Below are 72089 nucleotides of genomic sequence, written 5' to 3'. Positions count from 1 at the left end.
GAATAAATATTTGTCCCTTTTACAGGTTAAAGAAAAAAAGACCTAAAAAGACACCCACCGGCTTATATGTTAGTCCTAGGAAGGTTACTGGTTGGTACAACTTTATGTTTTTCTTATCAATTGACTATGTCTCAGTGTTTTGCACTTTGAATCCATTATGGACATTGCACACTGATTCACCCTATGATATGCAAATTGATACATGTTTTAAAAATGGTCTAAAATTATGTAACCTGCTGGATTTTCACATTTATGTCCTCATTAAGGAGGTCTCCAACGTGAAGGAGTCCCATGACCTGCCTACTCTCAGATGTAATATTCTTCCCTTACAAAAAAAGGGTCTCTACACTGGAACTTGATTTCTAAAGACTTCGCCAGCTTCTTTTCAATAGCTGGTGCAGTAGCACCAGAAATCCTCATCAGAGAGGTGATTTTCTTTTCCACTCCCTCATTGAAGAAGTTGCTAATGAAAAGTTGCTAAGTTGCTAAGAAGTTGCAGCTGAAAGCTAAAATCAGCTTGCTTTGACTTTCGATGGGAAGATGCTGCGATAAAAATAAAGATTTATTAATTAGTATATCAGAAGTTTGATAATTAGAAGTTTGACAGCTAAGGCCAATAACATTTCAACACTAAAACTCCCAAATTCTACATTCTTAGGAGAAGACTGAGAAATGCCTTTTCCCAGATGAGGCTATTTAGAAAACCTAGGATAAATTTTCAGACTGCTTCAGGGAGACCAAGCTCATATTCTAAATAAAGAAGTTTTTAGCCACAGTGGCATGAGTTGACTCTGTTTACAGAACTGTGTTGGACTTGCAAGCAAAGCTCAGTTCAAGCGTCCAAGATGTGAAATTGCTAAGTTATTCCAATTTTCAGTTACTGGATTCCCCTAAGTCAGTGAGTTTGCAGGCCATGTAGAACTGTTCTCCATATGATCAAAGACAAATTACTGCTTTTTGGCTTACTCTCAATTCTTTATAAAACTTTTCTCTTTTAATTTATAAACCTCATAACACATCCTTAATTTGGCTGTGCTATAACATACAGGTTTTTCGTTTCAGCATTTGCTAACACAGTTGCTCAGTAGCATTTTTTTATGTTTTAGAAAAGGACAAGTTGAGCCAGATATGTAAAATGTAAAATGCAATCCTTACAAAAAGAAAAAGAGCAGTTTTTAACATTTTATAAAGCAAAATAATGGAAAAGGAAGATATTTACCACGTGGTCCTGTAATTCCAGGAATCTCCCTATTTTACTTATTCTGGCCTGAAGCGGGGCCTTGTTTTGGTGTAAAGTAGAGGAATAAGGGAGCTTGTTTAAGAAATTTTTCTCATCCTGACCAAGCCAAGGAAGAAAAATACCAGCAGCACATGACAAGAGGGAAGACTTATTAGCACCCATCCAGAGGGAAGGAAAATAGGACCAAAACCGGACTCCCAGTCATACCCACAGAAGGATATGAGCTGACACAGAAGCTCCTAAGTACTAGCACTTCACTTCCCCCAAACTCAACACTTTTTTGTAATCTTTGTGTCCCCTGGAGAAACGCTCCTAAAATGCAAGTGAAAGGGGAGCGCCAGGGGGCCGGGTATGACTGCATTAGGCATACAAGGTCATGCTTTGCATGCTTTGCCAAGAACAGAAAAAAACACATATTTTTACAATTAAAAGGTAAGTTCACGGTAAGAGGAGGAAGAAATACTGCTTTCTGCACTGCATTCACAAAGTAGCCCCTTACCAACTCAGCTTGTTGCACAGAAGTGCCTCACACAGTAAATACTCATTTGAAAATAGGACCAACACCATCCAGAGCTATGCTCTTGGTATGTATTTTGGCTTGCTTTAAAGTAAAATAAAATAACATATATATTTAGCTTTAAAATGGCACATATTTGGCACTGTTTTGATGAATAGGAGTTTACCATGTGGATATTACTTTCTACAGAAAATAGACTATTCAAAAGAAATAACAAGAGCAGGATGCTTTCTAATATGTTCCAAAAGGAGAGAAAACAAACACACACACATCGAGACAAACAAACAAACAAACACACAAAGGACTTCGTTCCGCAAATACTTGCACATGTGAGAAAACAGCACTTTGCTGCCTCCACGCCAGTTGTTATTTTTGCAGGGAGGAGGACCAATTCACTTCTGACAAGACCAGGATTAATGCCATCGAAGTAACAGGTAGTCAAATAACTCCCACAGATGTAAACCAACTTTTTTTTTTTTTTTTTTTCCTTTTGAAACTATCTTTCATATTAATACAATGGAGGATTCAAATGCTGCCCGCTGACACGTGCACGCAGACTCCCATCTCATGCATTTAACCAGTACCACACCATTGAAGAAGGTTGAGGTCAACAGGTCCCACAGATCCCATGATTGCTGATGGTGAACTTGCAGGGTGAGATTGGCAGGAGGCTTTGTGATGCAGACGGACTTTGTGGGGTAGGTTAGGGACTAGGCAGGAAATAAAGACCTATTTAAAGAGCTCTCCTTCCTGCATCACTCTGGTCAACGCAGCCAACACCACTTTGGCCACTGTGTTACTCCTGATGTGTCTTGATGTCAAACATGTTTCTTGTGAATCCTCTTAAAAGATTATTTGCACTTTTAACATTCTGAGCGAGCAATGCAGTCCTCAGTGTTGGTCTCCAACTGGAAAATGCAATTGGAATCGCTGGAGAATAATTATAAAGAATATAGAAAGAAACAATTGCCAAGAACATTTGTATTATGATTTCAAAGTCTAACCAAGCCTCTCTCCATCAGTAGTGAAAACAAGGAGACAGGAGGAGAATAACAACAGAAGGGATAAGAAAGAGAAGCAGCTGGAAGAAATAAGCAGGAAGCCCCAGAATGGAAACTCTCTTGGCAGGATCTGTGGAAAATAGACCCATATCCATAGAGCTCAACTGTATAAAATAATCCATTACCAAATAAAGATTTAAATAATGCATATATTTAAACTTTACTATCACCTATTCTGCTCAAGCAAAGAAAATAAATGGACCTTTGATAGTTTAGGGAACGGTCCAAATGAGGGTCAGGTGATATTGATTTCTTCCTCTGCATGGTGCACTTGGTCTCTTCAGGTTTTGCACATGGAGACTGTCTCACCAAAACACTCCTTGTTGGACAGAGTACTTGTGGCTTCTCAAAGCCTCATCAGCACTGAGATGTGCGAGAAGTAGGACCTGGTAGCGGGAAATACAGGAAACAACGCCAGAAGTATTTCATTTAAAAAAAAAAAAACAAAAAAAAAAAAACCACAAAAAAACCCCAAGAACAAGCATGTTGTTAAACCAACAAAAAACTGACCACACCAAGTGTCCTTCACAATTACTCAAGATACTTATAGAGCAGACAAACAGAAGACTGCCATAAGCTAGCTCTCTGAGATAAATCCATGCTACCTAAAAATTAACTTGTAGTGTTCACACATGAAGCTGTACGAGCACACTGCACAGCAGAGGCAGCCACTTTACAACTTCTTCATGGCATTGCCATGAGATGCTGATACTGAATAATTTTCCTGTGGGCAAAAAAAAATTAGGAAGGTCTAAAAGGTCATTTAAGTGATTTGGTTTTGACACGTCCACTTCTGGACCTGTTTGTTGCTTTTGATCAATGCCTCAAACACACTTTCTGACTGTGGAAGTGCACTGTAACAGATTTCCTCAGTTTCCCCATCTTGAGAGTTAGGATGATGCTGAATACTTTCGCAACCTCTATTTATCTACTATTTTTTAAAAAGCTATAGAAAAAATACGTATCACTTGGTGCTAAAAGTGCAGCAGCAAATACACGTTAGATTGATCAGTATCAGAGGTACAGCAGCCCAACTCACCCAGGACAAAGTTACCCCAAACTGAATAATGGCAGAATTGTATGACTTTGTCACACTGTCGGCTGAAAATCTAACTGCAAGTTTTAGTCACAGAGGAAAAACAAAGAACTACAAATGATTCTTAAGTGAAAGCACTTCTAGCTAGTATCACAAATACAGGTATTCAGATATTGCATAGCTGGCCACTGAAAACTGCCGAAATTGAAGATGAAATGAAGCACGACCTGGAACACTGGAAGGTAAAGCAAACAGGGCCAGTTTGGATCCTTCCATGAGAAGGAAGCTATAGGCTGAAGTCTTGAGTGATACCTCTCTTGAGCTTCATAGCTAATTCTTGTTAGCATGAGTGAATCATATTTAAATTGCCTTTCAATTTTAATATATTATGTGCATTAAAGAAACATAAGTCACCTTCCCTGTTTACTGCCATTAGACATTAAAAGTAAAATTATAGTCATTAGAATTACTATGAAGTCATGCTATTTCATTTTTGAGCCATTGATTTTCCTGTAACTACTTAGAATAAAACCTATTTATTTTTATTTAAGAAAAAGATAATTTGGGGCTTTTTTTTTTCCTTTTTTTCTTTTTTACTTCTTTCCTTTTTCACTTCAGCTCTCCACAGAAGCAATGGAGCTATAAAAACAGCCTCAGTCCTATGCTGGCTCAAGTTAGCAGCAATATTGTAACGTAAGTTTCTGTTGCAAAAAAAATTCATTAAAAGCAAAGATGACAGCTTGACTTTCAGATCACAGGCAGAGTTACGGGGCTGGCATGTAAAGAAAAAAAAAAAAGTCATACTCTTATCGGATATGGAATTCTCCGAGATAATAAATATGGAAACCTATAATGACATTTTCGGTCAGTCTCCTGACTATAACTAATAATCAGATAGTCTGCTGTTTCACAACCTTGGCTGCAATCTGCAGCTATACATCGGCAGAGTTCCCAACTCACCGCACCAGCAACACAAATAAAAAGTGAGATGTACAGAGGGATGTGAACAATCGGAAAAAGCAAAGAATTCTAGCAGAAATGCAGAGATGGGTGAGCATTAGAAAGCTTAGACCTTTTGTCTACTTTTGTTAGCTAAATTTGTGGTTGAGAAAAGAGGGCTAGCCCTCATCCATGAAGAATGGCATTGCCCCACAGAGGGTAAGGGGAAATGCTGTCAGCCCATGGAGACACAGCCTCACCTTGACTTCAGAGCAGCAGCAGCGACCAAAAGCTCAGGAGAGTTGCCTGTCTCCAATGAAAAAAGATTCCTCTACCTTAAGTGTGTCTTTTGAAGTTGGGAAATCCAATGCAACAGCAACTGGAGAAAGGCAACTGGAGTGACCCGAGTCTCTGAAAGCTTCTGAGAGACAAATATGGTAATTTTAGAGGAAGTCTATACTTAATCCTATAAACCAATTTCAAATTCACTAAGTTTGTACAGTGTTTTGTATGTGATGTAAAGTCATGGGTTCCTCTTAAAATATGATTTTATGATTCTATGATCCTCTTAAAATACATGCAGTTGAGTACCACCTCTCTCAAAGTCCAATTCCCCCAATGGGTCCAGCGATTACTATGTATATAAGATTGCATTTTGATCTAATAGCTTGGAAAATCATTCATTATTATTTTAAATCCAGAAGCACGAAAGGTGGAAGAATGTAATTTCAAAATGAGTAGAAGTGACAAAAAAGCAACAATAAAAGACAAACAATATTGAAATACTGGCTGTTACAAACCTGAAAATATTCTGTTCTATTTTCTTTACATATAAAACAAAGCTGCTTCATCATGTCTCCATTAGCACTTCCCATATCTCAGCTACAGTATACGTCTGCTGATATGGGATTGTGTTCTGTGCAGTATGGCTGGTTATATATTTCTCAAAAGTTAATCCACTTTGAAATTTATTAAGCAGTAAAACTAAAATTCTATTAACCTTAATGGGATTTACACAAGGGAATTCACACTTAATATGGATGCAACACTGATGCTTAAAACCGTTGCCAGGAGAAAAAAAGACAGACTTAGTGTAGTTAAAGCAAAGCCATCACATTTTCTATTTATGTAATCCTTCACAAGGGTAATCCTCTGTGTATTAAGGAGAAAAGAAAAAGCCACAGACTGGTTAGTATTCAAGCTTCTCAGACGCCAAGCGAGATAACTGTATTTGCCAATAAAGGGTGGTCTTATTGGTGTGGGACTAATAAACATTGGTAAAAGGATGGGAAGGCATTATCTTCGGTTTTCTTATGGGTCCTGAAAGTGCTATTGCTCACATTTCCTACTATATAATGCTGTACAATAACACTGCTGTTGGAATACATTCCCTGTAATATAATATACATGTAATATAATGAATACGAATTCACATTCTCCCTCTACTAGTCATTCCTCACAACCCAACTAAAGCAAAACTCCTCAGATTTTTCTTAAGAGAATATTCATCTCTATTGTTTTCACGGTAAAATTAATTGTGGACTAGCCTCTAAATCATGTAGTTAACAAGTGGGAGATGACTGACTTCATTTGGAAAGGCTGAGTAATCTCTGAATATGTGAACCTGAATTCAGTTTTCCAAGAAGAAATTTATTGGATGCAAAGTATGGAATCATAGAATCATAGAATGGTTAGAGTTGGAAGGGACCTTAAAGATCATCGAGTTCCAACCCCCCTGCCATGGGCAGGGACACCTCCACTAGAGCAGGTTGCTCAAAGCCCCATCCAGCCTGGCCTTGAACACCCCCAGGGATGGGGCAGCCACAACTTCTCTGTGAACTGTGACAAACAGTTAACTCTTCTGAGGATGGCCTCAGTTAAGAAGTTGCCTTTGAAGTGGTTTCATGTTTTTCAAAGTGGCATGTCAGACACATTTTGGGTACTCACGTGATAGAAAGGTTGAATTATTTGTCCTGGCACTTTGTCCATTTCACACAAAGTAAGCAATATTATCCAGGTGGCGTCTCGCCCTAGCAGCCTTACATACCAGTCCCAGTGAAAACATTTGTAATATTGAGGTCTAATCTTCTGCAGAATAAAATCAAATAAAAGCCCTTGGAACAATCGTGAAGGAATTAGAAAAATAAAATCTTGTGTAAATTACTAGAAACATCTCAGACTTCGCAAGGCTCCTAATTCGGATTCCCTGACATAAAAATAGCAGCCTGAAACTAAACTACGGAAATAATGCTGTAGTACAAATAAATTGGTACTTTCAGAATAAGCCACATTGTAAATGCACTTGGATATACTGACATTAACACGCAGCCTGAAATGATGAAAAAGAATCACTTCTTTTCTTATGTTACTTTTCTTTCATTAGGAATTAAATATTCACAAAATAAAGCCTTTCTCATGCTTTTAGTATCCTTGCCCTTCTTTGACAGGGCGACTCTGATACCCTAACACTAACATAAAGCTTTCTAATACAGCTTTGCAGCTAGGAGTCTGGTTCGTTATTCCATTCATGTCGTTCTACCCAGAAGTGTTTTGAAGACAGCCATATTAAAGCCACTGACGTGGAGTTCCTCTCTGTGCAACATGATCTGCTGTGTCAACATTCCTCGTTAGCTAAGATAAGCTATGCAAAAATCTGAAAATGAAATTAGACAATGCAGAGATGGATTTAATGGTAACTATCTTGTGAACGCAGAGATAATTTGATTTTGGTCTTATAGTAGGCTTTCTCATACATAGAATGAGAGCTAGGCTACATACTGTGAATCTAAGCCTGTATCTTTTCTCTCCAAGTGGTTAGAGGGTTCATTTGCAAAGGCATTTGCATTTGAGGGTTTGGGGTTTCTGTATTTTGGATTGTGTTCTCCTTTTCATCACATAATTGCAGTAATAGAAGGATGACAGAAAGTGGTTCATCTTTACATATGTGTGCCAGGAATCTTGAAATGGGGATTGATTTTGGTCATAGCAATTGGTCTTCCTAGAAAAAAGAACAGGAAGCACAGGAAGAAAGTCCTGAGCCAATCTTTAAATAAAATGTCTGAAACTGGACAGTCAGGTACCCAGATCTTTATTTGAAAAACCACTCGATACAGCATGGAATAGAAGAGATTTTTTTCACAAGCCCACCAAACTTAATGGAACCTTTCCCTGACATCCAAAACCGTAGGACCAAGGCTCATATCTCTAAGCAGCAGTGTGTAAGACCAGTGGGGGCTTGGAGCCTTTCAAGTATCACAGCACGGAATGTGCTAGCCATGGACTGCAGCAGCAGCAGGACTAGGCATGAACCCACTTGGGTTTCGGTACTGGCTGCCAGTGCAGACCATGTCAGCTTCTCACCAGAGCATCTATGCACTTGTTGGTGGCCTAGATTGCATGGGCAAGTGAAGTGCCTGTGTGGTGGGTGAGGTCTCCATTCACTTGCTGTTCTTGCAGACGAGCATTCAGGTTCCTACCAAACTCTTTAATACTAAGTTTAATATCTAGTCCCACATTGAATACGAGCAGCAAGCAGTCCCCCATAGTGTCTCCGCTCTCCAACCAGGGGTTAGAAATAGTGCTTACATACCTCTCTGGTTCAGAAAAGCAGATTAGCTGTCTTGAACCCTCTAACATGCAGAGTGAGAAAATTGAATACCTCTGAACATTTATGCCATAGTCCCATGCAGTGCACTGAACTTTACACTAAGATCGTTGAAACAAATACTGCATTGCTCATCTTGTATTTCCATATTTTGTAATGATATTGAGGGATATTTTTCATTCAAATGCTATCTGTCTTGAATTAATGAGGATAAAAAGCATGCAGTACATTGGTACTATTTCAGTAGCCCTTATGTTGTTTTCACCCTGTGAATCTACTTAAGGGGAAATACACCAGGTGAAAAGACATATATGAAAGGAAAAAGTAGTTATACTGAGTTTTCTCTCCCTTCCTACTCATATATCTGTCTTTATTCCTTCTACAAAATATCCACATGGCTGATGAGCCACATGAGAAAAGATAGAAAGAAATATCGAGCAAGAAAAAAAAAAAAACAAACTGAAAAGGTTTATTTTGCTTAAAAAACTGTGCAGCAAATGGAGAGCAGGCATCATAATTCTTTCCTAATATTCTAAATTCTTTACCATCTCCAATCATATTCAGTGAGGACACAGCCACTGCATCTGTACTTCCTTGCTAATTTATGATGCTACACCGTGCTCCAGTAACTAGTTTCCCCAAATGTCCAGATCAGGCATCAGTCTGGATCAACACATATCCAGTCATAGTATCCATAGGAACTATGGAACCCACATAGGAGGAAAAGGAGGTGCAAACAGATTTGTGCACACGGATGCAGGAATTCGGAAGACCAGTAATCTGGACAAGCATGAATAGGACATCTGTAGGCTGGCTATCCAAGACCAGTTTATTTTCTGCTTTTTTCCTGGTTCACCAGTCATGTTTATGTATATGTTTGTGTATATATGCATAAATGTAAGTATATATATACATATCATTTTTTCTTCTCAAGTTTGTACATATATTACCCTCAAATATACAATTACATTATTATAAGCCTCCCTTTGTTATTTAAAATATAACTTACAAGTTTCTACACATTTCATTGCATCCCTTTTAAAATAAATTCACAAAATTATTTTTACGCAGCATTGCAATTAATTTTAGTTGAATATTCAGCCTTAATGGAATTAATATTTAACAGATTTCTGCAATCTGTCCAAGACTGTTTGCTTAAGAACAGTATTATTTCTCCTGATGCATTTGAAGCAAGAATTCCTTGAACTCTCAGAAACTGAGAAAATTAGGATTTCACAACAGAGTACTAGATCATGTCCTCATACAATGTTCCTGAAACACGCAAACATACCCACACATCTGGGAAGCCGTTGCTATAAAATCTCTCTCATGCAAGTAATCCTTACTCAGCCTTTAGTTAAATTCCAACCATTCAACAAAGCTCATAATTTCCTGAAAAGTCAACATTTTCTTTCAGAGAAAGTGGTCGGGGAGTCATATGATGAAATAGAAATGCTGAAATAAAATTGCTAAATCGAGAGTTCGAGAGATAATGCGTATTACTCAAATCCCTTTGCATTTTTTTTCCATTTTGCCAAGACGTATTTTTCAATAATTTTTATATCTGGGAGCAAAAAACTCCTCATCACCTGAAAGCCAATACATAGTTAGCAACAAACACATCTTTTTTCCTATAAGGATTTACTATTTTATCAATGAGTGAATCTTGGGAAATAAGACTTAAGTCTTCTGTCAGAATTAACTGATCTATACGAATAGCTATAAATAAAAATACCTCTTGCTTTTGGGGCTTCTAAATTTAATTGTTCTATGTATTTTCAGCTCTCATAGAAACAAAACTTTATCTCAAATAATTCTGCTTTGAGAAGCTATGAAGATTAAACACTATGATCTGTACATTCATGACATCAGACATCCACTGTCAGAAAATGGGAAACTTCTGTGCAAACTGCAGAGACTTGTGGCAATTACTTCTATCTTTCCTGATCTTTCTAGAGCAAGCAAAGAAAGCGCAAAGAAAGCACAGTACAAAGCCTCCTTTCCTTAGGGCTGTTATTACTAGTTGGTGGAAAGTTGTCTTCAGAATTACTATTACGGATGCAATGCAAACAATTAAAAATATATTAGACTGGGTTTCCTTGTTCAATCACAGTAACTCTCTCCTCTTGATGCACTCTCTTTGCTTGAGCTCACCTAAAATACTGTTCCATTTATTGTCTGTATTTAGCCCTGTAAACAGGTTAGTTAAAATAATTTACAAAATCTGTGGGGAGAAATTTAGGATCCTTCCCTATTAACAGGAAAACAGAAGGCAATGTTATTTGAGGAAAGGGGACAGTCACTGGACATGCAAATTGGACAGTTACTCAGATGCCCACTTCACGAGCGAGTGTATTTTTTCCCTCTGTCATCCCCCAATATTTGCTGTATTCTGGGCATGTTCTTCTTGAACCCTCAAAAAGTAGCCTGAGAGTAGAAACTGAGTTTTTCCACTCGTCGCTATTGAGAAAGCCTCCTGAAACCTTTACTTCAGCCTTACCAAAGGTGCAGCAGGGAGCCCACTTTTTCAGCACCATCACAATATTTTGAAGCCTTTCTATTTTGATTTTCTTCGTCACCTCACAGAACACAGAATGGTTGAGGTTGGAAAGGACCCCTGCAGGTCATCTTGTCCAGCCCCCCTGCTCAAGCAGCACTATCTATAGCAGATTGCCCAGGACCACGTCCAGATGACTTCTGAATATCTCCAAGGATGAAGACTCCACAACCTATCGGGGAAGCCTGTGCCAGTGCTCAGTCACCCTCACAGTAAAGAAGTGTTTCTGGATCTTCAGATAGAACCTGTGTTTCAGTTTGTGCCCATTGCTTCTTATTCTCTTACCTTCCCAGGAATCAAGGTAAGCCTGGCCAGCCTGTAGTTCCCTGGGTTCCTTCTTGCCCTTTTTGAAAACAGGAGTGACATTTGCTTTCCTCCAGCTCTCAGGAATCTCTTCCAATTGCCATGATCATTTGAAGATAATTGAGAGTGGTCTTGCAATGGCATCAGATGCTCCCTCAGCACTTGTGGATGCCTCCCACTGGGGCCATGGACTGAGCTATGCCCAGTTTGCTTAAGTATTCCCACACCTGATTCTCTACTACCAAGGGTAGGTCTTCCTTGTTTCAGACTCTCCCCCTGATCACCAGGTACTTGCATGTCTGAAGGCTGCTTTTGCTAGTAAAGATTGAGGCAAAGAACCCATTCAGTACCTCAGCCTTTTCCATGTCCTGTGTCACCAGGTCTACCTCATTCAGCAGTGGGCCCATGTTTTCTCTTTTTCTACTTGGGTACTTGTAGAAGCCCTTCATGTTGCCTTGCCATGGCATTCCTCACCAGCTCCAGCTCCAGGTGGCCTTTGACCTTCCTCACTGTGTCCCTGCATAATCAGACAGTGTCTCTATATTTCTCCCTGGTTTCCTGTCCGGGCTTCCACGTTCTATATACTTCATTTATGTGTTTGAATTTGGCTAGGAGCTCCTTGCTCATCCATGCAGGCCTCCTGGCATTTTTCCTTGAATTATGCTCTTTGGGATGTACTGCTCTTGAGCTTGGAGGAGGTGATTCTTGAATATCAACCAGCATTCTTGGACTCCTCTCTCCTCTAGTGACCTGTCCCATAGGAATCTTTCAAGCAGTTCTCTGAAGGGGCTAAAATCTGCTCTTCTGAAGTCCAGAGTAGTGATCTTGGTTTTTTGCCTGGTCACTCTTCTCCTGTTCCTAAACTCCACCATTTCTTAGTCACTGCAGCTGAGGCTGCCTTTGACCTTGCATCCCCAGCAAGCCCTTCCTTGTTTGTAAGTATGAGGTCCAGCAGACCACCCTCCCTCATTGATTCCTCTGTCACTTCTGTAAAGAATTTTTCATCAATGGTGTCCTAGAGTCTCCTTTTGCCCTGCTGTGTTGTCCCTCCAGCAGATATTGTAGTCATTAAAATTGCCCATGAGGACCAGGGTCTGTGAACACAAGGCTACTTCTAGCTTTTGTATAAGGCCTCATCTCTTTGTTCTTCCTCATGAGGCAGCCTGTAGCACACACCCACTACAATGTCTCCCATCCCCCCATAAGCCCTCAATTGGCTCATCGCCCATCCCCAGGCAGAGCTTCAGGCACTCCAGCTACTTTCTCACATAAAGAGCAACTCCTCCCTCTCATTTTCCCAGCCTGTTCTTCCTAAAGAGCCTGTATCACTCCGTGGCAGCACTCCAGTCATGAGAGCCATCCCACCATGACTCCATCATCCCAACAAGATGACGGCCCTGCACCTGCATACCTATCTCCAATTCATCATGTTGATTCCCCATACTGCATGTGTTAGTGTACAGGCACTCCAGAGAGGCACCCCAGCATGCAGATTTCCCAGAAAGGGCCAGGGAGGGGGTTCCCCATAATGGTGCCTTGCAGGCACTTCCTTGCTTACATGCAAATGTTTGAGGTGACTCTGCTTAAGCCCCATTTTGTTGATTACAGAATCACGGAATTTTCAGAGTTGGAAGGGACCTCTAGAGATCATCTAGTCCAACTCCCCTGCTAAAGCAGGGCTGCCCAGAGCACATCACTCAGGACTGCATCCAGGCGGGGCTTGAAGATCTCCAGAGAAGGGGACTCCACACCCTCCCTGGGCAGCCTGTTCCAGGGCTCTGGCACCCTCACCAGAAAGGAAGTTTTTCCTCATATTTGAATGGAACTTCCCATGTTCCAGCTTGTGCCCGTTGCCCCTCGTCCTCTCACTGGGAACCACTGAAAAGAGTCCAGCTCCATCCTCCTTCAACCCACCCTTTAGGTACTTGTAAACATAGATAAGGTCTCCCCTCAGCCTTCTCTTCTCCAGGCTGAAGAGCCCCAGCTCTCTCAGCCTTTCCTCATCAGGGAGATGCTCCAATCCCTTAATCATCTTAGTTGCCCTACGCTGGACTCTCTCCAGTAGTTCCCTGTCTCTCTTGAACTGGGGAGCCCTGAACTGGACGCAGTATTCCAGTTGTGGCCTCACCAGTGCAGAGTAGAGGGGGAGAATGACCTCCCTCCACCTACTGGCCACACTCTTCCCTACGCAGCCCAGGATCCCATCGGCCCTCTTGGCAACAAGGGCACATTGCTGGCTCATGGAAAGTTTGCTATCCACCAGGGCTCCCAGATCCTTCTCCTCACTAGAGGAGAGATCCACCCCTAACCTATATTGGTGCCTGGGGTTCTTCCTCCCCGGGTGCAGGACCCTACACTTGCCCTTGTTGAACCTCATTAGGTTCTTCTCTGCCCAGCTCTCCAGCCTGTCCAGGTCACGCTGACCTGTGTTCCCTTCGTTCACATCTCCCCATGCCCTTGCAGAAGACCCAAGCAGCACAGTACAGCCTTGTCTTTTAGCTGCTGTAGTCCTTTTTTGACATAGGCCCTGAGTAAAAAGTACCAAAGCCATCGGTAAGGACACTGCCAAAATGCTTCCAAGCCTCACCCAAAAGATCTGCCTTGCTACCACATTTCAGAGCTCTACCCTGTTTGCAGTAGTCACTGAGTCTTTGCAATAAAAACTCCTAATGCCCATATGTGGCAAGCATTTGCTGTTTACATAGCCATTAGCCAATCTTTCCAGAAGATTTCTTCCTTGCATGCCATTTTCTTACTCGGGTTACAAGTGCAAAAAACAGAGGCCTGTAGTAATATGTTTTAACAGGCAAAAGCTCAAACATGAAGTCACAGCCACAATTTTTTTCAGATGTGCTTTTCAGCATAGTCTTAGGGGCAACAGAAAAAGCAATTATACTTTTTTTCTGCTTTCATGGTAAGATCTAGTTTAAAAGATCTTTTCTTCAGGCTGATATCTACATTGAAAGCAAGATTTAATCAAGAATTACATTGCTTAATACTGTTTTGCAGAGCTTTGATTGATTGATTCAGCCTTCCCTTAGTCATATGACAAATGAATGGAATAAAGGATGAATAGTCTCCCTATCTGGTCTCTCCATGCTCTGTGGTATTCCCGCCAGCCTTAGCAAAACTGCTTTTTAAGATCAGTCAGAAAAAAAAGGTCAGAGCCTATCACAAACTCCTGTTTCAAAGAAATATGCAAATCTTGCCTTGTTCCATATTCTCCTTAACCTCCCACTACAATTATTAAATTACAGGGTGTTAATAGAAACTAAATAAAGCATTCTGAAAAGACAAATTCCAAAGATCCAAAATTCAAATGCCAAACAGAGAGAGCATGCAATTAGGTTCTTAAATAATTCTTATCACATTTCATGCTAATATTAGCACTTTCAAAAAACAATAGAAAACTGCAATATTCCCAGAGATATGCCATTGAAACAGCATAGTGAAACGCAGCAAAAGAATCTTGGTGAATTCTTATATTTTGATGTTATTCACGAATAATATTTATCTCCAGTTGCAATCGTAAAAATCATTGTGCACTCCAAAACCAATTTGTAATATTTACATGGTGAGACTGAGAGAAAATGTAGGGTTTTTTTCTGAACCAAAGCAATAGCAAAATTGAGGCTTTTCTGCTTAGATTTTTCAGAGAGCACAAATTATCACAAACTTTTACTTAATTGGGCTCTTCAAGTAAGTACGCAGCAATGAGCATTAGTCTCTCCTCATTGCTTTTTAAAACCTTTATGTCTATCCAGGTCCCATAACCTTACAGATTTTAATGGCCTTAATGAAGAAAAAGAGCACTGTTATTCAATTTGACTCAAGCAGATCTCCATTCAGAATGACAATGTCGCCATTCACAATGCTATTGTTAGAGTTGTGTCATCCTTTCTATTTTAAATCTTGTTTCTCAGGAGTTTTTAACTTGCAAGTAATTTTTTTTCCTTGAATCTCAGACTTAGCAAACAAATTTGGTCAGTTGGTTCGTCAGTCAGTCTGTCTGTCTATTATCTACACGCATAATGTACATTCCTGCACTACACGATGCCGACTCACAGAATCGTCTGGTGACTTATTCAGAATATCACTTCATACCGCTCAAAATCACTGTTGTTCTAAAAAGTGGGGTTTGGCAAATGATTTACCCACTATACAGTGAAATTATTTTGGATTTCCTGATGACAAAAGGAATCTAATTCAGTATTTGCAGGACTGAGGTTTAAATATTCGCTTCTTATGGCTTGTGGTTCTTTGCGTGTACTAAATCTCCAAGATCTTTCTCACCCAGAATGGGTATATAATAAGGTAGCATAAAATTTTTCTTTTGATTTAATATCTTATAATATATTAAGCAATTTTGCCACATTCAAGAACATATTCTGTATTGAAGATGATTACATACCAGAGAAAGCTCATGAAAATCAGGTTTACATTTTCTACAAATGCAAATGTATGAAGGAGCAGTTCCTCATAATTCAGATTGCCAGGTTACATCAAGGAAGGCAAAGGGAATACAGGTCCCATCTTTTTTGCTAAGTGAAAAAAAGACTGAAAGCATTTCAGGAGGAAATGTAGGATCTGCGGATCCCTAAACTGTGTGAGCATCATTCCTCATACATCCTCTTGGCCTTTACTCAGTTCCTTTTGAGAATTGTCTTGTGGACAGTCCCAGGAGACTGAGGCTCTGGTGCACCATCTGCACCATGCCTGTGCACCATCTCCGTAGACATAAATATTCCATCTTCCTCTTATCATATTAGAACTGCTTTGGCCTCAGAGACAGGGGATCGTCTGTGATTGTGGATGCCTGATTACCACCCTTGGAGAGTGTCAGCACATCTACAATACAGCTCAGCTCTCACACCTTCTACATCCTACATTCCCACAGGATTTTCTTTAGCTAACCCAAACAGCCCATCTGCCTTGCATGTGGTTGGAATGTGAAAAGCTTTTCTGTTTCATAAATCTGATCACTACACTGTTGCTCCTACTAATTAATGGTGCTAGAACAGCTACCTCAGATTTAAATCTTCTTTACTTCCATGTGCTGTATTGGTAACCTTAAAATGGATTTTCTACTTTCTAAGTGGGCTGTGATCCAAACCAGGAATTGACCGTAACCTGGAGTTAGATGCCATCTCAACGTGATATCAAATATCCACTTTAGGGTGTACAATTTGAAATAACATACACCAAGAACTAGCTGGAGCAGGAATGAAAGCTGGGTATTAGCTGAGCATCCTCAGCAGTGCAGCTCTCAAAGAACAAATTATTATATCTAGAAGAAAATATTGCTTTCTAAGTGCTGGACCAACTGCTGGGAAAAATTGGAAGGTGAGAGATTGTTCTCTCTCAGACCAGGGAAGACTGAAGAGAGACAGTAGGATTGAGCACAAGTGAAAAAAACTAATATCTGAACTCCCCTTCCCTCATCTTCCTCTTCTCCCCCTCTTCTCTCAGAAGAACTAAATAATGCAAGTTTGGAATAACGAGTATGACTGCAGAAGTCACCAAAAGAGTACCAGAGCCTAGAGGGAAAAGCTCTCAGTCCATGAGAACTGCACTCACAGAGCCGCACTTGATCGACCCAAAATTCTCAGTAAGGGAAAATGGGATTCCAGAAGAAAAGAATTACTTACTGGTTTAGGCTTAGGTCCTTGCACTGAAGCTGGCATCAAAAGTCAGATTAGGTATAGACTTCTGTATCCTCCTTGATTAAAGAGGTGCCTACAACATAGATTTAAATAATCTCTTCCTCCTTCAAAATTATTTTTAATATCAGGTAAGAAGTATATCATGTTTTACAAAATAATGTTTCTATACACATAGCTGTATCAGTTACGTATATCTATGAAGGTGGCTGACTTGATTTTCTAATCTGAAAGTTTTTTAAACATGATTTCTTGCTCTAAAAGGTGATCACTTTAAGATCACTATTGCAGAAGTGAAAGTTTTCCATTTCCTAGCTGGCAGTACAGTCAGAATATGCTTTGAGCTGACTAGATGTATTATCACCTGTCAGCTATTTAGAGCTCCTATTAAGTTAGAAGATAGACCCGCACTGAGTCGGGGAAAACTACATCTGCTTCCAGACATCAAACTGACATTTCCTGGAAAGAAAACGCCCCACCTGTTCGCTAGAGTCTTTGGAGCTGCCAATAGGGCAAGCAGACATTATTTTCAGGATAACCAACTGAAAACAGATTAGTGAATATTAAAACTTTGCCACTGCATTATTAACTCGAGTGTGTTGCTCAGGACTGGAAACATTTGTCTTATATATGGCACCTGCTGGATACTATTCAAGAAAACAAATCAGATACAGGAATAAGCCCAGAAACAATGACTTTTGGGGGGTGAAAAATGCCCTGAAAAAAAAAAATGGATTCCTATTTTCCTAGTACTTTGACTAGAAACTGTCTTCTCATTGATGCTTAGCACTTTCTTATAACATGGCCAATGTTTTATTGATCTATGAGTCTATTAATCCCAGAGCCTGGTTTTATGTGATGAAGCAATGAAAGTAACGGCAGGTATGCAGCTTCTTATGTCTCTGTGAATAATTTATCATACTCACCAGCCAGTATTGAGATGTCATCAGGATCTCCAACAACCAGATCGCTGAAATCATTGGTTCAAATTTCTTAATTTGAATTATATCTTCTGAAATGCCTTTCCTGCTGATAAAGGAAGGAGTTTGCTAAGCAACAGCTTCAGCATTTCTCCTTGTGATTTAAAGCCTGAGAGCAGTTATAAATACTAGAAAATGGAATGCCTGGACCATAGAAGATACTCAGCAACCTGATTCCTGTTATATTAAAAATTTCTATTGTCATCAATCGAAATAGATGTAAGCAATGTTTTGCCTATAGTACCCAAAGCAAATGCAAACAGGCATTTTAGGAGGTTACAAAGAATGTAGTTTACATTCACTTCAAAGCCAGACAATTCGTTCACTAAATATTTTGCATATTTTAAAACAATTTAATATTTAAACATCATAGAAAAACAACATAAACATACTTGTGAAAACTAGCACACTAAAAAGTTAGATCAGGCAAAAAAATATACATAGGTGTATGGTAATAAACAGTAAATATGTTTCGAGAGTCAAGAAAGTAGGATTTAAAGAATTTCTAGTTTCATAAAACATAACTCCCTTAGGGTTTTAGAGATCAGCCTTGCAAATGGATTTCACATTCTAAGGACTGCAAGCATGAATCAAGATTAGACAGTACCAAATTTCTTGAATGTACACATGAAGCTATATTTGTGTTTGGTTAACTGAAAATGTGGGGTGTGGGGTTTTTTTAAAAAAAAGCCTCCCTAATACAATTACCTTTCTCCCCAAATACACACTAGGCTTGCTTTTATTAAAATTATCAGGAAGATACTAAGCTATCTCCAGATATCTATCTGGGAAGGGTAGGTGGTAATTGTGATGTTAAACAACCAATTGTTATTTTGAAACCCTGTCTTCCTTACAGCGCCATCATCCGGAGTATCATGTTCTTTAACTGCAATATCGCAAATTTTGTTTTTAATGAATCTGATTTCAGGGTTACACATGTACCATTTCCAACAGAAATTTGAAACACAACTCTTCTTGCTGTGGAATTCCAAAGATTTTAAGTTATTAAAATCGCATTTCTTTTTATATTTGCTATAGATACAATACAGTGCAGTAATTTCTTTGGGGCAATTGTGTTCCTCTGAAGTCAAGGCTTTGTTGCAACCAGTAGAGTCAAATCTGAATGCCTTTTAGAATTTTCTTCTGCAATCTACCCTCAACTGAGAAAAATGTTAGCAAATCATTTGATTTACTGATTGCATACCTATGCCAGTGACCACAAAAGATGAAACTTAAATTTCGCTTTTGTATGTAATGTTTTAACATAGGGACTAAAAGATAACATGGTTTTTCTACTCTACCAGTTCTTCATAAAGAACTGCATGCATTTTACTATCTTATATGAATGATGAAATCCTTATTCAAGGGAGCTCTCAAACGGTAGGCAAGAAGTATAAGAAAAACCTATTATTTCTAATGAATGGACTAGTAATCTAGTTAATAAATGGGAAAATATAATTATCTTTCCTGTTCAGGAGATGAATTTCATTCTATATTCTTGTAACTAAAAGCAGAATTTTTTTGATTAAACTAACTTTCCATCATTCTGGTTAATTTGCAAGCAAAAATTATTTTCACTCTTTTTTTTTTTTATAGCACAGATTTCTGCATGTAACTGTTGGGACACAAATCACCTCCAGAGTATTTGCAGTATAGGACAAAAATTTCGTGTTCTGAAATGAATTCATCAACAGTGTTTCTCAGAACTTTAAATCCCTAATTCAAGGGCAGAATTCCATCTAGATTCATGCTGGAATCCTTTATGATCTCTTTGTAAGATACCTTGATTTTATAAAATCTCTAACAAAGACTAACTTAACTCTGGATTTTAATTAAGATTCATGTTCTTGGCTGACCAGTTTGATAAGTAACTCCATTTAGTCATGTAATTGCAAATAAAAAAAAAATTCTCCTTATGATACTATTTGATTATCATTCCTTAGAAAGGATTATGTCTTGCTTCATGATAAGCAGCAAATGACAATCCAGTAATAAACAGCAGTTAAGAAAAGAACTTACAAATATTTTTGGATGTTATCTTTGATATTTTTAAAATTTGTCTTGGTTCACAATGAAAGAATGATACTTCAGGTAAGTAGAACTTTAAAAAAGTGACAGATTGATTAAAAATTTTCTCTTTTATTTTGAAGGGTTTGAAAATTGTACTACAAATACATTGAAGGAGATTTTTAAACAAAAAAGTATCACTGAAGAATACTGACATCTTTCAGTCAGAGGATGCAGAAAAAAGGATGTCAACTACTTCAGTCAAAAATGAAAATATTTTAAAAATCCTTAGCTGCTGCACTTTCCTTAATCATTTTGATGTGATAATCTAAATAATAATTATATATGTATAATGCTCGTATACTATATATTTATACATAAATGCATATATGTATATACACATTTCTCTATTTCTCATTATTAAAGTCTTTAGGTTTGTTCTTAGCAGATGTATTACCTTGTGTTTGTTTTCAGAAACTGAAAAAGAAATGCTACACTAATACCAGCCCCCACAGGTTCCAATTATTTATGCTTTACATTTAAGAAATAGCAGTTTAACCTAGCAGATGTAGAACAGTTTAGAAATTATCTTAAATCTGCATTTCTGGATTCTAGATAACCAAGAACACTTCGAAATGGCTCAGGCTTTGCACTGCGAATACACGCCCAGAAGACTTTGAGCACTTGGTGGCATTTTTGCATAATTCTACCTTGGGCATGTCTCTGCATCTTTTGAACAAACTTCAAAAGAGCAGGCTTGAGTAACACAGAGCCTATTCGAAAGTCGATATAAAGTCTTCATGCTCCATTACTTGTGTTTCAGTGGGATCAGTTAATCAAATCAGGAAACAGAAATAGAACTGTGAGATTTAATTGACTAGTCACAAACAGGCACACAGGTCAGATTTCAAACTCTGACTTTGCAATGTGATGGCTGAAATTTTAGAAAACTGCAGCCACTCCAAGAACCTCTTAAACACAAAACTAAAGAAGTGTTGACTTTTCTCAAATTATTGGATATATTTCATTGCTAAATTATTACCAACCCAAGTGCCACATTCACAGAATCATATAGGACTAGAAGGGATGTGACATCTCCCTTTTCACGTCTTCTAAAGAAATTTCAAACACAATTTTTCACTTTTTGAGAAAAAAAAAAAATTCCTTTCTGAGCAGTCAAGCTGCCATTTCCAATATTTTAAAAGGACTTTTAGGCTGAATTTTACTTCAGATTCCTTTGATATCCAGCACAGCTCAGAAAGCTAAGGTGTGCTCTAATGTGAAATGCCACGTAGTAAAAGAGCCACAATTCTCACCTTAAGTGAGGCACTAAGATGCCTCCGCATTATCTACAACTTCTGCAAACCTTCGTGTTGATGTGCAGCTTTTCTGTCCTGCTGCATACCCTGCAAACATTTAGAAAATAAAGGCCTTGCAGTAGAGAGCTTGAGCTTTCATTTGTGAGTCCAAATGCTGCATTCCAATATGCCTTTCAGAGACAGCTTTACAATCCCCCAAACTATAGCAAGCCATGCTATGGGACTAAGACAGAGGAAGAAGCAGCCTTGCAAAAATGTAAAGGGAAAAATATAAACATACAGTAGATATTGCTAGCCTTGCCCACTGGGCATATATTGTTGGTCACAGCATGGATCTGACACTGTGGGGTATATTTACAGCATGGGGTATGGAGAACTATACATACAAACAATCGTGAGAACAGTGTATTTTTTGTTATGTGAAATGCATTGAAAATTGACCCTGTTGGGATGTAAATAGGGAATTGGATTGTTGTGGAAATTCTACTGGTTTGTGTGCTTTTTAAGTGTTGAATTTTCTTTTTAAGTGATCAAAAGTGTCTTTGAGTCACAACAGTCAAAGATGGCAAAGACCACATATTGCTCTAATTCTGGTCTTCGCGACATCTTGCAGAGATTAATGCTTGAAAGATATTATTAGAACTTTTTATTCCTTTATCCCAAACCGACACCATATGAAAAGCTTGCCATGATAGCTCTTCAATATCTTCTCTTTTTATTTTTGAAGCTATACCATGTAAATTAAACTGGGAAAATCACATCAAAGCTAAAAGAAAGAGCTAATATGCACTACATACAGACATTTAAACACCTGCCATATCCTTTCTTGCTCAGGTAGGAGAATAATCCTCTACCCATTGAAGTATGAGTGCTTCAGCCTCCCATTTTACATTGCTTCCTCTCTGCTTCTTTCTTTCGCCATGGAATTGCTGAGTCCAAGTTTATAAAGCTGCTTCTCACGTACATGATAGTTCCAAACAATATTACAGTTCTCCTAGTCGGTAGGACATGGTACTTTCAGGGCCTTCTTATCACAGTTTAGTCTAGCAGCAAAAGGAAAGGTTGATGGAATTGTCTCTGTTCTGAATATCACCAGGAAAACATCCCTGGCAGAGATTCTTTACACCTGTGAGATAGCTAGCAGTGAGTAAACATAGCCATAAGGGGCTAATCTAAATCACCACCAAACAGTTCCATTGACTTCTAGAGGCTCTGGTAGTAAACAGCGGGTCTCTAAATTAGTTTCTCAAGGAAAGGCTTCTCTTCAAAAACCTTTTGCAACCTTGCCTCCACTTGAATTAACCACACTAAGGCCACTGCTCTACTATCAATATTGAGAATTTCAAGGTACAAATATTTCCAGAAAGCACAATAACATGAAATTTTTGTGGTATTGCTTCTTTGTTGCAGTAAAACATTGAAAAAAATTCTTATTTTACTGCAAAAAAAGACCCCATGTCCTGGTTCCATAGAGGAATCAGACTGTTTTTATCAGATAAAGTAAAAAATTGTGTCTTTCCTTTAACTACTAAAAGGAAATATTGTACCACAAGCTTAATAGAGAAAATCTGACTCTACGTCATCATTGATAGTGTTATACGGCTTAGTATTTTATTTCATATTGCTCATACAGCAAAATGAAAGTATTGATCAATCACCCATGCCATTATTTAACTAAGGAAACCACGCCTTCTTTCACCTAAAAGCACTTCAGAAGAGTTAATTTGAAATACTTTCACATTTTCAAATATCAAAACTGGGATATATGGAAAATTGAAAATTTTGCAAAACACCACAGTGACAAAATTCAATGTGAATTAAAGCTTGATGTCCTAACTCTTTAATCAGTAAAGTAATCTGAATACAAGAGCTGGCAAATAAATTGAGTAGGAAGATACGTTTTCGTATTGTCATTTTTCCAAGAGGAAATTAATATTATCTTCTATTTTCCAGTTAAAAAAATACAATGAAGATTACTCATCCTTAAAAGAGATGCTAGCACGCTACTTACTGATAATCTAGGAGCAACAAGAGTTGATGTAAGTGCAGAAGTGTTATGAAAACATGCCTTGTATATCAAGGACATGAAAAAAACTATTGTGTTTCAAAAAGCTTAAAAGCTTAATTTCTGCTTATTTAAGCACATGTAGAATTTCTATAGTCAGATTAGAAATTAATGGTACACCACACCAGCATGTGTAATTCAAATATATGATGTAAATATACGCCTATGGGAACTTCCGCTTTTGAATTAAAGGCAACCACAGTTGAAGGATTATTTATGTTGTTTTACATCTTTACCAAATAGCAAAAGTCCTGCCTACAGATGAGTTGGTAAGTGGGTGTTCACTGCTTCACAGCTATCTGCTGAAAGCTCAGTGTATCTCAGAAGCCACAGAAACAGATTCAGTAAGCAAAACCGGGCTGTGTGAATCTTGTAGTGTTTATGAGTATTAATGGTGGAAAACACAATAAATTTTCAGGGCTCTCCAGAGCTAAAACGTTTATTGGAAGAGGAGTCTCTGAGCTACAGAAAGTCCTACTTCAATAGACTAATCTCTTTTCAAGGCAACTACTGCATCTCTCTTGTCAACCAGTTTAATAACTGCTGTAACTCAAGAAGATGCAATACTCTGGTCACTGAGCAAAAAAGCTTGAAAGCCCTCGAGACAGATCTTAACATATACATCATAATCTCATTTGAAGATCTATTTTTGTCTCCTCCACTATTCTTGTCTATATTATAATCAAAAATTGACAGACCAATATGCTATCAAAGATCTGAATAAGCATTTTAAATGAAAAGTCATTATCTAGAATATTGACTAGCATAAGGAGAGCATTGAAATAGTTCAGGTCTTGGCAGACTTCAATAATCTCACAAAAATGGCACCTGTCTCCAAGTATTGTATACCAGCCTTGCTGCATTAAAATCAATGAGTTTATGACTATTTCCAGCAGACAGGGATGTGGCCCAAAGAAAGTACAATTCAGTATATCACAGTATCAGTTCAAGAACAGTTAAAGATAGTGCTAATGGTGCATCAAAACCAGGGAAAAGCTTCTCTATGTTTGCCTTAAAAGTACATTTTCTGTCTGCAGGTTAAAAAAAAAAATCCTTCTACATTTCATTTTCAGTCAGAGGCTTATAGCTGTTAGTCATGAATTATTACTTATGAAAACAGAGTAATGAAAAATTAGTTTAAAAACAGATCCTGCAACTTAAAGTTCGAGTGAGCTAGGAAGTTATTTTTTGAATAATAATTTATTCAGCACAGCAGCTGTCACAAGGATACTTGTGAAAAGTGACATGAGAGGGCAACTGTCTTGTTAACACATCAAGGATGAGCACACCTGTCTTAATTTTAATCCAGTGCTCTTTTCATCTGAATGCAGCACAAGAACACTGAATGCTGCCTGGATAAGGGATGGCTCTGACTCTCATCTGCCACTTATTCCTTCTTTCCACCAATCTTCTGATTTATATACATGGTTGAAAAATAATCTATGCTGGCAGAGATGAACGTTTGTCTTTCAGTGTCCTTAAATTCCACATTTTTGTGCAACCTAAACAGTGCTGTCTTTGGGTCAAGGTACCAGAAAAAGGTTTAGAGCCTAAACGAACTGCAGGCAATTCTCATGAAGGTGGTGGAGTAACCAACAAGATTTTGGCCTCCAGTTTTGAACACACAGCTTGGCTGCTATTACCTGGCCACATAAGGGGAAAGGGTGCAAGAAGTGCACATAGATTCATAGATTCATAGATTGGTCCAGGCCGGAAGGGACCTCCAAAGGTCATCTAGTCCCACCTCCCCACAGTCAGCAGGGACACCCCCAACTAGACCAGGTTGCCCAGGGCCTCGTCGAGCTTCACCTTGAATATCTCAAGGGAAGGGGCCTCAACCACCTCCCTGGGCAACCTGTTCCAGTGCTCCACCACCCTCAGAGTAAAGAACTTTTTCCTAATATCCAACCTAAATCTTCCCTTCTCCAACTTAAAGCCATTGCCCCTCGTTCTGTCACTGCAGGCCTTTGTAAACAGACCCTCCCCAGCCTTCCTGTAGCCCCCCTCAGGTACTGGAAGGCCGCTATTAGGCCACATCATGGACTGTTTCCCATACAGACTGTAGTCTGATGTTTTCTTTGACTCCAAGCTTGTTACAAGGAAACCTCTTGTAATTCTGACATTAAGGAACCAAAAAACCAGCTTGCTACATGCTTCATACCTTTTGTGGAGGTTTGTAATTGATTTTTTTGTCCTTTTATTTTCACCTATTTGCTGCTCACACAATCCCTGACTGTGGTCATCGTCCCTTTCTCAGTGGAATCATGCCCTGAAACACACTAAGTGTATCAGCTTAGACTTTGCGGTATCACCGTACCCTCAACGCTAGCACAACCCAGAGAGGCATCCCTCCCTCTCTCTATCCATTTCACCTCTCCAGCACACACACTGTGGATTCTTTCTGCACATCCAGATTCGTTTGCATGTAAATGTGGAGTTCCTCTGCTTAGGATTCTGGGGCAAAAGTGGCAGAAAAACAGCTCTGTCCCTGAATTTGAACCTTCAAAGAGACCACAGCTGAACATGCCTTTCTTAATATTAATACATAGAGAAAAACTGTTACAGGTTGTGAAGTTCAGTTGCTGAGTTAGCAGGGTTTGTGTTGGAAACTTCTGAAAACTAAGGATTTTATTTCAAGCCAATAGGTAAACTAATTCAATTTTTGGAAAGTATATATCAGTTCTTCTGCGGCAGAGGGGGTGGTGGTAAATTTCTGTGTGGAGATGTATATACCAACATCTACAGTTCTAATAGATTACGTGGAAGGTGCAGCACCTTCATGCCCTTCATTACATTCATATCCTTCTGAGAGTTTGAAATTTTTACCTGATTTCTTGGATCCGTCTCTTTTATCCATGAGAGGGTGCACCGATGGTGGTAGCACCGCAATCGGGTTCTTCCCTTTCGCACCAAGAGGAGGAAATAACGTGAAAGCCATTTTGACTGCTTGATGCTTTGTAATGCTTCTTACAGCAGCCGTGGAAGCTGAAGAAAAGAAAAAAATATGTATAATGACCAACAACTTCCCTGTGATATATATATATTATACATGTAATTGACATTCACAGTAATAACCTGTACAGATAGATTTCTTTTTATTACTTAACTGAAACACATTAGGATCGAACTTTGAAATTCTGCAAGTTAAAAGGTTGAGATGTATGTAGGCTTACAAGATGTGGAGCAACTGGATGTGATAAAAAAAAACCAGGAAAAAGGTGTCCAGTTTGGGAAGATTTAATTGATTACTGTTCTAATTCTTCAGCTAGTTCAACGTGCAGATGTGTTCTATAATGACGCTCACTAAATAATACGCTTCAGTCTTTTCTGAGTAGAGTCCAGTGATAAGCATAACTAAAATTTTCAAAGGCATTCAAAACTTAATGGGACACGAATGTGTAATTATTCTTCAGCCCCCTTGAAAATCTCAAACTTGATACTTACTGTTTATCAGTCACAAACTGTAGCACACCTGAAATAAGACCATTAAATTGCAGGGTTAAATGAAATATTTTTTAACAGTGCCCTATTAAAAAACAGAAAGAGCTAAAATTTTAAGTAAGAAACTATTCTCACCACACTATTATATACTGATCTTCAACAGCAGCCGATCATAACTTATTTTTAAAAATGGATCAACTCGTACATGGAAAAGGATTCCATAAAGGAGCCTGATCCTGTAAATGTACCTCATGCACGTACTTCTGCTGCGCTCAGGAAGCGTGAGTCCTCACGAGACCAAGGAGATTTGGCACTCAGATACGGAGGGCTCACTTTCTTGGGAACTATAGACTTGTTCCTGACTGCATAAACAGTTAAAGAAATGTAGATTTCTGGATATGACCTTTTTGTAGCAACAATTAGAATACCCCTCCAGAAGCATGTTAGCGGGGAGTGGGAGGGGGCAGTTTTCCCTTTGGATTAACATCCAAGTGCAATCCATATCCAGGAGGCCGATATTGATGCTGAGGGTAAGAACACCTGTTGCATCCTGTAGAAAAGGGAAATGAGCCCAATGCCTTATAGCACTGCATTGCTAGCACTCTCATCTTTAACCGTTTGGGTTATAATTTAACTTACATCTGGAGGCGAAGGGATCTTTATTACACAAGGAATAAATTTCAAGGCCAATTCAGCACTGAACTTCCAATGTTTTCTTGTTACAGTTCAATAAAATCACTTTGTGTTACATTCATTTGTTTCTATATAAAATAAAGTGCATGTCACACTTTTTTGTCATACCATTTTTATTTAACAGCTTTTTTTCTACACCCATTAGTTAAAAAAGTTATAGCAAGGCAAATCATTTATCAAAATGAAAAACGGTGTGCTCCTTGAGCAAGGAAAGGGGAGTCTAAATAGAGTGTCCCTGCTCTTAAATTAATGGAACCATCTTACATTTAATATTTTCTCTTAAGTAGTTATGTAAGCACTCCAAGATAATTAATGAAGAAGTACAGAATCACAATTTACAGCTGAAGGGCAACACTTCTAAAAAAAGCATTTCAGAATCATGCCATCGAGTGATACAGTCTACGAAAATAAATGTAAAAATCATTGATCTCCGATATCATAATTAATGTATGCAATACCTGACAAGAAGAAAGGACAACAAAGTTCATTAAAACTTGACTTGGAAACTAAGATGCAGGACTAATCAAGTAGATGTAGTAGGGAAGAGTCAGGTTTATAAATGAGAAGAACTTTAATTTTAATAAAAGGATTTTTAAAACTAGGGGTTTTTTTTGTCACTATTCCAGTTTTAAATAAGAATAATGGTTAATAGTTATTATTTATAAAGACAATTCATTTGTGTGCAACATCTCCAAATGTACCATTGTCCAGTTCATCTGCTGGTATGTGATACGTTACATTTCTGTCCCCTAGAATCACTGCAGCAGTTCAGTTGTCCTTTGTAAATCCAGCTCTCACTTGCCATCCAGACACTAATACACACATTCCTAGCCTTCTTTCTAAAAAATTTGGTAGGACAGATTTGCTCAGGCTTTCTTAAGTAATGCAATAGCTGATCTTTTAATATACAATACGTTTATTGCAACAAAAGAAAATTCACAGAAATCAGATGGAATTCATCCCAGCGAGCTAATGGAACTTGCAGAAATAGTGTTGGAGCCACTGGCTGTTATTCTTCAGAACTAGTGGAGAACAGCCAAGGTCCCAGAGCTGGGAAATGACAAACCATACTACCTATTTTGAAGAGAAAAAAATAGAAATCAGCCAACCTAAACCAAAGGATTTACAGAACACAGAATTCAAATTTGAATTTCCGAGGCAGCTTGCAACCTGCTACAAAAGAATGCTGAAAGGTGGGTGATAAATAGAAACAGGAATTGGCAAAGACAAAGCATGTCTATGATATAAATATTCCTGAACGTGGGCCTCCTGCTCAGTGCTATTGCTACCACCCTTAGTACAGTCAGGCTGCCTTAACACACTTTCACATGTGCCAGCAAGTACAATAGTCACCTTTTATCAGACTTCAGGAGGAACAATCTACCGGGCTATTTCCTCATTGTTTCCCAGCACTTTATTTTGGTAATGTCCCTTTATACCATTCAAACATTTTACAAGATTAGACGACCTTGCATTTGTCACATACTAGGCTTTAAATTACGTGCTGAATACACTGAAAAGACTTACAACATGTAACACAAGATGGAACACAGATCTAGTACACTCATATTGGAATATTCCTATATATGGATTAGGTCTACAATCTCATCAGTTACAAAAAGAGTTTAAGAACCAATTGCCAGGTTTTGATTTGCAGTGTTTTAGGAAGGTCATTTCCCTGCCAGCTACAAGAAGCTTCTCATGTTGAAAATCAAATGATAAAAATAGATTCCTCTTTGTTCCCACAGGACATGGGAACTAGAAACCAGCAAACACAGAAACATGTAGGACAGCCAGGTTTATCAGGAAACACAAAAAAATTGACTCCCTGTTTAATTTAGCCCTAAAGTACTTGGATAAATAATGAGTGCATCTTTTCCAGAAGACATCACAAAGCTCCCAAAAATAAACATTTTTTTTCCATTTTAACAAACATATATATATATATATATATATATATCTTTCAAAAAAGGGGAGGGGGGGTGGTGGTCTAGTTTTCACACTAAAAATGTGGAATTTTTTTTCTTATGAAATTACCTTTTATATCTTGAACCATGATTAAAGTTTGGATTCAGTGTAAAATACCATGCATAATTCTAAAATACATTTTCATATTCCATACAGTGAGATAGTTGGAACAGATATACAATACTCCTCTAAATGGATTGCGCTCCCAAAGCTCTGTTAGAATAAATTTTACATTTATTTTCATCAACGTGGCAGACTTGTCTCATTATCCAGATTCATATTTGTTTTCCAGAGGATTTCAATTGTAAGTATTTGGTAGCCAACTCTGAAAACAGAAAAAGTGCATTCATCACTCCCCTAATATAGATATATGACAGCCTGAGGTGCAATAAAGCTCGTATTGCCTCCGGTTTAGGTAGACTGTATTAATAACAGGTGGCAGAGCTACAAGTTAGATAAATGTATTTTCCCAAATGACTGTCAACCGAAGCTTTATAGAATATTACATATAAAAGAACTGTGTTCTGATATCATTACTAAGGTTGCAAAGTCAAGTACTACTCAAACATTAGGAATCCTTTTTGCATGTGCATCACAATAAGGTCCTTTATTTCGTGATCCACATGAGCCCTGTCTCCTTCACTGTACCAAGCCAGCAGTGTTCACCTCATGAGCAGCTACTTGGTATTTTGTTTTCTCCTTTTTCCAGTTTGTTATCCCAGGACTTGATTACCATACAGTACTTATGCTCTGAGCCAAAGATGGAATTAGTAATTTTCTCATGAGCTTCTTCATGGGACTCATCGCGAGAGTATCAGATGTTCAGAGACATTAACAAATTTACCTTTGCAACAACCTAAGGGAGGAATGGGTTTTATTACGGCCATTTTACTGCTTAGGAGCTAAGGCACATAGGATCAGATTTTTCACAGTTAAATAGGTTCCCAAAAATGTGTGAAGGAGCCTAATAGTTTTCCCAAAAGGGCTAAAACACTTCATTTCCACTACACAGGTGCTTTTGAAATTTCTTCTATGAGACTATGCCCATCACTAGCCATGCAAATAAATTTTAAAATCAGACCAAAACATATCCAGGATGAAGGTATGCATGAATTGTGGGTTTCCACTCTCAGACATCTTGGATCTCATCTTCAGAGTATTTGGCATTCTACTAACATTTTATATGGTTTAAACACAAGCTTCAAGCTGCAGCACAACTCTAAACATCAGTTGTAGCTTTGAATCCTCAGCATTTTTGCGTTATCAGTCATCAAGATCTCAAGTCAGGCATCTAAAAATACTGAACACCTCTGCAAACACTTTTACATAAATTAAATATCAGCAAAAAGAAACTCTGTGGAGCTGCTGTGGGCAATTTTCAACTAGTCTAGCTATGTAACCATTCTCTCCCTGCAATTCTCATCATCATCTGCTACGTAACTTCTAGCTTCTGCAAAAAATGGAGGAGTCTTGGCTGCAGCCTCTTTTGCCATAAACTCTGAATCTCTTGTACTGAACGGGACAGCAATTTCTCACAAATATGTACACGATTGTGCAACTGAAGACCATTACACTATGTATATATGTAGAGGCCAATTTGCATACGCAGTGCAGCTGATGTGCAAACTCTAAATCACTCGACTTTGCAACTCCAACAAGATTCATTTAATGCTTTGTAGAGTTGCTGGGGTTTGGCTTTTTTTTTTGGTAACATTTAAGATATTAGAAAGAATAAACAGAAAAAATATGCAAGATTATCCTCATGATTCAATGCACTGATACTCCAGACTTTTCAACAGGTCCTGAGCCTTTTGATGCCCCACATACATGCAGTGACCATTGTAGTCATTTCCATGATATGAAGGCAGAAGTCATGGCCTTGCCTTCGTGTTAGATGTGCCCAAACCAAACTTCAGGCTTCCACAGTCCTCGGAATAAAACTGCCGCTTCAAGTCACTTCATTTCACCTACAGACATCAAAGAAATCCAGTTCCGTACCTAAACGGATAGCCTTTTCTTAAGATAATTAAAGATTTCATTTTTTTTTTTACTGCTTCATTTTCTTTGACATATATGAGTTATCCTGAAATAAAGTTATATTAGTATTAGTGATATAAAATCAATAGAGCTAGATCATGGAATCCAATCCAAAATCCAAGGCCTGCAGTAATTTCTTCATTTACTTTCGTCTACTCTTGTATAAGAGACCTGAAGTGTTCCGCCATATAAATTCTTATATTAGACTGGAGATGAGCTGGCTTTTTACAATTATGTAAGTGGTAATTATGAAGTGTATTTCTGCTAGTTGTTGCAATTATTACATTAAATCATCAAACTAAGATCTGTCATATAATAGGACAACAAAACTTGGAGGACATCAGAGGACATTTTTGTTCCTGTCAAAGTATTTGCTTATCATGTCCATTGCAGATATAGATGTATAGAAGAAATAATAAATGAAGAGTCATAATTGAAAGCAATAGAGATTCCTGAATGCTCTAATAAATTTCAGTCTACTGGAAGGATAGTTCAATTGTTGGCTAACACAGAAGCAGAGTAATCATAAGCATATCTTCACCAACACTGAAATATGTGTAAGGACAATAAAACTATATATATTCTTTTGTTCAACATCTTTGATGGAGAACCACCATTTAGAAATAATACATAATAGCTCTATAATGTATAATATATAATTATGTAAATAATTAGTATAATCTTGAGATGAGATGAGGGCTATTAGTGGCAGTGGATACTTTGAACCTTGCACATTTAGTCAAAAAGACCAATGACATGCAATCAAACTTCTTTAAAATGAATTGCAACAAACAATGGCAGCACAGCTGCTATTAGAATTATAATTGAGTTTAGGAGGGAAACAGCAGCTGAATGCAATGCAGATAATTAAGGAGCAAGCTTTTGTTAACACTATCAGTAGGGTCATGATTCTGCAGATTGTGAACTTATTATGGCTGAACAAACTAGTCTATTTTTATAACAGAGGTATATTTCTGCCTTTTATACCAATAAAGTATATTCTGGTTACAAGACAGCTGATCACTTATTTATTTAAGCTATCCATTTAGAGAAATGATGAGCATTTACAAAATCTAAGATTACCATGGAAACCTTATTCTTAAACGCTGAGGATTGTGGGAACAATTGGTTATACAATTGGATGGGTAAATAACAAGCCTCTGAGTATGACAAAGACTGTAACTACAAAATTACATTAAGTAATTCACATCTTTTAGGCTAATATACATTTTATGTTAACTCGGCACTGAAAAGGAAGCAATATACCTTTTGTAGGTAAATAGTGAAAACATTTAAAAACCTAACATTTATGGGAAGCAGACAGAAACCCCATAAATGCAAGTTCTTGTGGTCCTAACACCTAACCCAGGAGCTAAGGAACTAAAAACCCCCAGGATTGGGAATTATAAAAGTGATCTAAAATTGTATTTCCTAGTGTGTGTTGACTAACCTTGGACCAAAGGCTACTCATGTAGAAAAGACAAACAAACAAGAATCACCAAAGTATTCAAAGTCACTCCAAGTTGGCAGCTTGGCACCACCGTCAGGCAATGCAAGATGCTTGACCACTCATAAGCATGAGTCAGGGTTTCAGAAATGGGAAGGAGGTCATTAAAATGCCAACAACATTACATGCTGTTAGGAATAGTACTGTTATAATATCATATGGTCGTAACAACTGGTACTCTAAACAAACTGAAGAGTGTAGGTCTACCAAGGATGTTATTACCACTGTTATACTAGTAACCCCTTTAACTCATGTAGCATGGACTCAGGATCTTCCGTTTAAGACAATCCTGCTGACAACACAGGTCATTTCACTGGCAAATCTAAATTTGTTAGGGACAAATGAGTAATCCTGCTTTGGAATCTCATTGACCTCAATGTGTAAATAAAGCAAGCAGAATGTGTCTGACTGGCAGCAAGCCATTACCATGCTATGTGCAATAAAAACACTAATATGTCAAAGCGATTTAAAAAATATGCTTTGATATTTCAACCTGCTGAAAATTCTATTTTTGACCCTGCAACCTCCTAAAATAATATAACAAAAAAAGTTTTAAAAAATATTTTAACATTACTAAACATTTGCCTGAGGCAAAGTCATTTGCAGGTTTTCCATTCCTGGTCCTGAACCTCCTAAGGTCTTATTTCACCTGACTGTGGAAAGAGTAAGGAAAAGCTTGTCCTGATTTGAAACTATTTTTATCTCTGTTTCTTCAGGAAATCTATTCCCAACCTTAATACAGAGAAGCTTAATTTGGTCATAATTACAATGGAACCCAAACGTGCTTCAGTAAGACTCAAAAACGGTAGCATTTCTGCCCAGTTCCTTTTAAGGGAATCTGGAAAAGAACAGGTATCAGCCAGAAAATCAGCCGGAGGTGAAACAAACTGCAGGTTTTAAAAAGCATATTATAATGGAGACTACTCAAGCCAACATCTGTCAAGAGTTAGGACAGCAGGATCTGAGTATATCCTGACTTTCATTCTATTTATAAAGGAAATTTCAGGGCAAAACTTGACTAATATCACCGATGCCCTAACTGTAGATAGTAAGTTAAGTATCCTGCAGATCTTAAGAACTTAAAATTTTAGGAATTCCATATTTAGTGAATATAAGAAATTGTGAAAATAAGCAATGGACTGAAATTTATTTTCCGAACATTTCAGAGAATTGGTGTGATTCAGATGTGTATGAGGCAACGGCACATAAAATGTGAAGCTAACATTTTCCTAAAGGCTATTAAGAGATCCATTTTTTAGCACCTTTTTAGTGGGATATCAGAGAGTTTTCCTCAAGATGATCAGATTTAATTAAGGCAACAGCACTGGGGTCCTGTGCCTACAAAGCAAGCCCTGTTTTCCTAATCAACCTCTGTGGTCATCTTTTTACAGTTTGCCACTTCAAGAACTTGAAGCCTAACAGAAAATCAACAGTATCTCCTTTTAGCAAGATTTTTTTTTTTCTACTAGTTTAAAATTAAAGGCTGTTGCTATGATTGTATATGTTGTTATGATCACCACTGAAGACAGTGAGGCAAAGCAACAAAAAAGCTAGAGTTGCACTGTTTTCCAACTTCATTAGATATTGCTCTAATATAAGGCTGATATATTTGAAAATTTTAACATTCAAGGCCTTCTGAGAGAAATATGCTGATCACCAACCAATTAAATCAGCTAGCTTTGAATGTCTTCAATGTCCTTTTCTCTCCAATTGGATACGGGTTTCACAGTTCTTCAATGATAATAACAATTTCAAATACCTTGCACGAGTTTCACTGTTGGAGTGCCTACCAGAGGCAATAAACTGCTCAAAGCAAACCCTCTTCCCTCCTGTCACAACCTCCTAGCGTCTCCTCCATAGTACCATCTTAAAACAGCAGAGCATTCAGACATCTCCAAAATTCTCCCACTGAAATATCTTCTACGATTCTATGATAGCCTGATTCAAAGTGCAAATGTTTCCTGTTGACACTGAGTACAGTTATGACAAAATTAATGGCAACTCAGCATTTCAATAAGAAAGTAATTTTCAAAAGAATAAACGGGAGTGCTTTTTTCCCTACGCAAAAGAGAAAAATCATAGAATCGTAGAATGGTTAGAGTTGGAGGGGACCTTAAAGATCATCAAGTTCCAACCCCCCTGCCCATGGGCAGGGACACCTCCACCAGACCAGGTTGCTCAAAGCCCCATCCAGCCTGGTCTTGAACACCTCCAGGGATGGGGCATCCACAACTTCCCTGGGCAACCTGTTCCAGTGCCTCCCCACCCTCACAGTAAAGAATTTCTTCCTAATATCTAATCTAAATCTCCCCTCTTTCAATTTAAAACCATTACCCCTTGTCCTGTCACTACATTCCCTGATAAAGAGTCCCTCTCCGGCTCTCCTGTAGGCTCCCTTCAGATATTGGAAGGCTGCTATAAGGTCTCCCTGGAGCCTTCTCTTCTCCAGGCTGAACAAACCCAGCTCTCTCAGCCTGTCCTCATAGGAGAGGTGCTCCATCCCTCTGATCATCTTTGTGGCCCTCCACTGGATTCATTCCAACAATAATCAGTCTCACTAACTAAGTAAGCTTGTAAAACTTAATCTGCTATAGTAGAAGCACGGACAGCAGCTAATGGACTTCTTGGTAGAGGCAGAAATGCCTGGCAACATAATCTACATGTTGGCAGGTTCTACCTAACAGCTTACTGCCTACCTCAGCTGGTCTGATGTCTCATCATCAAAGGACAGTGGAATATCACTTGCGTCATTAAAAATGTTTTGAAAATGTTTCTTTTCATTTAAGAATGCAGGTTTAGGTTTCCCATTCTTGCAGCGACAAAAATCCATGGTAAGAGTCAACAGAAGACAATTTCAGCAGTGTAAAATTCTGGAGTTTGTTTTCTTCCTGTCTTTTCTTTTCTCCTTTCTTTTTCGGAGAACTTTGAGGGACCATGATTGAAAGGACTATCATATTATGGATAATTTTTATATGGAGGAAACGCACTTCCTCTTTGCACAACTGCAATGGACATCCTGAGGCATGGCATTACCTACTGGCATCCCAACACTGCATGGTCAGGGCACAGGCAGCATTTCACTTGGATGATACCAGGGAAAAAAGAATTTGGTCTTCAGGATTTTCATTACCATGATAGCATGATTTCTAATAATGCAGGAGAGATAAAAACCAAGCCTGATTTCCTTTGCTGTTGAGGAAATCAAAACTAGATTTACTGATAAGAAGTAAAAGTTTGCTGTGAAATAACTAACGTGATTAAACATGGAAGCCTTCTTAATGCACTCTGACAAGGTGATTTTTCAGCTGAAACCCAAGTTTACTCCTCCCTTTCCTCCTGAATAGCAGTTAGCACTCCTTTTGGACTGATCAACAGGTCACATCTGCAATTTCTTTTTTATTGATCAGAGCTTTCTTTCCATAGTAATGTAATTGCTACTCCACAAGGTGGTTAAGAGCCACCTGGAAGTTGAACCTCCCTGATCGTTGTAACGTACTGCCACTGAGCCCTCAATGGATGCAGTGGTCTGTAAAGCACATTTGGAGGAGAATGACTTCTGTGTGGAAGTCTTACACAATTAAAACCTACTACAGTAATGAGATATAGTACAGTACAATAATATTTGTCACTTATATATCACTTTACTATTACCTTATGAATATTAATCAAGCAACCTCTTTAGTAACCCAAGAGGTGCGATAACACCTACCGTAAACAATACTGTTATGTGATCTATAACTTGATGTATAATACATAATTTAATAAGATCTACTAATGACCTTGAATTCTATTCAGACTTTCATACTACCTTCAGTTGCATGGAGCTGAAGCCCAGAAACTCAAACGTATTCAGGTGTGCAACTTCTATTGATAACTTCTGAGAATCTGAAGTGAAATACTTTCATGGCCTGCATTAAAGGACAATAAAAACAGCATTGTGTTTCCCTTTTTCTCTGTTTTTGGTTTTGGTTTTTTTTTTCCCAATGGGAAAATTATGTGGCTGTTTCCAAAATTATTTTTCATTTATTTATTTTATGTCTGCTGTACTTCACATGTTTGATATTGAGGCAAGGTTAATGACATGCAGCTTGCTTTGGAATTGAAAGTGGAGATGTTTCAGGTGGTTCCTAGATCCTGTGGGTATATGGTACATATGATCAGAATATACAAGAGATTAAATGATTCTTATGAAAAATCAATGTATACTAATTTTTCCTATCTGTGCAAATTTTCTGGGTTCACAACACAGTAGAGGTAATGCCTGCATTTCATACATACTAGCTACCCCAGTTCAAGAATCACAGAATATTTTTGGTTGGATGGGACCTTTGAGATCATCGAGTCCAACCAACAAAAAAAAACCAAAAAACCCACACACTCAAAAAATCCCAGAACACCAACACCAAACCCAAACCAAAACAAACACCCACAACCACACACCACCCCACCCACAAACAGACACAAACCAACAGTCTCGGGCACTAGAGCATGCCCTGAAGTGCCATGTCTACATGTTTCTTAAACACCTCCAGGGATGGAGACTCCACCACCTCCCTGGGCAGGCTGTCCCAGGGCCTGACCACCCTCTCAGGAAAGTCATTCTTCCTAATATCTAATCTAAACTTCCCCTGCCCCAACTTCAGACCATTTCCTCTGCTCCTGTCATTATTCCCTTGGGAGAAGAGGCCAACACCCACCTCTCTACACCCTCCTTTCAGGGAGTTGTAGAGGGCAATGAGGTCTCCCCTCAGCCTCCTCTTCTCCAAACTAAACATGCCCAGATCCCTCAGCCTCTCCTCGTATGACTTGTTCTCCAGACCCCTCACCAGCTTGGTGGCTCTCCTCTGGACACGCTCCAGCAGCTCAATGTCCTTCTTGTGGTGAGGGGCCCAGAACTGAACACAGCCCTCGAGGTGGGGCCTCACCAGTGCCCAGTACAGAGGCACCATCACTTCCCTACTCCTGCTGGCCACGCTGTTCCTGACACAGGCCAGGATGCCATTGGCCTTCTTGGCCACCTGGGCACACTGCTGGCTCATGTTCAGCCGGCTGTCCACCAACAACCCCAGGTCAAGGTCAAATCCTAAATTACTTCTTGGGGCAAAACCTTCAGGTTAATATTTCAGCAGTGGTAGTACATCCGGTTTCACCCTATACACTGAATTTATATGAGCCATCACTGAATTCTTGTACGGAAATAAGGATGCTTGATTGATTCATTTAATGCCATTAAGGTGTTTCCAATTAAAAATACTTTAAAAAACTGTAGTTGTAATTAAAGGCAGGATAATGGCTGCCTCTCCCCATAAAGCAGCATAAGATGAATTGGTTCAGTATAAGAGGAGACTTATTTGAATCACATTTTGTAAGAGATTTCTAAACTGAATGTGCGCTTAAGAGATATATGAGAGGGAAAACTGTTAACACAAGTAAAACATCTGACCAGGCCACAGATGGACCACAGTCATAATCCATTTCTATTGATGATTTCTTGTGTGACTGTTGGTAAAACCCTAATTTCTCCATGCCTCCATGTTCTGGTGGTAAAATAGGCGTAAAAACTCATCTTTCTTCAGGGAAGTATTGTTAAATTCAATAGTGCTTGTGTGGCATTCGGAACTGCTAATATGTAGGGGGGACTGGATAAGATTTTCCTCGATATTTTTTTCCCCTGATGATTGAGAGTGAGGCTACATCATCCAGGAAATTTCTTTATGTCTGGAAGCTCTCAAAAGGCTTGATTTACAATGTGAGTGCAGCTGAGTATAGGGCATATCTCAGTTATGAAGCATATTGACCAAGGAAGTCATTGCAGTTGAAGAAAGAATTAACTGCTCTGTTGGAGGGCTTCATAAACTCGTTTGTTATTACTGTTGCTCCACAGAGCCCCAAATGTCCAGCACAATCTCCTTCTGACTGTATTGTCTGCTAGGAACTCAAAAGCTGTTTTACTAAATGATGACTCCTTTTTTTTTTTTTTTTTTTTTTGCTATATATTAATGCGCTTAAAACAACAGGTTGGGAGCTGTTAGGCATTTATTTACCGTGGTGGGTTAATCTCATCTGGGGAGGTATAGAAACTCAATCATGAGTGCTACAGTATATAAACTAATTGCCAGGATAAAACCAAATGAATAATTGCTTAACTTCAGAATGAGGCCTGGGGGAATTTTTCTTTAATAAAGGTTTAATTCACCAGTGATAATGAATGCAATCTCACATACTACTGAACAACACCATTAGCATAATGGCTAAGATACAAAAACTATAATTAGAACAAAACAGAAATGTTAATTACAGCCATGAAGGTACCAAACAAAAAGGGAGTTTTCCTTTACCTGTCAAATGGGTTCCTGCCTGTGTAGCTTTAGTAATCCCTGTGAACAGGTCATCAATTCTGCTCGAGTGACTGACAGCCAGAAATTAAAAACTAAGTCTTCCTTTGTCTTTCGATTCCAGAGAGGACTGCGATTCACACAGGAGACTTCAATAGTTAGAGTACGGGTGAGGGCAGTAAAGACTGTACCTCTAATCATAAAGCTTAAAAATTAAGCTCCCATGTATCTGAATCCCACACTTCAATTCCTTTTCACAAAAAGGGAGGCCCATGATGTCAGCTCAGGAATATTAGATCTCTTCCAAGTTTATTTACTACCCCAGACGTACTTGCTATACACAGCACTGTGGAGCTGGACAAGGAAACGTGGCAGCCTGTTGGCTAGGCAGCTGCTGAGAAGTTTACTGATAACAAACAGCTTCATTTCCGGCACTAACAACAATAAGAAAAGCTCTTTGTACATAAAAATTTGCACAAACTCTTATATCTTGCTTAAATGAAAACTGTGAGATGTCCTCATGGAAGAACACTCTTTTGTGCCCTTTCTGCTGTGCATTTTCTTTAATCTCATGCTACACAAATATTGAATTTACAGATTCAAAAACTCAGAAGTTATATGAGAACTAATGTTGCATTTTTCCCCCTTACAGGACTTATTCAGTGTATAAAATGGACACCAACTGAATGGGGAGCTATTCAGTTTTTCTTTTTATCTTCATCCTTCTGTGTTTGATTCCAGACCTTATTTAGCACACATCATCAAAACCCTGCACTGAATACAAAATTAACAATTTCTTCATAGGCTTTTTTGTGGTTTTCTCAGCTTTTTTGTGGTGCTCTCAGCTCTCACTATAATTAATCTATCCTCCCAACACCTCTAAGAAATCATATAATTGAAGCACAGAGAGATGAAGGCCACTTCGCTAAACATTCACTAATTTGGGTGCCTGCTTCGATACAATTAAGTATTCTACGGAGGGGAAGAAGTTATAATTTATATAGCAGTGCACACATTTAAAATACAGCCCCTATCAACTTCTACTTTACACGTGAGCTTTTAGCACGTCCTTAATCAGAAAGTATCTGTAAAAAATTTGTGAAACCTCTGACTGAAGAAATCTGCAGATGATCCCATTAGAACATGATGGTGAAGGTAGGAGAGGAACCCAGTGCCCACAGTGGCACTCGGTCACCTGAACTGTGAGGCTAACCCTTCCACCAGAACAGTTCTGCATCTTGCACACTCCAATTTCCACGACAAATGAACAGGCAACCAAAGAAAGGGTGGGAAGGAAGGAAGAAAGAATAATAATAATAACCTGAGATATTTTTGTCATTGCGTTTTCTAATTTCCGTGCAAATTGGAGAACCTGGGGGCAGACGTTGGTGGGATAGACACTTCTACTGTTCATCTAACAACACTGACATTAAAGCTAATAAAGGCTGACTTAAATACCTAAACCTGAACTGAATTCACAAACCTGGCAGGGATAAACCTGCCTCATGATGGAACCAGTCAGTGGCTTTTCTGTGAGCACAGACTGACTACTAGCTACAGAAAGGAGCTAAGCACTGAGTGGCGAATATGGCACTTTCACTAAGATCTCCAGGAGATGGGTTAGTGAAAGTGCTGTCTGTCCTGTAACAGGCAAGCAATCAAAGCACTGATGCTAAAGCATTGATTGGCTAAACCACCTTAGAGGAAGGAGGCTCAAAGTCCATCTGTTTGAATAGATCTCTCACCACCTGGCTATACAGGATATGATACCTTTCCTGTTTCAGCTGGACAGCCTCAGCAAAAAATATTCAAGCTTCATTAGATGAAACTGGGGAAGAGAAAAAAATCCCAGAACCATGACATGGCTTTTCAACACAGTAAACAGGATGCTCCTATGGGTGGAAAGAAACGTGGGTTATGTTTCTGTTTATGTACTTTATCCAGTGACCATTTAACATGAAATGCATAATAAAAATTATTACAGTACGGACCAGAAACCAAATGTCTCTTCCTCCTAGTCCCCTTTTCCCTTAGCTGCAGGACTTGACTCCTGCTGCCCCTAGATGTTTCTCTAGTCGAGCCATTTGTGGAGTCCTTTCTGCCCAGCAGAACAATTTCAACAGGTAATACAGTCCAACCCACCCACCCAGCCTATATGGCAATGATTAAGAGATTGACCCAAGAGGCTGGAAATACAGCTTTGAACCTTTTCAGGTTAGGTAAAGCATTGGAACTTAGAATACCATGTCCCAGGCAAAAAAAACAAAGCATATTGACTCAATATAAAGGAAAAATGTATTGACTGTGTGGGTAGTCAAGGAGAAAAGCAGCTTGCCAAGGAAGGTTGTGCAGTTTCTGTTCCTGTAGGTTTTCAAGATCATACTGGATTAAATGCTGAGCAACCTGGTGTGACCTCCTAGTTAAGCCTTCTTTCAGCAGGAGGTAGAACCAGAGACTTCCTGTGGTTCCTTCCAATCTGAATTAATCTATGCTTTCACAGGAAAAGTGGGTGATGGCCTTTCCCACCAGTAACTCTGTAGAAAAAGCAACAGTTGAAACCATGCCTTAGGAGGACCTCAGAACTACCTGCAGTAGCCTTGGAATGCTTACCAGAGTCTTCCACTCTGACCCATCTGTCTCATTCTTTCACAATGTCTAGAAAAGCTATTTACGGGCAATTTGCGCATATAGTTCTTGTAATGGGTTTTTATTTTCCCCTTTTATCTCAGTAATTCTGGTATTAAAGATACGTTTGCCTTACTAGACAGTAAGAATATTTCTATCTAAGTTGATTCTTACATTTCAGAAAAGACTAGTTTTTCATTTTGGACAGAAGTGACCTATTGGGCTGAACTGCCCACTCCATCAGAATGCTGTGCAACTTTAACAGATTTCAATTCAGTCCATTTAAATTACGATGCACAAAGCTAAACAATCTTCTAGTATGAATTTGTCTTTCATGCAAAGTAAGGTTTTCTAGAAAAAAAAAGCTGTAAAACTAACAAAAAAGAACAAAGGAACAGCTGTAAGTCAAGAGTTCTTATGCCAACACACTGTTCAGCTGGGTTCCACATTCATTTCCATCCCCCACATCATGCTGATTATAAACTTAGATGCAGTTCTAATGTTTTCATTTAATTCATTTTTTCCATATTTTAAATTCATTGTATTTAGCGAACATTCAGTTTGAAACATGCAATATCAAAAGAAACCCCTGCAGGTGCAGGGAATTTGAATAATCAGGTCCACATAATCCATGAACCTCAATCCACTGAAGTCTCCCTGGGACCATTTTCAATGTGCAAAGGAAACAAATGTCCAAATTACTCTAAACAATTGTGAGATAACAGATGAAATAAGGTGGATGATTAAAATATTGATACTTATATTACAGTAATGCCTTCAGTCCCCCACAGAGATACCAGTCCTATTGTGCCAGGCACTGCACAAGCGCACAGGATGGTGCTCTGCCCAAGGGAATTTACAGTCCAAACTTTGATTTCCCACCAACAGCCATGTTGCAACACCAGGTTAGGAATAGTCAAAACTCAGTGTTGGGAAGAAACAAAAATATGAAACAATCATTCAGGTTGCCCAGTAAGACTGTGGCAGAACTGGGCACAATTCCCATGCTTCTGCAGTTCTGATTTTGTGCCCTGCTTCCCAGACCTGACTGTAAACTAATCCTTTTGTATGTTCTGCTGCCATCCATAGCAGCTAAGCACTGGCTGGCTGCGATACATTTTCCAGCTTTGTAGGTGTTTCAATTTTCCTTAGAATATTGCTGTGTGTCAGAATTATTTACATTACTGGATTCTCTACAGTGCCTTCTTAATTTTAGGACAGTTCTTTCTTTTTTTGCAATACTGGAAGTTTTGAAATTCACAGGTTGGCCTACTATTATCTGATGATGTCCTCTAAGGCACTACTGTATTCCAAAGATTAAGAACAAATGGGGATATGCAAAATGAAAAATGCAGTACACACTCTTTTAATAAATTAATCTTCTACGCTCAGATTGCACAATTCATTTGATGTATTGTTGAAATATAGCCAATGACTGAATAGAGCCCAAAGAGCTGAAGGACAGCTTTCTCCTAAAAACTGGCATAGTCTGAAAAATGTGGCATAAAGTAAAAGTTGTCATCTAATGGAAACCTTAAATTCTATCCTTTTGTATGTCATATGACATACATGCTGATGCACTGTTGAAGATATAGTGGTGGGAAACCAAAAGCTGAACAACTGCAAGTATCCATACTTACATTCCAAACTTGACTGACATCTTGGAAGTGGAATATTTAAGCAGTCTCTCTTGATGATTTTATCCATAGGCCTTAAGGTGCTCCCAGTTTCATATCTGTTATAACTGTATAATCAAATGTGACCATTTTGGGCAATGGCAATTTTTATTTTATCTATTTATGGTTGGGTTTTTCAAATGAAAATTCCTCTTACTCACCTCGGTGGAAAAGAGAAAGATTTTGCTACCGATAACACATATGATCTTGATGATTCCAAGGAATTAAGTCTTTTTAAGCAAGGACTGTTTGATTGAGGTAAAGCAATATTATGCATCCCAATCTTTTGCTATTAGCTAAAGGCCTAACAAGTTAAAATACCAAGTAGAAGTTTATTCAAACCAGATTTGAAGCAAAAGTCATCTGCATAGTGCACGTCCTTTTCTGCATCCATATCACGGACATAAAAATAGCAGAGGTACAGAAAAATACCTGATGATACACCATGTTCCTGTTTTATCAGAAGAGTTTCTTTAGATATGGCTAAACCACTACGTTTTATTTGGTGTACTGCTGCAGTATATCCAATGACTAAATATAGCACATGCCCAGTTTGCCCGTAAAGCAAATAATAACTCCCTCTGGTTTTGGCTGGGTAAGTAAGAAGCCAAAAAGCTAACTTCCTAACTCTCTACCTGCAAGCCAAGATATATCTATTGGTTTTTAACCACGTGAGGTCATCACCATTTTTATTTATTCAATATGTCAAACAATTCCATTTACACAATACATTTTGTTACAGCTTTTCCTTAGACTTTTTCAGCACTTTTTGTTTGGGGATTCAGGAGAGAGAGTTAGGATGGTAAGGATTTTTGGCTCTGAATTATTTCATAACAAGCAAGAATAGAAAATTATTATTCCTCTCTTATCTCTATATTTATTTTATTACACAAGACGCTCCTCTTGACTCGGTACTAAGCACTTCTGAAAATCAGGCAGGTTCCTAAATATGGATTTAGAAGTCTAAATTTAGGCTTCTGAATCTGAATTGTGTTCGCCTGCAGGGTACTGAAGCTCAAATTCACCCTGAGTATCGGGGAGTGCAGTTTCTTTGGCTTCACTTTTACTATCAGTGAATAAGTTTATTCAGTCTTGAGAATGTACTTTACCACCTGTCAACACAATTTTTTGGTTGTGATGTTTTTATAATGAAGCTTTACCACCTTCCACTAATTTCCAAGTGAGCCCAACCTGTTCTTAGAACAACCCAAAGCTTCACAATTAGCTGTTGTTAGTTTGTTTCTTTTAAGCAATGTATCTTGCATCCACACTGATTGCTGGGCTTTGGAAATAGACAGAACGTGTATTTATTGACTAATCAAAAATACAGTAAAAGTAGAAAGACACAGCAATATTTAAAATCTAGCTGATTACCCTTTGGTGGCAGATGACTAACAGCTTACCTCAGCAAAGCAAAAATTGCTGCCAAAGGTTTCTTCATAGAAATAATCCTTATTTATTATCCAAGTTCACAGCTGTATACACTGCAGGCAGTAACTAAAAACACTTAAAAAGCACGATGCTAAAAAAACAAACCCCAAGCTTACGTGACTGTGATGCTTATTAAAGGTCCAATCCTTCCTCGTTAAAACCAACAGTAGGAGTTCTGCCAATGATTTTAGTAGTAAAGGGAGTCATCTCAGGCAAAATATTCAGACAAAGTCACAAAGCTGCATTCTGCTCATTAGCAGTAAATGTGTGATTCTCTCTGGCACAAACAGGGAAAGTGCTAAACAGCTCCAAGAATTCTTAGGTTACTCAATAATCTCCTTTCTTGAAATAATAGGACAACAATAAAAGCTATTTTCTGCCCCCAATGCACACACACAGCCCCAGCTGTCCGAACTCTAGTATTTCTTTCAGAAAAAAAAATGATTATACACAGCTGTTGTAATAGCTCTTTGGGGGCTAAATCAGCAATCTTTACACGGAACAGTATTTTTATAAGACCTATTAAAATCTCACTCGTTATTAATAATCACTATTCAGTTTGGGAAAATGTACGGAATAAGACCAGATGAAAAGACTAATATTCACTAAGCAATTCAACCACTTAACATTGTCTGCCTGGGGGGAAGAACACAGGTAAGTAGCCGACTATTCCCTTCCTACTACACACCCCCATCCTCCCTTCACACGGCTTTTATTTCTCCTCCTTATGCTGTAGTCTGCAACATTTCCATACAGTTTGCGGGAGCCAAATAAGGAAACTGAGCAAGATTAGGTGACAAAATACCAACTAATGGTGACAAAATACCAACTAACCAAAACACCGACTAACGATTTGAAACAAGACTGAAATGAGGTAGAATAAAATTCCTCTCATATCTCTACTTCAGAATATAATTGTCTTTAGACAAAAAGTATAATCCCACTTTTCCCAATACTGGCTTTGAGAAGGATGTTGTAAAGAACACCCGTGGCGGGTACCTGATGCAGCAGTTGACCCTCTGCATTGCTCGCTCCCTCGTCACTCAGCTGCTTCACAATGACCAAGCCACAATGTGAAAGCTGGGAGCACTAACGAACACTGTCCCCTGCACCCGGCACAGAGCCCCTGGCCCTGTCAGGGCTGGAAAGGGGACTCTGCCACTGACTGTCCACCAGCTGGAGCCAGCAAGACGGAGGAGAATGGAAAGCCCGGGAGTCTGGATGAGCAAACAAGCCTCTGACGTGAACTGAAAAACAGAAAACGTTGGCAAACTGAGTATGAAAACAAAATTTAGAATAAGGGAGCCATCTTGGATGCCTTTGCCAGTTCCTTGAGGTTAAACCTGGTGAGAGCCTAACAGCTTCTGTGCCCTAAGGTCTCCCAGAAAAGGAGACACCTGAGGGAGTAACTGAAACCCAGTCCTCTCAGGGATCCTGCAGAGAGCTCTGAATAAATTAGTAGGCTGAGATATTACCATTCAGCAATACCAGCTCAGCTCCCAGAAGCATGTTTTGATTTGCGTTAAGCCTGGACTAATTAGCCACGCCTCTCAGCAAGGCTAATTAGTCCAGGTTCTGCACGTGTGCTGGCATGTTGGTGTTGTCCTGGTCCAAGAGCTAGCCCTGCAGGGCTATAAACTATATTCCATCATGCAGCAAAAGCAACCCCTGAAGTAACACACACAAAAGACGCTTCAAATGTTCCAAGTTCAAACTAACACTACAAACCATACTAAAAAAAAGATACATGAATTGGGTGCAGGTGGTGCATGAGAGGTGCTGGGTGTATCACAAGAGAAACGTGCCATACAAGGATTATCACAAGAGGAATCAGTAGCTTATGAGGCACTATTGCCAGCCTGGGAGCCATTCACGGAATGACAGAATGGTTAGAGTTGGAAGGGGCCTTAGAGATCATCCAGTTCCAACCCCCCTGCCATGGGCAGGGACACCTCCACTAGAGCAGGTTGCGCAAAGCCCCATCCAGCCTGGCCTTGAATCCCTCCAGGGATGGGGCATCCACAACTTCCCTGGGCAACCTGTTCCAGTGCTTCACCACCCTCACAGTAAAGAATTTCTTCCTAATATCTAATCTAAATCTCCCCTCTTCCAATTTAAAACCATTACCCCTTGTCCTTGCATTCACCTGCAAGCCCTCTGTATAACTACAGTTAGACATGGAGGCAACGCATCGGTATAGCTGTGCGTGCCCTATGCTTACCCACACCACATCAGTCCAGTAACTCAGAGAATTTAAGTATAACAATTGCTGGGAGCAGGTCCCTAGCACGTACCATTTGGCATCATGCTAAAGTACTGCTGGGATCCCTGGGGCGGTTGGAGCCCCCCAATTTGAAGATTTTTTTAAAAAAGAACTTTGCAAGTTACTAAGATGCCTGTCTTTTTATTATTGTACTGATCTCCTGTCCTGTTCTCTTACTCCAGTTCGCTTTCCTACAAATTTTCCAGTTTAGATTTTCTTAGCCTAGTTTTTCTGCTCTCTTCAATATCCTTTCGTCCTCCTTCTATAATGGTCAAAACACCACCGTTGAGTCCCACAGCTCAGTATGTTGCAGCAACAGCTGCAAAACGCTGTTCAGAGCTTTATGGCCAGTGTTCAGACCTTCTGGTCATGCTTCTGATGAGTCATGAACCTCCTTAGTTCCTTGCACAGGAAGCCGCTGATGAACCCTAGCAAGACTTTGCAGTTGCCTACACTGAAGCAGTGTACTTCCCAAACTGTGGCTATGCCAGGAATTTTTAACCCTTTCAGTTCATCTCCCAGTTACTTCAGCTGCATTTTTTTGTACACATAGTGTAGCGATCTCTTCTGTGTAAGTAATTCTTCATCTAGTGCACACGCTTAATTTGTATATTCAGTTTTACTGTGGCTAAATATACAACAGTTAGCTCAGCTAAAGAATACTTTCTCTATTACAATATGCATATAGAAAAAAAATCAAATTCCTAAGGAATTGTTGAAATAACTCTGAGATACGTTTTCTTTTCAGTAGAATTCTGGAGTACAAATTGTCTACGTTGCAACCATATTGCTTAACTGGCATATGCATTTCAACTGTATGTTTTCTTAAAAGGTAACTATAAACAAAAGGACTCTGGGAGTGTAAATTCATATTTGCCTATTCCGTTATCATAAATTATGTGATCTTTCCAAATAGAAGCACTAGAATAATTAAACTAATTTTCCAAAATTATTCTAGTATATTCAATTACAGTTTTTAATTATTTTGGAGAAATAATTCACAGTGTTAATGAAAGAGACAGTAGTTAGAATCATGGCAGTGTATGGGTTTCATGTTTCTGCATCCATAAGCCTTATTAGAAATGCAAATCAAATATTTGATGAATACTAAGAGTCTATTGGGACATTAAAATGAATATTACCATTGTGACTCTGAGAATCAGGTTGAAGTATAACAGAAGTCAGTTAAGGTAAGTGGATTTCAGTGCCAAAGGGAACATTAGCTGTTTTAAAGAGGCCTCTAGAGTATTATCCAGTATTAAATATGAAAAAAATAGGTGTTTAAATAACACTCAGGTTGTGACATGAACCAACAAAAGACAGCAAAATTTCGAAGCTTCAGCTGTTTCTTCAGATAAATTAACCTCATCTCCCATGTTGATAAAAATTAACTGAGGACAGCAGGGTGGCGGGGAACATGTAGACGACACATGGGTGTTAACTCTGAGTTTCTATCTTATCCCCCAATCATTCACCATTACAATTAGTGAGAACTTTGCCACTGCTTTTGAAGAGAGCAAGACTTAATCCTGGCCCTGGCTTATATCTTAAAATATGATTTTGTATTTAATGTTCTGTAAAAGCATCCAAAGCTCACCATATTCTACAAGGGCATTTTGATAGCCTGAAATGTTTAACAGCTTTCAGTAATTAAGCCAGTTCTACGTATTTATATTTCATACAGTACATAGTATTTTGAAAACTCTGCAGGCTGAAATTTATTCCTTCTAGGAGATATCATGCTTTAGAGAAGGACTAAATGGAAAACACAGATGAGCTACACCTCCCAAGGCAACAGACAACGGCTGTGTCAGGGAAACAGTTATTTCATACATCGTTCCATCTCTGGTTTTCCACAAAGCACCACGGCCCATTACTTCTTGTGAACATTGAAGAAAAGATCTGCCTCAATTTTTTTATTCATTTGAAGGGATGGAGGAGTTACACCAGCTAGAAAAGAAGTTTAAAAATTCTGTGTGCTTTACTACCTCCTAATTGGGGTATACAAACAAACACTATTGGTAGTCTTGGGGTGAAGAGATAACTGTATGCCTTCAGATTTGTTTATGCCATGGATGAAGTCTGAAGATGACTTAGGAATATGTTTGCACTTGACAGGGCCACGGTTATAAACCGTGATCCTCTAAAACTTAATGAAATTTCTACCTTTAAAGGTGGCAGAAGATAAGCTACTGTGCCAAATTTTTCACTATTTGGCTGAAATTTCATGCAGGCGATAGTTCTTGTGAAATTTTAATTATTTATGAGATGGACTCAGAAGAATAAAAGAATTCCATATTGCTCCAAATTGAACTTTTTTTCTTTTTGTACGAAAGAGTCCATTTACCTATTAGGATTCATATTCAGAAAGTTTTGGGTAGTTATCTCCATTTTCTCCATTCTTCTCTTTCCCTGTCATTTCTATAATTATATCTATGGCCAGCACATTTCATGAGCTTTTATGTTAAGGTATCACTGACAACGTCTTTAATAACACAAAATGTACACGTAGATTTCCCCTGCATGAGGTACTGCTTGAGCTACTAGCTTTAAATGCAACGATGGATTACAGGAACATGTAACAGGAAATTTTAAACAACAAAATGTTGTTACTCAAGTAATTCACATAGCAGCAGAAAGCAAAGATTAGCTTTACTGAAGGAAAGAAAAATTTAAGAAAATACTGCAAATAAAGCACCAAGCAGATGACAGCATAGAACAATCCTGTTATTTTTAATATAAAGTCGTATAGATCAATTTTACAGTTATTTTGCTGTAGATCTTATTTGTTCCATTTACAAGGGGTTTTTGCCACCACTTTCAGCTTCAAAAGGATCCTGTATAATAATAGATTTAATCAGCAAAGTAATTTTAATGGGGCAAAGCCCCTATGCTCCTACTTTTGTAAAAGCCAAATGTTGTTTTTACTGATAGATTGGAATTTGCCTAAAAAGCACCAAGTTATCAAAACCTAACAGGAGAAAAAAAAAAAAAAAGTCAAGATTTTAGGATTCTATTAAACAAATTGGGCAGTTTCTCTACTTGGACAAGAATTTTTCATCAGAAAAGCAAGTCTGATTTTATTTAAAAGCCTTTGTATCCTACTCAGTCTCCTGCACACATTTGCTACTGACAGAAAGAATTCAAGGACCATTTTGTTAACGAGCAGTACCTGTTTCTACAAGCAACAAGAATTAGCTGAAGTTGAGTGTTAAGTTCGTGCCTGGGGGAGAGGACTGAGTATGAGTGCGTATGTGCATACACACCTGAAAGACAGACAAAAAAATAAGGTGCTCCTTAGAAATCACCTGTTTGATGACCATGGGCATAAGAACCAGTTTTAAACCAATTTTAAACAATTCAGGCCAAATTTCTAACACCAATTCAGTATATGATCAGAGACAAAAAATTTAAAATTTTTTCTTTTTTTCTCCATCTAAGAAATGTGAATAATATAAACTTACCTAACACACAGCAGTATTGGAAAGATTATTGTGCTTTTAAAGTATGGATAAAAATCGCAAATGAAGATGAAACTCTAACATGATTCGTAAACTAATGCATAAACTAGGTATTAGTATGATTTTGCCTTCATAGTTATCAAATAAGACGTTTAAACTCTACATTCATTGCCCTGTCAAGCATCCTTGGAGTAGGGGAGCAGCAATTTTTCACATTTCCTCCTGTTTAACAAGTGATTTCTGTTCACTGGATATAGATCTATTTTATTTCAAGATATTTTATGCAAGTCTTTATTTTTATATATTCTATATGTACTATACATGCATATCCATATATCTGTATAGATGCATTGTACCGTGTACATACTAAAATATATTATAAATATTATAATATATATTTTAATTGGGGTGGTAGTTAAGTGATATTAATGATAAATCTTTTCATGCATTATTGGAGAATAAACCTTATTAAATCATGTAAAAGACATATTTGTAGCAATAAATGGTGAACATTTAATTTCTCTCCCACATACTGCTATTCTATGCTAGAATTTGTGAATCTCTTAATAGCTACCTAATCTTTAAGCTCATCTTTTCTGCTGACTCATTTTTTCTTGTTAGGGATCAAAAATATCCTATTCAAAGGGTGGATAAATACTTTCCTGTCAAAACTGAGATTAAGTATAAAGCGAGGTCTCAGAGAGGTCTGTTCTGAGTCCAGTTCTATTCAATATTTTCATTAATGACTACTAAGATAATGGAATAGAGAAGACACTTATAAAACTTGTAGGTGACACCATGCTGGAAGCAGTTATCAGCACTTTACAGGAGAGCAGTCAAACTCTAAATAATCTTGATAAATTGGAGAAATGGCCCAAAGGCACTGAGATAAAATTCAATAAAAACAAATGCAAAGTAGTAAACTTGGAAAGAAACAAACAAATGCTCAAAAATGAGGGAAACTGCCTAGGCAGCAGTAAAGACTTTTGCCAGAGAGGACAACAAACAGAATGGCAGTCAACAACACAATTGCAAAAAGAGCAAATGTCATCCCGAGATGTTTTAACAGGTACACTGCCATTCAGGAATAAGAGGCAACAAACCTGCTCCATCAGTGTTGGTGGGCCTTAAAGAGCGGTTCATCCAATTAAGAAACTAAAGTCAAATTCTGCATGAAGAAAGTTTTAAAAGCTAATGCCATTACGACACAAGTGAACTCGATGAGTTGATGAAACTCACACCAACAGGCAGAGTTTTTCAGCAGGTGAATAGGATCTAGCCACAACAAAGAGAAAACTTGAGGCCAGAGACAGATGAGGGTGAGCTGAAGACAAATCAGCGGGTGTTCACCGTGGCAATACTTCCATGTTTGTCCACAATAATGAAACAGGGACTGCCTACGTGTACCAGTTGGTGACTTGGAAAATCTAGATAAAGAGTCCACAAATGCAAAATAGACAAAGCAGCATTATGGTTATTTGTTAACCATTTCAGTGTGGCACATATGCTAATTTATTTACACCTTTAAAATAGTTTTAATGTGTTCGCTATGTATCAAGGGAATTAATTGCACTGGATATTATTGCATGAAACACATTAACAAACTGAGCCGCTAATATTTATATACACATAGAATTTCCCTGTAATGACACTAATGAAAGCACAAAAACCCAGGTGGAAAGGGATGTGGTCTGATGAAATTGTCCTTCTGAGTCGAGACAGGGCAAAGTGCTAAGAGAGAAGATGGGCAACTTGATCAAGCCACTCTACTGCAGTGATCCTAAATGGTGTCATTAGAGAGAGCAGGGAAAAAGCATCCTAAGCTTCAGTCAAGAGCTAACATCCCTCTTGACCCTTCAGTGATTTGTGATAAGCACTTGTAATGAAAAATGCTGGACCAGGAAAGGTCCTTTCTCTCAAATCTTCAGCCAGATGGTCCTAAAAGTGGTCAGACTAGCAAAGATGCTGCTGAGTGTTCCACCACTGGCCATACGCTGATGGATAAGTACTGCAATCCTGTTGTGCTTCCCACTCATCACCTGCCACTGGATTCACTGTGATAAGTACCATCCTTCCTATATTTGGGGGTAGAGAGACACAGCTGGCACAGAAAACTAGTCAAATGTAAGGACTTATACTCTGCCCATATGGGTACAGAGAAGTTCCATCATTTAAATTTAAAAATTCCCTAACTTTATTTAAAGCAGGTTTGACAATGCATCATTATTTGTACAATCTATTAGCGTCAGGACAGTGCTCAGGAGCCCTAGGCACAGAACAAGACCCTCAGTGCCCGATTCTAACACATATGGAACAAAAAGCCAGTCCAAGATTTTATAGCTTAGGTATAAGAGGAAGAGACAAGACAGGAGAATATAAATAAGACAGCATCAGCCTGGATGACAGGCAGCAGTGTCAGCATACTACTAGTTCAACTGTCGTCAACTATTCTGTAGACGTTGTAGCGAAGGAGAATTTTAAGGAGAAAATTTACTTTTCAGATAGTTGCGTTGTTGTTCCAAAGTAGGTTTTTAGAATAATTCTAAATATGATTCAAAATGTGAATAGACTTGCAAAAAAAAAAAATCTCTTCATCAACTAAGGAGGCCATTTATTTTGTTTAGGTCTCAACTTCATTATCAAAACATCTTAATAAATCCATAATGATGTTTTGGACTATTATTACTGCCTAAAAGAAATAAAATTTTAATCATGTTAAAACAAGGTTGGTGGCTGGCCTAGGGTAGTCTGGGCTGTGTGGGTAACCCAAATTGAATTTCCTGTTCCAATTTGCCAGCCCCAGGAGGAGTATACTGACGATACGCTAACAGCAAAACACTCAAGCAAATTAAGTTCTTAAGCATGAAATTACCTTCCTTTAAAAGGCAAATACAAAAAGAGAAACACAGGCTTATGTTTGTATATATGTGGTAGGTTAGAAAGGATGCTTGTGGACAAACATAGACTCGATAGCGTTTGAATCCAGCAGGGTTCCTTGCATGCTTGCTGACAAACACTCCAGATGTTGTGGGAATTCTTTAACCTTTTAGACGCATATTAATCTGCAATTCCTTTGTGAGAGAATCAGCAGACAAGGAGAGGGGCATACTACACATATTTTATTTCCTTTTGCTGCAGTTGATGGTGAATGACCCACAGTCTTTAAGACCTGAAGGGATCATTAGATCAGATTTGCATTTAGCCTTAATCCACCAACAGTTATGTAGGAAATGCAAAGCTTTGCAATAGCTCTATTAAGGCATTTTATTAATGCATCTATTCATTATCACTAACTCACTTGTAGAGTTCTTCCATGGTGGGATCTAAATTTCTTGATGTTATATTTGGCTTCAACAGTCATAATGATAGCCTACATCTGCCTCAGAGCTCATTACCACATAGGTATGGAGAACATTATTAAACAACAGTACAAAGAAAGAAACTCCCGAGTACTGTGTTCTGCCAGATGCATGAGAGCTATTACACCTTTGTTCCGATTACTGTATTCACAGCTTCCTGTTGCTTGTCCTGTAAGATTCTGTTTAATGAAAAATAAACAGTTTTAGGAGACAATTTCGCATCAGTGATGCAGGAAGCAGATTTTTCTTCAGAATGTGCACGGTACTCAACACAGAAGGGTCCTGCTCTACAAATAAGGCTTTTCTGGCATGACCGCAACAGAAATTCCTATTAGGTGTTGTTTATATTTAACAATTTATGCATAAGATGTTACAAATATGAATCACAGTAAGGAAAAATTGAGAGAGAAAATAACTGCAAGGTGCATGGGGGAAAGGTTCAGTCAGCGCCATTTCTGAGCTGAACCTCCAAAAACATGAGAGCTTAGCAAAAGCCCCAGTAACAGGCACCAGTTATCGTGGAACAGCCCAGTGGGACTGAAAAATGATGAAGGCTCAGCATGAGTCAAGCTCTGAACCACAGGTTGTGACAAGGGCAGTGTGGGACTGCTCTACTACCCTCTATTAGCTTCATGCAAGGGAGCGTTCCCCGGGGACCTCCTGCATCTCCCCTCCCTGTCTGCAGCTTGAAAGGGAACTGGCATTGACTTTAATGAAGACACATTGCTTTAACTTGTCTGTTAGAGTTCACTGGTGTGCGCTATCATTTGTTGTTTCAAATCAAGCCAGAACAGCCTGCAACCTAAGAGCTCCTGTAAAAAAACCCTTACCTTCCACTAATATATGAAAATTTAAATATATGAAAACTCTGGACACTTCTGTACTTAAGTGAAGAGATGATTTACTACCTCCCTGCAAAAGTAGAACAATCAGTAATGAGGCAAGGCTGATATAAATTGAGATGGCTTATAGGCAATGATTCAAATTCAAGTAGAATATGTGATATTTCATATCCTTAGCCTAGACACTGGATATTTTGTATAAATACAGGACTAGTTATCAAGATCACAAATACGAAGGTGGAAAAATCTGGTTTTTAGCAGAGGCATTTCAGAAGGGCCAAGTGCAGAGAAAATCCTTACTGTGTTTACATTTTATTTGAAAATTCTCCAACTATCAGGATGCTGCAATTGTGAACAGTTTGCCTTAATGACAGATAGCAGGATCAGCTCACAACTATTTACCTAACCCAGTCTCAACCAGCATTACCAGTAGTAAGTCCAGCAACTGCAGAATACAGTAAATAACGAGATATTACTGTTGGACTCTTCAGCAAGTCTAGAAGCAAAATAACTAGCAGTCCCAGCATCTGACCTACATGCATGCATAGTTCCTCTGAACTCAATGTAAATATTTACCTGAATAGAACACATGGCACTTTGAATCAATCAGAGGGGAAAAAAAAAAAAAAAAAAAGTATATTTAAACATAGGCTAAAATACTGCTTTCTGAAAACTATTTAAAGACATATTTTTCATAACAGTTAGATATAATTTCAATGGATACTTCTAAGCATATGGCCAAAATTAATTGGTTCATTACCTCTATTTTTCTTATTTTATTCAGAGTACCAGCAGTGTTGCACTGAGGTTTCCTCCTGCCCGCATAGTGCATGGCATTCTGCTTTTCAACAGCAGAATGAAGTAGCAGCACAAATTGGTTTGAAATATGATGAAATAGCATCATTGCTTGTGTATGAAATCTAAAAATCACTGCATTGTGACCTTAATTTTAATTGGCTTTCCCTTGAAACCAGCAGCTGAACCTCACCACTGATAGAAAACCATTCAATTATTTCTAGTCGGTTCCTAACTCCTCAGTGAGCAGTCCGTTAGCCAGTAATGCAGTCTTTTATTTTCCCTCATACTGTGGGGGACGAGATATGTATAGATACATCTAGAGAATCGCCTGAGGTTAAATTCATTTGACCTAAAGGAAGCTCACTTAGCTCCCCAGAAGTTAAAAAGCAGATTTCAAAGGAAATCACAAACAGGTTGTTCTGTATAAACCTCCATTCAGCACCCATAAGTCCACTCCGGGTACCCAACAATGTCATTATTATAGTATCTTTTGGTCAAATTATTGTATTCGCTTTGCTTGTATAAACACAGAGACTCAAAACAGTATGTCTAGTAGCCTTCCATATATTCCACATTTTTTCTATTCCACCTAATATTTCTAATTCACATTTTGCAGGTATTTTATAGCAAATAGTCTTCTTTCCTATTTCGACAGCAAGATCTTTGTTATACGATGAATATTAGCATTTTGCTACAAATGTTCTTGTTTTATTCTGATAATTTTACTATCTTACCTTCGGTGTCTAACCTTTATATCAAATAATCAGATCCCATACAAATCAGATTTGTAGTTATCTATGACTGATTTAATTAAAACTTTCAAGAGAGCCTGTAAAATAAAAAGTCTTCAAGTTTTTCCTGTCTAAATTATTGGTAGCCAAAGACAGGACGCATCATTTCATTACAGGAGATGGAAAAGTGACAGGACATTTAACATCTGGGCACTTATTTTCACAGGCCCTGTTTTTTCAGCAATGTTTAGATTCATTAAGAAAAACCAAAATAACAACACTGAGAGTAAAATGAGACGGAAAAGTTTTCAAGAGAAATTCTGAATCTTTTTTTCACCCCCCCTGTGCTCATACTAAATAGCCATAAGGCCTGGGTCCCTTTTCTTGTTTTAACCTTCCATGGATCAGTCACATAGCCGTACAGGATGCAATGATCACCCAAAAAAGCTAATATAGTAATTATCAGTAGATCTCTCCACCATTCTGACCGCACACATGGATCACCCCCTCCCCCTTATCTTTCTGTCCCTGAATAGGCAGTCTGATGGTATGAGATTCTCAGCAACGGCACAGAAGACAGTTGCATCAAACCACTGTTCAGAAATTCAAACCATTCAACCAGTTGCAGTGTCTCTCCCAGGCAATTTAGCAAGGTTATACTCTGTTAATAACTTATCTTCAGAAATAATGACATTTGTATTATAAAACTGAAAAAGAGAGGGCACTTTACAGATAAGTGCCAATTATTCAAAATGCTTCCATGTTAGAAATCATTTTATGGGTGCCCTTTAGACACAGGCACATCTCCATGTTTCAGCAATTATTCATCATTTACACATTCATAATTTGGGAGAGTTTTGAACTCAGAATGAGTAAGAAGCCTACACACTGCCTCACATGGCGGAACAAGCCTTGATAACACTTCATAGCTAAGAGACTCTAAATAAACTAAATAATGAGTAGGGAAGTATGAACCTCTCCTAGTCTGTCTGTGAACACAGTGAAAAGTAGCAATAGTCTCCCAAATCTAGGATATAAGACAGAAATCTGTCTCACAGTCACAAAATCTCCTGTTACCATAGTGATGGGGACTGAGCAAACAACTAAAAATACCTGGTCTTATTCATACTGTCTTAGGAATGTGACCTAAATGACATGTAATACATGACTTTTCATGAGAAATTAATTGCATTTACTAGGAGCCAACACTGAGAAGCAGATAACGTGCAAATATGATGTGTGGTCAGATACTCAAAGAGATCACCCTCTCAAAGACGCAGCTTGAACAGAGAGCTGGCTGGAAGCACGCAAAAAAATTATGATGAAAAGATGCAGGTCATTAACAAATCAAAAGCATCAATTAAACATGGGTTTCTCTCACTAAATAAAGTTTTACTTTAAAAGCATTCTTCGGAATTCCTGATACATAAAATTAACCATAACCTCCAAAGAAGACTGTCCGCAAGAATCTGGCAGTAGTGATGACTGTGAAATGTGGGAAGACACAAAGGTAATATAAACTCATATTTAGACCAGCTTTGGTTCACAGCACCTACATATGTCAGTACAAACCACAAGTGTGCTACAAAAGTGTAGAAGAAGAGAAAGTGGCATTTCCTACCTCAACTTGTGAGGTGCCCGAAGAGGCTGCCTCCATCAGTCTCACCCAGGAGCTGCTGCTGCTGCTCTACATTAAGAGCAGAGCATCACAGGCTCCTCCATCCAGGGCCATCTTTTTCAATGGAGGAGCCTGCGATGCTCTGCTCTTTCCACATCTTTACACATCACATGGATGGCCCTGGTAAAAAGAAAAGCCAGAAGGAAGATGAGACTCTAGATTTACTTGAAGGGCTCAATCGGTTACAGTTTTATTTCTATTTTTAAATGGGCAATGACCTCCCTCCTATTTACGGTACAGCATATCTTGGTTCTTGCCTTGTGACATCTTATTTTATGTACAAACATTCATAAGTGAATGTTTGTAAAAATCTGTTGGGCTGAGTTGTTTAAGGGCAAACACCACTGACTTCAAAGGAGGCAAATGTTTTGCCTGGAGACATATGCAAGTGCAGACCTGCCACAAAATTGCTTTATGCCCTCTTAAATATGTTCCAAGATAGTACGGGATTATATTCCAGCATTGTTAGACACAGTGGAATTCTAGAAAATGTACTTCATTTCAAATATAATGATAAAATGCCCCATTTTGAAAAAGATCATCAACATCAGGTAGGGTTTGTGCTGACTGTGCTTTTAAGAACAGTAGCTTCTTTACCCATGCAAGGAAAAAAACAACCAAACAAAAAACCCAAAGCCTGCAGCATCTGCAGTTGAAATTTTGTACCATTGCAAAGCATTTTTAAGAAACCACTTACCTGGACGGACTACCTGGAAGACATGCTGTATTCCACCAGCAGGTATGGAATATCTGTAGTTTCTCAAAAATTCAAGCAGATCATTTCTGTCCATTTTTTGGTCAAACTCTCTTGGAAAACATTGTCTCATAAACTGAAGAACAGAAGCTTCAATAGATACATATTTACAGTAGGTTATTAGGCACTGATTTTTTTTTAGAAGTATTTTCTTCAGAATCTTTTCTTCTTTTTCAGAAATATTTTTTTCAGAATCAAGTGGGTGGCTACTAAGAAGATGGAGACTCCTTTTTAACAAAGAGTCACATGGAAAAGACAAGGGATAATGGGTACAAGTTACTGCTGGGGAGATTCTGATCGGACACAAGAGGAAAACTCTTTACAATGAGAACAATTAGCCATTTCAATAATCTCCCCAAGGAAGTGGTGGATTCCCCACCATTGGACACTTAAGATTCAGCTGGACAGGGTGCTGGGCCGTCTTGCCTAAACCATGCTTTTGCCAAGAAAGGTTGGATCAGTGATGCCTGAGGTCCCTTTCAACCTGGGATTCTATGATTCTATGATACTATGAAGTTAATATGCTTGATAAACTCTGTATGAAAACTTAGGCCTATGCAGAGGTCATACGATGGGGTAGTTCCCTGCTGACTTATTCTTGCACTAACGTGAGTCCTTATCAAATGCAAAGGGGAACAGTTAGGCTGAAAAATATCTCTTGCGCGTATTAGAATTTCTTAACTCTGCAGAACTAGACTGGTAGAAAGAGGTTTAAGTGAGTAGATAATTATGGGGGTTAATACTCTTTTTTAGTTGGCAGATATGCTCAGCCTACCTAAAGCAGTGTATTAAACTGCTCCCCCTAGGGTAAAAGGCAAAGGGAAAACTCACAGTGTCCCCAGTATTATCGTACTGGAAATGCCCATAGACACCTTTCTGCAGCTACTTCAAAAAAAAAACAAGGAGGACTTATACCAGCAGGCTAACACTCAATTATTTTCTCAATAAATTTAATATATTAAATAATATAGCTTCAGTCAAAGAAGCTAACACAGAAACAGGCATTGTGTGATTTATTTTGTAATACTCAGGGAAGGAATAAGTACAGATTAAAAATAAAAAACTTCAGTCTCCTATACTTTCATGTCCACAGAACATTTCAGCCGATCTACCCAGGTCACAGATTTTTTTTCAGAATTGGTACAATTCTGCAAATCTTCCTCCCTGAGAGACAGAGGATACTAGTCTAGCTCATTTACTACTAATTAAGAAACCACCAGTTTTCCTGTAAGGGTTAACAGCGATAGATCATATTACACTCTATGTTATGCATGAGCATCTATAACACGTCTTAGTCTGTCTTCATCAAACTAGAGCAAATGAATGTCTATTCAACATTTTAGAAAAACAGCAATTTGCACTATAATCTTTGAAAACCATAAAGACGAAATAACAAAAAAGACAATACACTGGACTGCAACATCTTATCTCATCTACAGACACAGAAGCTTTGAAGGTATAAATTTAAGACTTTCTATTAAAGCATCAGTGACACAACCGTCAACCAGCATTTCATTACAATATGAAGAGTAGTACAAACTTTTCAGTCATCCAGCTTTAGACAGTATGTTATGAGTTATGCAGCCTATGATGAGAATATACCTTTTCAGGAGGATAGGGGTTATGTTTCAGGAATTAATCAGTTTTATTGATATTTTTTCTAACATATGGAGAAAATCAAATTTTCTATGTATGTATACACATACATTTCATATTTATGTATTTTTCCTATGTGATATTAGGAATATAAAACCTGATTAGGGAATTTAGAAGTCAAAATTGAGACTACGTCATGAATCTTCAGATTACACGATTTGCATCAATAAGGCATTTGGAGAGTACTCAAAGTATACCCACTGAATATGTTCAATTAAGTATTACAATCCTCCTACTTCATACTGAATTATAAAGCTTTATGAATGCAGAATTAAAGGACTGAATGGAAATGGGAATAGAGATATAAACAATTAATACATATCAAGCTCAACAGGGGTAAGAATGAATTAGAACCCAATTCCAGTATGTAGTGGGTGGTACATTTTTATTTCTCTGGAATGCTAATGCTATTTAAAGGAAGGAGAGGGGGAAAAAAAAAAGGCAGTACATTTCTAACCCTTAGGTATGAAAATGGTCACTTACGTCCAACTTGCAGTACTGCAGACTAATTCTCTTTTTCTCAGCTTTTTCCCATCAGGAAAGCTATTTTCTAGTGTATGTGCTGATCTAATCTTAAATATTCTCTGTGATGAGATGGCCACCTCTTACCCTGGAAGAGTAATTTGAAGGGCAATGGATCAGACAAAAAGGAAGTTTATATTAAATTTTGCAGTCTAAGCTGCTTTTTATTTTCCTAAATATCTTCCTATAACCCTTGGGGTGATAAGGACTACACAAATAGAAACATTCAGAAAAAAGCAGAAGGCAGTGAGCAGAGCATCTGGAACTAAGGAACAGGCAGTTTTGCTATTAGTCAACTGCTTCCTCTTCTTTCAACACTTCTCTGCTTATGTATCAGGAGAAGCAGCCCTTGTGTCTGTACCTTCTTGATTATACCTTCAAGCTATTGTCATTTATGCTTCTCCTGACCATCGCTGTCTATTCTATCGCATGCGTCCATGAATTTTCTACCGTACAGATGAACAACATCTGTCTTCTCTGCCACACTTGCTTGACTGTACAGTGAACCATCAAAATGATGAAGAAACAGGGGAAACAAAAGCAGGTGTAAAAACTAGTTCCGTGAATAAAATATATAATACATGGATTGCTCAAAAAAATCTGCAAAGGGATCTTCTTTAAAGAGGCACTCTAAACATATAAGATATTTCATTATAGGAGACATTTAAGTGCTATTCAGTTTCCAAACAATGCCTCAAAAACAGAATAGGGCAATAATACTAGAGAAAAAAAAAGAATGGATAAAAAGGATAAATGGATAAAAAATGGATAAAAAGTGTTAAGAAAATTGTGATGATACTCAGTTTTGCACTTTCTCACCTGCTATCTCATTACAAATCCTTCCTCCTGACAGTTTGTGACACTGCCCATCATTTAACAATTAACATAATTACAGTCTAAGAACCACAACACAATGACACAATCACAAAATGCAGTGTGCAAGAGATCAAAATAGTTAATGATAATAGTTAATTATTAATCTTCTCATCAAGGGACCAGGAGAATCTCTTTATTCAAGCTAAACCCTACAGTTCTGCAGTGCCAGAATGACATCTTAGAAAGGCAGCTGTGCATATGACATGGAATCTTCCTTGCAGCAAAAGTCACTTTAAAATAATTGTGTTGCAGACATGGAATATTCCTGAAGAATAGACAGACCACTGAAATCAAAAGAAAAGATAATTCTGAGAAAAAATGGGATGACTGACTGACATTTTTTCTTGTCCATCCACTCCTCTAATTCAAAATACCGGTGGTGTAGAAAGATCCAAAACACCACCTTAACGTTTAAAGAGGACTATCACTATTTTATGGTAGTACCTTACAACTGCTGGTAGGGATGGTGCGCCACTTGTAGACTGTAATTACAGATATGCTTCACTTTTACTACTCTAAGAAATAAGTGAAGGGTGACTAAAGCAACAGATGAGGAGGTGGAACTAAGAGGTGTGCAGCGTATAAGAAAATCTTAAAAGAAAGCAAGAACAAATTCCATTCCTGTAAACTCGCATGGACAGATACGTAAAAGCAATTACTCCATAGTGCTGATAAGGGATGATCCTTTCCAAAGGTGATTGGATAAAACTGTTTTGGCGTAAACACATTTTATCCCAAATTACAGAAGTAGATCAGGAACTACATTAAATACTACCTGCACATAATCAGAGTCTTGGGGAAAAGACAAGGTTGTGTATCTCAGCAGAGGAAAAGTGGAACAGTGAAACTTGGCAAGGTGAGAAACTATGTTCAACATTCAGTTTTTTGACTAAAAGTAGGTCATGGGAGGAAAAATACATATTTGTTTTCTACAGCCCTGAAGAAGGTGTCTAGAAATGCTGTCTCACCTCATCATTAATTATATCAGAGCAAAAACTCCCTCTCCCTTCAATATATAGTGAAAGAATATTTTACCAAATAATATGACCTGCTTTTTATTGGCCTATTTTAGGATTCTGTAAAACTAATACATAGATTGTTTAATGGATTACTTTATTCCTACTTGGCCCATTTATTTGAATTAGGTACAACTTTTCTTGTGGTATACTTCTTAGATAGGAGACTTAGACATCACCAGAGCTGAAGTTATGCATCCTTCATTAGCACTCAACCTGCAATATGCATAAGCTCTTTTAACTTGGTATAAACTCTGAGATGGAAGGCAAAAGTGCATATTACAGCATTACAGTATGTCATGTCTCAGGAACTGGCATTTCATTTAGCAATACTAGATGAAAAATGTGAAAAACAGTAATTATACTATAGAATCCATAATTTTTTTTCAGTAGTTGAAACTTAAAACAGAGTGGGAGAAGAAGAGTGCAATAAACACTCAGTTACAGCCCGTTTCTCCACCTGAAAAACTGCAAGCCCCAGAATTAACAGTACAATATGCCTGTACGCCAAGATTCTCTGAAGGCAGAGGGATCAAGTATTACACAGGCTATTCTCTTCTAAAAACTAACAGAGACCCTTCTTGAGATCAGGTGACGGAAATGGGTCCCAGCAGAGCGCCCGCTATCACTGAAATGGCCGTGACAGACAGACTAGCTGAGCACAGGGTTTTTTCATAGAAAAATAGTAATAATCAAGAATTCTTACCCTACTAGAATATAAGTGGCACGTGGATTAAAGAATCGAGACATTACCTGAATCTTTACTCCCTTGAATGCCCTGTGTTCAAGCCACCCTCTCATGTATCTTTGAACGCAAATGACTGCTTTAAGTATTTCTCTACTGCTAGGATGCTTTCCACTATCACGAGGAGCTTCAAAGACTTCCAGGTGAGACACATTTTTCCTCACCTTCTTCTGAGATTGAAGGTCAAGGTGTTTGTCGCTAGAAATTAAAGCACAGATTTGTTCTTCAGTTTAGTGGACAACAAACTGAACTATGAATTAAAATTCTAAAAGACAAACTGTAATGTGCACCTAAAATAATTACAGAATCACATACAATGCTTTTATTTACATGAATAGCTTGAAAAGATTGAAAAGGAACTGTTGGTCACTTACCATCTACAATTACAGAATTAGCATCCAAATCTGCTTGCCAACTGTTCTGCTGCAGCTGCGTAGATCTGCACAATGCTGATGCCTTCGTAAACGATAAGGATTAAGTTATTATTTAAACATTGTTAACATTTTTCAATTCCTACACAACTGTACTTTTTATTTTACAAAATGGAGACCACAAAAAGTTATATTTTGTGTGCAAAAACACTATTTCAAAAAAATCAATTAGAGTAAGACTAAAAAAAAAAAACTTACCTATTAGCTCTTACAATTGAACTGATAATACAAGCTCTAATAGATAGACGCATTGAAACCTTTAAGTGTCTAAGTTGCCAGGAAATTTCCCCTCCCTCTCTTCTCCCCTTTACCCCCCACCCAAAGACAGATTTTACAAGAACATCGAAAAGTATTGAAACCAATCCTTTTCATAAGAACACACCACGAAAGGCTGTATTGGAGATTTTCCTGTCAAATCGATATAGCAGAGACACCAGAAAAGCCAAGATATTCAATAACCTGAGCAGTACATGTATTTGCTACAGTAAAATTACTAAAAAGTAATTTTAAAACCCTGAAAGCTCTCAACTTTGTCTTGATACAGAATGAGTAGAAAGGAACTCTCCAAAGCCTCATCTCTACAGTCCTCCTATGGGATTACTTGACTATGTCCGAACTGAAGAAATGATCAAAATATATATTCCATTTCTTGCAGTTTTCAGCCTACATGATGAATAATCAAAATGCTAGATTTTGCATTTCAAGCAGTGTAACTGGCAGAAATGTGAAGCAAAACATAGCTGAGGTCTTTTCATCAACCACATTTACAGGTTTGGATTTTTTTCTGAAGGTAAAATTGTGAATAGAAATAGTCATTTTATAGTTAAGGTCATAAGTAGCTGCATGCTGTAAAGTCAGTTGTAATTTTCCTTATCACATCCAGATTGTACCAAGACTGAACCAATCTGCTTGAAATATCATTGAATTGAGGGGAAAATGTTTTTTTGATGTCTGGTCTTAATTAAGCAAAGTGCTGGTCAGATAAGATGCTTGAGAAATTGAGATCTGAGTATTCTCAAAATCTTGTCTTTTGCTGGGTTTTTTTCTTTGCTTTTGTTTTTAAGATTATAATATATTTTAATTTTTTTAAAACAAAATAACTTAGATGATGAATTTCAAACTGGTTATTTTCTGTTATTCTGTAGCACTTTCTCCCTCTAGCCAGGAGCCTGCAGGATTTCTCATCAAACCATCTTCTCATAATTAAAAAAATATCATTTGCACTTATTCATCATTCCACTCTTATGCCACAAAGACAAATCTGTTCCATCAATCTTGATCTCTCTCCTGGCTAAAAAGTCTTCCAGGTATTTCATATAACCTCACAGTATAGGACCACAGTTTCACCACTCACTTATAATCAGATACATGCTCTAACCTTTTCCACTAAACAAAGAATTGAACCCTCTACCAGCTTAATTCAGCTCCATACCAGCAAAGGCCGTACATTTATTATTTTCCCCAGTGATTCTATCCAAGAACAGCAGCATTTTAATTTGCTTGGAGGGTTTCAAAGTTGCATAGGTTGCACAGGGAATGAGTTGGCCTCATGACCAGAAATGTTTCTGGGCAGGTCTATCCAGTCTGCAGGTGATGCCTATCTACTCTGAGACACGAGAACGTGCGAGGGGCTACATCTCTGGACTGATCAAAGCCACTTTCTTCAAAGATCAAGGAACAACGTTATCCACTTTCTTCAAAGACCAAAGAACAACATTATGTCAGATGGACAGGAAGGGATCTCTGACTTATTAGAGACACGTAGCTATATAGAATACACACAGAATTTCTATAGATTATGTTTTTTCCAAATTTTGAGGAAAAGTTTATCAGAGGCAATTATCTCTGTTGGGAGGGCACGTCCCATTGTGCCATCCTGCAGGAAGAAAAGTTTGAAATGTTTTCTTAACATGGTTTTCAGATTTATTTCAGATTCTAGATACAGTTTGACTTTTCAAGCAAGATCCTCAAATCACTATATAAGTTGAGGTAAAGGTAGGTTATTTGGGGAAGGCAGGGCACTTGGACGGAAGGAGAGAAAGTCTTCCTAAAACCAACAAATTTAAATATTTTTTTAGTGAAAATGTCTTTCAGAAAAATTCTGATTTTGTAACCATTACATTATTTTTTAGATCCATGATTATAAAAATGATATGAAAGATACGGACAAGTGGCTGTTTGAAAGATCAAGTGTACAATCAAATCCTCACTTAGGTACAGCAGCTGTCTGCACTACAGATGTCTTTGTAAAATCAAATTCATGCTGCAGATCTGATGGCAATGCATTAAATGGCTCTTCCTACTGAATTATACATGTGGCATTTTTTTTTTATAATCTCACAATTTAATTTCATGCAATTTACATATTCTGATTAATAGTGCTGTGTAAAGATATATTTATATGCTCTGGCACTGCTGTATAAATAATGTCATATCAGTATTTTGTGCTGTTCTTAAAGACTCATTTATTTTAAGGTTGTGTTCTGGTTACACTGTTCTTTCTCTTATATTCCACCAAAAATGCATATTAAACCACCTCTTGCTTAATGTGATTTCTCTCAGTTACAGTATGTGTAGTTATAACTTTTACAGGAAATTTCATTGTTTTAATAGAAGAAAATAGCTAACCAGAAACAAAAGTAGGTTTTATTTAATAAGCGTTTAGAACGCACTGGAGCAGAATAAATACCAAGCATGATGTTCGAAAAGGAATTTCTATCAAACCAACAGTTTATCTGCATTAATATATATTCCATCACTTAAAAATTTCAGTTCAGATAATGCTACTAATTAGTTTTGGCTGATACTGGAGTATTTTGTATGCCCCATTTATAAAAGCTGTTTGCCCATCTGTTAATAGGTTGGAAGTGATTAAAGGACACTTATTTTGGCTGTTGCAAAGGCCAAATCATTTTAAAGCTGCAAATAAGTGACAAAATCAGCTAAAGGTTTGCCAAGTTCAGGACCTGATTTTCCTAAAGAGTTGTGGTGTCTGCTTCCTTTCCCTCCTGCCTAAAGTATCTATGAGTTTCAGTATATAAAAGCAAAAATTCAGCCTACTACGATAGGCCACACTTACTATCCATTTGTTTCAACGGAGGGTTTAATAAGCTTTGAATGTTTTTCAGATCTCTAGCTAAAAAGCATTTCTGCTGTTTGTATATTAACTTTGAAGCATGCTTCTGAGATCTTACCTAAAACGTGGCTTACAAGAGTGCTCGGTATCACTGCATTTTAATACCTGTACCTTCTCTTCCCGTCTATTGTTCCATCAGTGTGCATAAAAGAACGGGAAAACGAGAAAGAAAGTCAATATGGGAAACATCAGAAGAAAAAGAAACCAAAAAAGAGGGTAAAAAATTTGAATGAAAAGGACAGTCCTGGATAGTGAGCTGGGAATCAACAGCAAACCAAAAACCCTAATGGCAAGAGATTTAGGTGTGCCATTATTGCGCGATTATTACAGACTTCAGTTCCATCCAGGGAAGAGTATTTCAGTCATAGGTTTAACTTGAATGAAGACAAGAATTAGCCTTGTACAGAGGGCTGGAACAACTCCTGTGTACCATGTACATCCTATGGCCTACCTGAAGGCGAATCTCACGTATAAATTATACCCTGTTTTTTCTCCATATACTTAGCTTGATACTCTACAGTATCAGGACAGAACCCAAACTCACCCTTATTGCAGATAAAAATTAGTAATGGAATTGTGAAAAGAGTATTCAAATAGATATTCCAACCCTGTTTTGTCTGCAAGCCCCTGAATAATTTTTTCCTTGACTGGATTTGAACCGTAATACCAAAGGGAAAAGACCAATAACTAACCCTAGACTTATCTGCTTCATCTACAAATTTAATTTTACAAATGAGCACCATAAAGTGCTACCAACACACATTAAAGACATGCCACCTGCTTTGTACTACTTTAATGGAAAATCTGTCAAGCACTTTCTTTAATGATTATATGACTTAAAAATTCAACAAATGAAAGGATTATCACTGAAATCATATTAATCTGCAAAGGATTAACAGCCTACTGTTGAAAGACTTCATGAACTGCAATAGGAGAGGATCTGACATAAAAAATGCAAAGAGCTTTTCACACAAATAGTGCAGAAAGATTGTAGAGGTTGAAGCAACAAAAGTGAAAATGGACTGAAACTAAGAATTGTGATGTGAATCAAACACTTCAGCATTGAAAAGAAAACAAAATCATTGAGAATGTGCTACAAGCTGTAACATCCTTACAACCTGCTTACCATTTACTCATTTTCTTTGTAAGTTTCTCTGACCAGTTGAGCTCTCATTATCATTTTTAATTTTAAACGGATTTAGATACATTATCTGAACTGTCTTTTAAGGGATGAAATAATTTTATTGAACATTCTGAACATAACGGAACACTGAGAATGAAATCTTGATTTCCTACTGATACAGTTTTCTTTAAGGGATAGAAGACACCCTCCCAGTTCTTCAACAGTACACAGTTTAGCTTTCAGAATTTCAAGAAACAAATAGATTGTTTTATTCCTCCGTTATATTTTCTCTGCCCGTAGGACATTAATGAAATCATGGTCAGGCATTTCTTATTATTTAATGGCCAACAGAGTTCATTTCATTCAGTAGTTATCCATATTCATGAAGACACTTAAGGCTGTGTTTGATTTTAGCTTTAGGAAGATTTAAGGATATGCTTAAATTTGGGCATATACTTAAAATGCTGTGCTGAATTCCAATGCAGGCAACTGCATGCTTACCTGAGCTAAAGTTAAAATTAAGCGTATGCTTAAGTGTTTTGCCGAATACAGATGGAGTGCTGAACTGGAGCCCAGTGATTACTCATGAGTGTCAGTATGTTCTCAATCCAGAAATTATCACTTTACAAATAAAATCTGAAGATATGCATATACATAATCAATGTATGGCTGACTAGAATTCTGATGACCATCTAATTGCAATTCATGCAGACATGAATTAAGAAGATGATGAAACACTGCTTCAACTCAAAGATACACCTCAAACGATTCACTCAGGATGTACACAGAAAACAAAATACGACAGTGAAACAACAGGGAGGAATATAGGCAAGCCATAAGGACAGGCTCAACAACAGCTTTCACTTCCAGTGGAGACAAAGTTTTCAATTTCAGTGGGTCTTGGGTTTAGTTGGTCTCAGGGTTTAATACTAAAATTTGCCTAATGTCGTGAGGTTACAATTATGTTAATAGGAGATCAAACAAACAGATCTCATTCACCACATGGGGAGAACCCAGAATCATCATCCTGAAGTTTTGCAATTTAATGAGATTGAGAATCTACAGATTACTTGGAAATAGTGTAAATGTATGACTAAGACCTATTCATGCTCTCTAATGCCTTTGACAGTTTTCAATATTAATTTCCAAATGAAAAATGTTGAAAAATAAGTTTGAAAAAAAGTAAACTGTTTCATCTGCTGTCATTTTTACAAAAGATGAATAGGAAAAAAGCACCTCATATTGCTCCTTTCTGACTTAATGCTTGATGCAGCACTCCTCGTTTTGTTGGCTTGGAAGTCACCCATAATCTGGAAAGACAGAAGAAAGACCTAGTCAATTAGATAGGTAAAATCTAAGACAGTTTATAACTGCCATATATTTCAAGAGCTGTACATATACTTTAAAATGTTTTAAATTCAAGAGGTTTTTAATTTTAGAAGGTTTTAATTCCAGCCAGTATATCAGCTTTATTGGGCACCCAACTGAAATGCTTCTATGCAAATGTACATAGCATGGGTAATAAAAAAATGACTTGGAGCCCTGTGCACACTTGCAGGGCTATGATCTTATTAGCATCATGGAGACATGGTGGGATGGCTTCTGCAACTGGAGTGTTGGAATCGAAGGATACAGACTCTTCAGAAAGGACAGGCAGGGGAGACGAGGAGGGGGTGTCATCCTCTATGTCAATGACCAGCTGGAGTGCATGGACCTCCACCTGTGGGTGGATGAAGAGTCAACTGAGAGCTTATGGGTCAGGATTAAAGGGAGGGCAGGGACAAGTAACATTACAGTGGGGTCTGCTACAGGCCACCTGATCAGGAAGACTAAGATGAGGCCTTCTACAGACAGACAGGAGCAGCCTCACATTCACAAACCCTGGTCCTCATGGGGGACTTCAACTACCCCAATATCTAATGGAAGGACAACACATCAGGCCATAAGAAATCCAGGAGGTTCCTGGAATGCGTTGATGATAATTTCCTTCTCCAAGTAACAGAAAAGCCAATAAGTAGATGTGTTATGCTGGACCTTGTTCTCAACAACAAGGAGGGTGTTGGGGAATACGAAGCTCAAGGGCAGCCTTGGCTGCAATGACCATGAAATAGTGGAGTTCAAGACCCTTAGGGCAGCAAGGAAGGCGCACAGCAAGCTCCATACCCTGGACTTCAGAAGAGCAGACTTTGGTCTCTTTAGGGATCTGCTTGGCAGAGTACCATTGGATAAAGCCCTGGAAGGAAGAGGGGACAAGAAAGCTGATTAATACTCAAGAATCAAAAGAAGGGTGGCCAGCAGGTCACGAGCAGCCAGGGATCAGGTTAGGAAAGCTAAAGCCTGGATAGAGTTAAATCTGGCCAGAGATACCAAGTGCTACAAGAAAAGCTTCTACAGGTACGGCAGTAATAAAAGGAAGACTAGAGAAAATGTGGGCCCTCTCCAGAAGGAAACGTGAGACTTGATTATCTGGGATATGGAGTAGGTTGAGGTATTCAAGGACTTTTTTGCATCGGTTTTCACTGGCAAGTGTTCTAGACATACCACCCAAGTCACAGAAGGCAAAGGCAGGGAGTGGGAGAATGAAGAATCACCTGCTGTAGGAGATGATCAGGTTCAAAAACATTTAAGGAAGCTGAAGGTGCCATGGGACCTGATGAGATACATCCACAGGTCCTGAGGGAAGCGGTGGATGCAGTTGCTAAACCACTACCCATTATATTTGAAAAGTCGTGGCAGTCTGGCAGAGTTCCCACCAACTGGAAAAGGGGAAACATAATCCCCATTTTTAAAAATAAAAAAAGGAAGACTCGGGTCTCACCTCCATGCCCAGCAAGATCATGGCGCAGAGCCTCCTGGAAACTATACTGAGGCACATGGAGAATTAGGAGGTGATCAGTGACAACCAACATGGCTTCACTAAAGGCAAATCATGTCTGACAAATTTGGTGACCTTCTACAACAGCATTACATCGTTGGTGGGTAAGGGAAGAAGGACTGACATCATCTACCTGGAAGTGCACAAAGCATTTGACACTGTCCCACACAACATCCTTGTCTCTAAATTGGAGAAACATGGAAACCAACAAACATTTGCAATCACTTGAATAGGTCAGGTTCTTTGGCTTTTGTTGTGATAAATTTCTGATCTGGCTATCTCTTAGAAAGGATACCGTCATCTGTAAAAGACTCAGAGAAAAGAAAAACAAAAACCAAAAACCAAACAACCCAGTATATAACTGAAGGATGTAACTATAACCCCCTCGGGTGTTCTTGCCATTTTAATTCCTGTGTTCCTGAAACACAGCAATAAACAAAGCATGTTAAAGGATGGATATTTGACATGACACGAAAATACCACCCATCCAAACATGCTCTTCCTAACAAAGGAGTATAGGCAGGCATAAGAAACACATCACTTTGAAGGGTGTTTTGCCTCCATTGTACACTTCTGATTATCAGCTCTTTAGTGACTGAGCTAGAGGCAGCGTCTATACCCTTATGTTTAATAGCCGCTGAATAACCAATCAGACATCAAATTGCCTAATCCCTTCCTGATCCCTTTTCTATTTTCAAACTTCACAACACCTGTGGCTGCCACATCCACAATTCAATTACGCATTATGTGAAAAAGTTTTTTGTATTTTTGTTCTAAATTTTCTACTCGATGATCTCATCAGGCCCCTGTAGTTCTTGAGCT

The 72089-nt window shown here is 38.2% G+C and overlaps 1 protein-coding gene across 1 annotated transcript; it reads right to left on the bottom strand.

The window, feature by feature from the left end:
* Positions 1-26043: 26043 nt before the first annotated feature.
* IQCM (IQ motif containing M) lies at positions 26044-64384 on the bottom strand. Its single transcript, XM_074154974.1, is given in 7 exon segments — positions 26044-26273; positions 58831-58937; positions 58939-58963; positions 62278-62318; positions 62320-62423; positions 63711-63900; positions 64332-64384. Coding segments are annotated over 7 exon segments (750 nt in total).
* Positions 64385-72089: the final 7705 nt, after the last annotated feature.

This window comes from Numenius arquata, chromosome 10 (assembly GCF_964106895.1).
Source record: "Numenius arquata chromosome 10, bNumArq3.hap1.1, whole genome shotgun sequence".
In the NCBI taxonomy this organism is placed as follows: domain Eukaryota; kingdom Metazoa; phylum Chordata; class Aves; order Charadriiformes; family Scolopacidae; genus Numenius; species Numenius arquata.
Note: the sequence above shows the minus strand (reverse complement) of the source record. Positions and strands in the feature narration are given on the sequence as shown.